The sequence below is a fragment of the Hippichthys cyanospilos genome, chromosome 20 (assembly GCF_059441005.1).
Source record: "Hippichthys cyanospilos isolate Australia breed blue-spotted pipefish chromosome 20, RoL_Hcya_1.0, whole genome shotgun sequence".
Taxonomy (NCBI): domain Eukaryota; kingdom Metazoa; phylum Chordata; class Actinopteri; order Syngnathiformes; family Syngnathidae; genus Hippichthys; species Hippichthys cyanospilos.
The window spans coordinates 3,321,908-3,393,996 of record NC_142388.1 but is presented as its reverse complement, the minus strand read 5'-3'; the positions used below and the strand labels follow the sequence as shown (position 1 = coordinate 3,393,996).

The 72,089-nt window shown below is 43.4% G+C and overlaps 1 protein-coding gene across 1 annotated transcript; it reads left to right on the top strand.

The window, feature by feature from the left end:
- The first annotated feature begins 44,898 nt into the window (after nt 1-44,898).
- mycn (MYCN proto-oncogene, bHLH transcription factor) lies at nt 44,899-51,530 on the top strand. The gene is made up of 4 exons (XM_088403783.1): nt 44,899-44,970; nt 45,783-45,975; nt 46,134-46,827; nt 48,538-51,530. Exons 3-4 carry the CDS (start codon nt 46,146-46,148, stop codon nt 49,227-49,229), a joined length of 1,374 nt encoding a protein of 457 aa, XP_088259909.1. The 5' UTR covers nt 44,899-44,970; nt 45,783-45,975; nt 46,134-46,145; the 3' UTR covers nt 49,230-51,530.
- The last annotated feature ends 20,559 nt before the right edge of the window (nt 51,531-72,089 follow it).

Sequence of the window (72,089 nt, the reverse complement as noted above, 5' to 3'; positions counted from 1 at the left end):
TCATAACTAAGTGCTTGTGCCATGTTGAACTCGCGACATGTAGTCGCAATCTGGGTGAAATTTCAGCTCCCCAAGTGTCTTCTTTCACTACTTTCCCTTTGATGTGAAATACCTTTGACGTAAATATGAAAGTATATGACAAAATACTGCAAAAGGATTAACCTTTCAAAGGAAAAGCATTGAAAGACGTCAGCAGGGAGCTGAAATTTCACCCAAAATGTCAGCACTCAGCTATCCTACTAAAATATGAAATGATGTGGAATAAAGTCACCCGAAAATGATCAAAATACTACACGAGGGTTAAATACATACATATTCATAAAACTGCTGTTTGAATTTCAAATTGTCGCACCTCATATACGCTTTGCCATTAGCGATTTCAGGGTATGAAAATCCTGTGCTCTTGAAAATCTAAAACACTAATAAGCACCATAAAGGAATACATTTTCATTCCAATTCATGAGGGAAATTCCATAATGATGTGGGCCTGCGTAGAGTAATCTGTCGCGTGATTGTGAAGCACTCATTTCATTTTGTGCGTATGAGAAAAAAAACATGTCTTTGCCCAATCAAAAATGTTAGATTGCATTAGTGTTACATTTATTGCCACATAAATTCCAAGGCTCTTGTTCCGCCACGGGCTAACGGGAACATTAATCCAATTTACGGCTCGTTATAGGTTTGTTCAGAGAGGGTACTCATGATTATATGAAATGATGGTTAGCTCTGCCAAGCTCAAGTGGAAATCCTCGAAAGCAGGAACTGTCAATTTGCCAATTGAGTGTAAATTATTCTTACATTTTTATTTTGCTTTGATTGCACAAATTTCTAAGCCAAATTGGGTCCTTTACTTCATTTTGGCAGTATTTTAGCCAAGGAATGGTACATTCATGGTAGTTTGGTAGATCACTAAGTATTCATGCCAAGTTGAACTTAGAAAAGTTGTCTGGGCAAAATTTCAGCTCCCCGATGCCTTCTTTCAATGCTTTTCCTTTGACGTAGGGATCAAACGATCACACAAAACAATGTTTAAAATCATGAAAACAACGAAGGAGATGTTAACTCGAGAGTGTTTCCAAACTTTTGACTGGTCTTCCACGCACCGCAAAATATTTTTTTCAACTTTTGGAGATGTCCTCCTCCTCATAAGGCAAAATAAATATTGCCATAAAAATCGGAGCGGTGATTCAAACGATAAGTTTACACGCTTTCCCTCCAAGCGTAGCCGCTGTCGGACAAAGCCGGGCCACTTTTCCAGGGCGGAGCCGGATTTTGCGGATGAACAAGCAGGACAGATGGTTGCATGGACGGATGAAACCGAATCCGTCATAGGCCGCCCCGGCAGAACCTGTTCCTCGATGCTAATGCTTCTCAAAACACGACGTGTTTAGTCAAAGTCCATCCATCACCCGTGCCGCCTATCCCGATCGCGGAGGACGCCGCTTGGAGAGGCGGGGTCAACCTGGACCGATCGCCAGCCAATCAGAGACGCGCAAGACACACCTTGGAGCACTTTGCAGTTGACCTAACAAATTTAAGGCCTGCAGAGCTCCCCGAGCAGAACCTCCTCGTTGTCAAGGTGCTAACCATCCAAAGATGATGTCTCTCGGAAAAAAAAAAAGTGAGAGAAAACAACGCCGCAGTGATAGATGATGCGCACAAACAAAGACGAGTGCTAGTGAACCACGGAATTCAATTGTGGCGCCGTGAGTCATTAGACGTAATTGGACCAAGCTCAGTGGGTTGCAACCACAAGCATAATAACAAACAGACACCTGAGTCGAAATCACGTTTAATTAAGTCTAAAGTTTGGAGGGTTTCAATCGCAACTCTTGTGTAGAATCCGGGTCAAAGGTCAAAGGAATGGATGAAATACTAACATTTAAATGCTGGGCAAGTGCTGATACTAATGAAACTTATTTCTGAGTGTTTTTTTTTTAAAGAAATCACGAAGGTTTCGTCGTTCAAATCTTGGCTGTTTTTGTTTTGTTTTTGCTGCTAGTATTGACAGTGACACCAGCGAGACCAGCATGAAAACACAACAAAGACATGCTGGTCTATGACGTTTTTTATTTGTGTTTTTTTTTTTAAATAGGGCTTTCTACTTTGAATCACCTAAAACAGTGTCAAACCTTTCCTATCAATTGTTTACCCCCTGTGAAGTACCCTCAACCAGGAAAGAAAAACATTTAGGATGGTTAAAAAAAAAACAAAAAAAACTAAAACAGCTGTCCGTGTTTGATGTCACAAGCTCTGGAACTATATTTGTGGTGGTATCGCTACGTGTATTTTATTCGGTCAACTCCAGGAGACGGAGCGTACAAACATCTGTTTTATTTATGGTGTTCTGCTGGAAAATCTTCATAAAACTTTACATCTTGCAAAGGAGTCACGATAACACAATCCCTATTAAAAATTCCTCTTGAAAATCATTCAATAAGATTTTTGACTCGTAACTTATATGCCCTATGATTGGTCGGCTACCAGTCCAATGTGTTTTCGGCATGCTCAGTCGCGACCTTAATGAATATAAACTGTATAAAAAAGGAACGGTTGGATGCATTCAACTATTACTGTATTTTCCGCACTATAAGGCGCACCTAAAAGCCTTAATTTTGATAAAAAGGTGATGATGCGCCTTATAATCAGGTGCGCCTTATATATGGATCAATATTGAGATTTGTAGATGGGGAATGAAGTGATAAAGTAAGATTTACCTGTTTCCAGTTGAACAAGGTTGCTCATATTGACATTGAGTTATTATGCTATTGAGAGTTTAGAGTTATTACTTGAGTTATTATTGTTATTACTTTCAGTATTACTTTGAGTATTGAAAAAGTTTTAAAACATGTCATTAATTGAGGGTGCGCCTTATAGTCCGGTGCGCCTTATATAGGGAAAAAGATTTAAAATATGTCATTAACTGAGGGTGCGCCTTATAATCCGGTGCGCCTTACATATGGAAAAAGTTTTAAAATGTCATTAATTGAGGGTGCGCCTTATAATCCGGTGCGCCTTATAGTGCGGAAAATACGGTACTAAGAATAGCGCATTGACATTATAATAGGAGAGGCCCATGAATTTGTTGGTTGCCCTTGTTTTCACAATTACATATTTCGATGTAGACGGATAGAAGATGCATAAATATAGAGCGGAGGAGCTGTCTCTCACACACGTGGTGAAAGTGAGCTGTCTTGCGTTTCAACAATGTGCGCAGTGTGAGCCGCCTGCCTTTTCTTCCCCTGGCAGAGTTACCCAATCCCCCTGACACGCATTCTGCACGGATGACGGCAAGCTCTTCTCATGACGCCGCCGGAGCCACCCGTTTAGTTCCGCTCCGGTTCTGGGCGCGCAACAGTTCACGGGGTCAGCGGGCGAGGAGGCGGGGATTGCGCCCCCACCCCCACCCCCACCCCCACCCCTTCCCCTCCCCTTATGAGGCGTCTGACCTCCGGAATGACGGCGGTCTGTCCTCATCCAGCTCACGTGGAAAGGCCACTCAGTACGCGGCGGTTCCAGGGAAGACCCGCACAAATAAAGTTGACCCTGGATGTGATATGTGGAGCAACAAAGAAGCGTCTGTTGACCTTGCACGGAAAAACCGGCGGAAAGAAGTGCGCGTATGTGAGTTTGCGCCGCCCGTGGCGATGCCCTCACCTCCGCTGACCCCCCTCAAGAAAGAGCTCAAGGGTACAAAGTCGACACCCCGTGACCTCTGTCAGAACCCGAGCCAAATTTGAAATCTGGGCTCATTTATTATTGCAGGCCCTGACGTTTCACGGATAACGCCGGAATGCGCCCCGAGATGGGCGACCTGCCTGTTTACATGTCACTGATTACCTTTGCACCTTTGATGTCGCCCGCACGCCGATCCTATCGGAGCTTAGCCGTCGCTAATCATTCCTTGATATGTTTAAAAGGCAATCTAAATCTTAAATATGTTTGATTATGAAAAAAAAATACGACTATAGACATACAAAGATCCATTTTTACTGATCTGCATGTTGATGAATATTATAGGCCAGGATGTCCTCGACTGAGGACTTTGCAGCATAGCCCCAATGAGTCCGAAGATACAGACCGCGAAAAACGTTTGATGGACAGCATCAACATCGGTACCACAGACTGACTGATAATATCTCAATTATATTCATATATGACATTATATATCCTCCTGAGACACAGCCAATTCATTTGTGTCCACTGTAGCGAACATTTGTTGTTGGGCTTGTGATGTTGTGGGAGGTTGTTAGTGTTTTTTTTGTATTTTTTCTGTCTTTTTGTGTTCGTTGTGTCAGTGTCTTGTTTAAAGTGATTGCGTCCCTGCTTCCCTCGTGTCTACCAATCAGCTGCCTGCTCCAATTGTGTCCTGCCCAGGTGTTCCTTGTTGTCTCGTCAGTTTTAAGTGTATCTAGTTTCCCGTTTCCTTTCAGTTCTTGTCGGGTCATTGTTGATATGTGTCTCGTTTGGTCTCCGTCTTTTTGTTGTTTTCATGCCCGTTTTTGGCGTTGTTCCATTGGTTAGGTGGTTGACTATTTTTCTGCCCCTCCTCCCCATCGTAAATTACCTCCTGTCCTTTATCTTTATCCTTTTTGTAGTCCTTTTTGTAGTCCTAGTATTCTCAGTAGAGGATGTCCCGGACTTCCCACAGATGTCTTATGTGTTGAGGTAGGAAACTGTTTTGCTGACAAAAAATGGACACAACAGTGCAAGTCTCGAATCTATCTTTATCCCTCTTGGCACTGATGCAAAAATCTTTCTCAGTTGGGCCCACCGCACAGGAATTGGTCGCACGCTTTTTAGAAGTGGTACGGCATGACCACATTGGCTGCTGTGTCGTCATGACAATTTGCATATGTTAATTTCATTTGCGGTCAAGTCTTTTTCAGCCTATTTGAAGGAAGGGGTTAAAAGTGCTAGCCGGCTCAGTCTCTATTTTGATTAATTGCCATACTATTACCATCCTAGTAATGATTTCATGAGGTTGTGTAAACATAAGTGACGAGATGGCCCCTTTATTGTAATTAGCAAAACAAAGTACTTTCACCGTCTTTGTTGCGTCGACAAAACGACGCACAGATCCCCAATCTTCTCAAGCATTCCGAGGTAGTGAAATTTTTGACAGGAAATCTCACAACTTGGTCCCTAATTGCAGGCTTTCGCCTGACATTGGGCCGTCAATACTCCGACTGGCGGAGAAAATAAGCGGTGGCATTATGAGGGCATCCATTAAAAGCCAGCGTGCTGGTTATATTGAGGTTGAGGTCTGGCAGGCTGCAACTGAATGCTTCACTTTTATGATGTTCTCACATCTATAAACACACTTATTACATACTCATATTGCCAAGACTTTCAAATCAAAGCTTGTTTTTAGCTTTGAATGTTTGTTAGGGGGAATAGAAGAACGAGCGTAGTAAAGCAATGAACATCGTGAAAAATCCCTCGAAAATTTGAGCGGTGTAGTAAACATCCAACAAACTATGTTATGATAAATGTATTTAATGCACACAATGTTTTTTTTTTTTTGTTGTTGTTTAGGGGGGTGTACGGTTTTATCAAAATACACACAAGTGACTCATTCACTGCCACTTATTTATTTATTTTGATATTTATTTTGATTATATATATACATATATATATATATATATATATATATATATATATGTGTGTGTGATATATATATATATATATATACATATATATATATATATATATATATATATATATATATATATATATATATATGTGTGTGTGTTTTGGGGGTTTAATGAATGAAATGCAGAGGTACTGAGTTGCATATTCACCTCAGTCTTCTTTTTTTTTTCTGGGTGCATGGCAGCATTCATGTGAATGCACACTTGAGCTGTCAGGAACAGGATGAGTCCACGTAAATTGGGGTTTGGCGCGGCGTGCGGCGGCATACAAACTGGCACGGGGGTCATGTTGTGACGCCGCATGTTGCAGAGAAAACATACACCGCAAATGTCAAAGGAGAGACAGAGAAAGAGAGAGAGCGAGCGAGCGAGAGAGAGAGAGATACAAAAGATGCTTTCAGGCTTTCCAGCTTGTTTTGCTGCCAAACCAGCACCAAGTAGTAGCAAATTTGCGCATGATAACTATTTACACCGCGCAGTATGGTCGCTTTCTTTTTAAATCTAATCCAGGTCTGCATAATTCCAGGACAACAATCACGCATTCCATTGACGATCTCCTATTTCATCTATGATGATCAGTCAGATCAGTCAAATTCATTTTTGCTGATAGTTGGTTTTACAGCTTTTCAAAATAATAGAGTCTCTCTTTATTATGCTATGTGAATAAACAGAATTTAATTTCTGAAGAAATTCTGTTTTTCTCCCTTGTCAAGGTCAGATTTGATTGCTTTATTGGTTTTCTTATCATAGATTGCTTTTCTTATGGTTCTGAAATGAAGAAATCGGCTCAGGTCAGAAAGCGGCTCTAATTTAGCGAGAAACCTAGCAACCCCGTTTTAAAATTCTAGACTATTTGCTTTATCACTTTTAACTGTATACTGTTGTGTCCATTTTGTCTCAGCAACATCAATTGAATATCACCCAAACACACTAAGCTTCATTGGAAAGGACGTGGTGTCTTCTACTGAACACTCTATTTAGTAGGGGATGTCCAATGTAGTGGACACAAATCAAAATAGTCGGTCTCAGGAGAATATACGGCGGGATTACAGTTTTTTAAAATATTTTTTAATATTCAACTCATGTCAAGAAATATGATTTAACATGACTCATTGATTTCAACCTTAGATTCTATTCGACTACCCAAACTCAAATTCTGTTCAAAACATTGTTTAAATGAAAATATTGTTCCCAGAATGCATTGTGTAGCACATCGAATGACATTATGAGGACATTCATTCTTGTCATATGTGTTTGTCTTACTTGTAGTTCAATGAGTGTCATATTTAACACGCAATATGTCTAATATATAAAACGGCACACTCATGGTAGTGTGATAACTAAGTGGTGGTGCCATGTTGAAAATTCCTATTGTCACCATCTGGGTGAAATTTCATCCCCCTAGTGGCTTCTTTTACGGTAAAATACCCGATGCCAACAATTGGACAAAATACCGCACAAGGGTTAAAGGTAAATTCTTTGCGCAACTTTCTCGCTTGTAAAAACGAAGATTTACTTTGTTTTGAATGACAAGCACTATTTAAGGCTACGTGGGTACGCTAGAAATTGATGTGCAGCTGCTGTAAACGGTCAGAGTCCATAAAGTTCAAAGAATCTGTCATTTGGCCAATTATTTTTGGCCGACTTGCTCGCTCGAGCCCCTGTGCGATACGGCAAAGTCAAACAATAATATTTGAAAAGTCTTCCCCAGAAAAGCCCGGCTAAGCAGAGCTGAACTAAAATAGTAAGGTAATAATAGAAGGTGACAGGTCCCAGACAAATGGTTTGGCCCGCCGAGCGGTAATGGATAGAGGGAATCTTTACGGCCCCTTTCCTACACATCCTGAGCGCCGGGGCCTGTCTCGCGCATGTCGGGCCCTCCGTTTCCTTCCAGGGTGAGGGTCCAGGCCTTGGCCTTTCACCAGGCGGCCACGCCCCCCGATCCGACTCACTAAACCCGACTTCTGCGTCAGTGTTGATACCAGGCGGACCCCAAGTTTGTGTGTTTAGTTCCGGGACGCGCCCGTGTTGTTTCACCTCCCTGGGTTTATACACAAACTCGTTGGGGGGGGGGGGTGTTAAAAAAGCACGGCGGATGCGGAAAACGGTGGGAGGGGGACCCCTGGCGCAGACACCTTTGTAACAATCGCTGAGTTTCCTGTTTGACTTTTTATTGGCCGCGCAGCAGGAAGCGCGGCAGGCGCTGCGCCACGGACAAATGGGCAGGGAGATTGAAAAGCATGAAGGGAGAATGTGCGGATACGCTCCCTGATCTATTTCGGGGTGCCGCGGAGGCGTGCGCCGCAAGCCGGTCGGACGCTTTTACTCTCGCTGTTTTGAATTCCTCTCCCTTCCTTTTCGAAGTCAAACAATTGTCAAGTACGGCTCCAGCACAAAGGCTGGACCAGAGAACGGAGATAAGAGCTTGGGCTAACGTCGGCTTCTATTTATAAACCGTACGGCACGTGATCATGATGCTCCTCTGCGGTGATTTATTTATTTTGCCGCTTGCTCGTCCGACGTCGGTCATTCGCTAAGATTCCGCAAACGTTTCCGCAAACTCGTTTTCCGCCGTGAGCTCAGCGTGCAGACAAACTGTGTTTATGCTGCTGTTTGGTTTGTGGGATGATGTCAGTTATAATCCGGTTACCCTCTTTTTCTGAAGTTAGAATTGGAGTCGTTAGAATCAACTCGCAGAATGAAGCCTTGCAGTTTTACATCCTTGGAAATCGTAGCAACGGTAAATAAAACTAATGCATGATTTGAAATATTTTATTATTTTTTTAGGGAGCAGTTTTGTGAATCGTTGACTTAATTTAAGGATCAGTTTTATTTCTGGCTTGTCTGAAAATTGAGTTACTAATGACATCTGTGTAAACTGAACACAAGGCATATACACTATTTTACAAAGGCGTTTCTGTAACAATTTTGCAAACAGTTGCTTCATGTTTCAAATAATTTGCTCTTAATTTGAAAAGAAAACACAGTATTGCTCCTGGCAATAAATTAGATTTGCTGATACCTGTAGGAACCCTGTTAAAACCTCTCATAGCCCCTGAAACAAAAGACATATGTTTTGCAAGGGCATTTCCATAACAAATTCCCAAACAGTTGGCTCTTAATCTGGAAGAAAAAACACTGTTCCTGCCGTGGCAATAAATTACATTTGCTAATAACTGCAGGAACCCTGTGAGAACCTCTCATAGGCCCCTTAAAAAAAGCATATGTTTAGCAAAGTAATATCCATAACAATTTAGCAAACGGTTGCTTCATGTTCAAATATTTTTTTCTTAATTTGAAAACAAAAATATAGTGTTTCTGTCACAGCAATACATTAGATTTGTTGATACCTGCAGTAATCCTGTTAAAACCTCTCATAGCACCTGAAACAAGACGTTTTGCAAAGGCATTTCTAGAACAATTTAGCAAAAGGTAGATTCATGTTCCATCTATTTTGCTCTTAATTTGAAAAGAATAATATACTGTTCCTGTCACGGCATTAAATTAGATTTGCCAAGACCTGCAGAAACCTGTTAAACCTCTCATAGTCCCTGAAGTGACTTCACATTCCATCAGGAGCCACTATTGTAAGGTATCGAGTAGTGATACCAGCCACCGATACATAATAGGCAAAAATGAGTCTTTCTGGCAGTAATTGTCACTACACGACTATTTGTTTTTCTCAATGTGTGCGCGCTTTTATCACGAGACATTACGGCCCTAAATGACTTTTTCCAGCAAAAGATTTTTAGACACAAGGCTTCATTATGAAACGGCTTCTTGATGTCAATGTCCCAACAGAAATAATTCAACTTATTTTTTTCCCCAACCCCCAGATGCCCCCCCTATTCACGGCTCATTAGACAGCTTTGGTTATCTAAGTGTAAACATTTCCCCTTCCGCTCACTTGACTCCACTTTACTGTCTATTATCATCCCATCTCCTATTAAGAATCAGCAGCCCACCAGGGAAGCGCTATAATAGACTACTTATTACATTGTACGTCCAGTCTCGGTTTTTTAATTCCCCATAAGAGTACATCTCGCGCTCCGCTGTATGTGTGGGGGGCATTTCATTACATCATGACCTTGTTTCAAGGCCTCATTAGCCAGCTCGTTATCTCATTAGCCAATGGGGAGAAACTCGTTAGCACCTGCAAAAGCCAGCAAGGCGTTCCGGCGCTCGACAAGTCGCGGGTTGGCTTTCGGGAAGATGATTTGATCCCTTTGGTGGCCATCTGCCTGTGCGTCACGGCCTCACCCGGTTGGAGCTGAGTCACCCGTCCCGTGCAGCTGTTGTAGCTGAGCTTACTCTGCTGCGGTGGCGCACATGCCGAGATGTTTAGAATACCAGGAAAAGAGCTTTTCCTTTCCCCAGATGATAAAAATAATACAAAAAGTTGTCGGAATGATTTCGGTATTCGCGTTAAGTGGAAGTATTTGTGGAAGAATGCCGCCCGAGGACGTAATATCACAGGGAGGGGGCGCAAGCGGAGGGCATCCTTTTAGCGGCGGTCACGCTGAAGTTGTGTATCGCCCAGAGGGACGCGCCGTTTTTGAGGAGGGGGGTGGGTCTTGCCGCTGTGATTTTTTTTTCTTTCTTTCCAAGGGGACACAGAGGAAACACTGGTAGCACTTAAGTAAAGCCAAATAAACAATTTGGGCCCAAATGACTCACAGGTGCGAGCAGGCAGGACCGCCATCTGCGGCGGGGCCCTTGGTGGCACCCCGGCCGTCGCGGCGGCGGTGGCACGGTCTGCGGCCACACAAGCCATTATGTAATCATTTCAGCTGTCGTTACGGCTCAAAACAAACCGCAGAGGCTGGATATTGACTTTATGGCCGCGCTTTCGCCGAAAGCGCTGTTGATGAACAATACAGTATGAGCCAGCGGGGCATTCCGGGGGGAGAAGCGTTCAAGCTTCTTGCGCGGCTGTCATTTGTTTTGGTCTTTTCGTTTGCTGGAGATCTTAAAAACTAGTCAATACTTAAAAAAACAATAACATTACAGCAATCTTTTTGGATGCTTGTTTATCTATCTGCAACTCATTGACTGCCATTGACGGCTCCAGACGTCAAAAATCCATTAGCACTTGGCTTGTAGTGAATGACTTATTTAACTTGGAACTATACACTTCTGGCATGTACCAAAGAAGAGAAATGTACTATTTGCAGTAAATAATAAAAAATAAATAAGACTTAATCTTTAATTCTGAATTTAATGTTCTCATTCACTGCCACTGACACACGCACGCACAAAGAAAGGAAATCATCAATTCTTGAACACATGGCTTCGATGTGCTCCTCAACTAGAGGTGCAATTTATTTTAAAGTAATCAATATATACCTCAAATCACAAATTATTTCAAGGAAATTGTCCAAATCCTTAGAATTTCAGCCTTTTGACTGGTACCATGAGTAGGTCTTCAAACCGATACCAGTACAACTGTTGAGCAGTCACCGATACCAAGTAACGATACCACAACTACAACCCCCACCTCACAAAAAAAAAAGGTTTGTTATGATGGGAAAAAAAGGTAGTGCACTTTTTGCATGATCTGTTTTGGAAAAACAAGAATAAATGGACAAATAAACTTAAATAGTCAACATACTAATCAAATCAATTTTAAAGTAATATCAACTGCAGCGCTATTCTCAACAAATGAATCTGTGTACCGAGCACGCCGGATTTCATATATATCTAAATATTATAGGATGGATGGATGTATATCAAAGCGCAAACACAAGCCTTCCTTTGAATGAGGCTCACTGCAGTCAAAGCCTTAACTTGATTAGCGGGATAAACATCAGCTCAAAAGCATTTACGGGCTATGGTATAACGCGGGTGACCTCACTGATAATGCGCACGCACGCACGCACGCACGCACACGCGCTCGCAAGCACTAAAACTAAGCCGAGCACGGGCAGCTGCCAAGGCCAATCAAAGGCCTCTGTACATCCCGGCAGCAGCTGTCTTGTCCAATCATAGCAGCATGTGTGTCATCCGCCTTTCAGTTGAAAAGAAAGTTCAGAAAGGCTCTGTGTTGGACCCAACAGCATGGCTCTTGTTGCTTTATCCGCCAGAGACGGATTCATTCAGTGAGGACGGTTCTTGACGGAAGAAAGACGTGGTTGATGATTTGCTTTAAAAAAAATACATATTGATATTAAGTATTGGTATCGAGCCCATATTTGCCTTGTTTTGAGGTATCGGGTACTGATCAAGTTGGTTGATACCAGTCAGTGATAGTTGAGGCCCCGCCCCAAAAATAATCCGATTTTTCTTTGGTTTTTCAAGAAATACAGCCAGGAATTTTTCTCAAACCAAGGCTGCAAATTTCTGTCATTTTTTGAGGTCGAGAGCTAGTATTTTTTGGACCTTTGTTACATATACCCCAATGTTTTTTTTGATCAACAGATTTACATTTACAAAGTAGATTATGATATTGTTATGAAGCCCTAAATTTCATAATCTGTTTCTGATGATGGTCCAGCATTTTTCTTGAACACGGTTGCAAATGTGTGTCTTCTTTATTTTCTGGAGTTTCGGTCTAACAATTTTTGGATCTATTGGCTATAGCATTTCTCTTGATCAACTGCTTTAAATGTATACAGTATATTATGTTCCAAAATATCTGCACCTTTATGAGGCCCTAAACTTTTCTATTAGATTTTTGACCATGGCCGAAAACTTTCTTGAACCATGGATGCAAATTTCTGTATTTTGGGGGCTTACAATTTTGACATTATTGTTAGCTATTGCCTAATATTTTTCCTGATCAACCGGATTACGAATATAATCCAAAACGTCTACCCCCGTCTTTATGAGGCCCTCAATCCGTTTTTTGACTACGGCCCAGCTAATTTCTTGACTTGGCTACACGTTTATGTATTTTTCCTGGCCCATGAGGCAAAATTTGGGGATCTTTGTTGGACAGTGGTCCAATAGTTTCCTTGACCTATAGCTGGGCATTTATAGATTTTTCTTGGCCCGTTTTGGAGATTATTCTTGGCTCATGGTCCACGCCCCATAAAGTTTTGTAAAAATTCTCCATCTGGTTAAACAACAAAATTCCTGACTACCTTCAGGATGAAACAGATTGCGCCTTGGGAGAGGATCAACTTCTATCCGAATGTTCATGCGTGTTCTTCCTACCATGGAAAGAGATTCCTTCTGAACAAACCCTCACAGTTCCATCAGTACGCACCGGAAGGATCACGCAGACTCAGGTGACCTCTTCCCAGGTCAGTTCCTGCGCCCGGGGGCGTCAAAGGTCACGACGAGGGTTGTGCGACGAGAGGGGGGAATTTTGGTAAACGGTTGCTTCCCCCGCGTCAACGTACACACAAGTCAGTGTAGATGATGGAAGGGAGGCCAACTGAGGTGCGAGTGTTCTCCGGTGGAGAAAAGCCCTGTGTGCTCCACAAAGTGTGTCTGTGGTGAGGTCAGCTGGTGACAGCTGAACGCTCCCCAATCGCTGCACCTCCGCCAGCCGCCGCTTCGCATATTTACTGAAAAGGCTGATTCATGCGTTCATCCTGGCAGCAAAGTGATTCACAGCTTGAATGCGCGCACAACTCGGACCCCAAGCGGCCAAGAGGACTTAACACAATCACCTTTTCTTCTTTGTCGGGCGGCAGGAAAAACAGCCGAGCGACACGGCGGCTTCTCCGCCATGTGGAAAGACTCACGGGAGATTAGCGCCGCCGTGCCCGCGCCGGGGACGAACAAGGGTCCAGCTGTTTTGCAGGAAGTCACCTCCGGCGGGCCCAGCGCCTCCAGCAGGCGGAGGGACGTCACAAAGTCAAGAAAGCGCCTTGTGTGTTTGGACTGTTTGTTTAGATGAGGGATGCCAAAATACGAGTCATGCTAAAGATTGATTGCACAAGAGGGCGGACCTCTCCCAAGGCTCAGACATTTGTCACTGCAGAATTCAATAAGTGAATCCTAAAACCATTACACTAGATTCCAAAGGGTTTTGAATGCTGTAACAGTCTGTTTTTCCTTTCAAATGAAGAGCAAATGAATTGGAACATGACAACTTAATGCTGAATCGTGTCACAGATTCGCAATACATGTTTTTAAAAACAGTTCGGTCAGAAATAACCATAACAAATATAGTTCAAAAAGGAATCGACCCAATATTTGACCCAAGGTTTTAGGTTCTTTAGTTACAAAATGCAATTGACAACTTTGGTTACCTAAAGTCATCATGTACTATATTACCTAAAGTAGTAATCTGAAAGAAATAACCGTTCTGGACTCTCCTTTAGCCAAACGCTTGAAAAATTTAGAAATAAATATAAGTACCTTGGATTGAATGTCTGGACTTAAAAAAAAAAAATACGTCTCTGAGATTGAATGAGTTAAAAACTAAAATTTCCAAACAGACGAACCGGATAGTAAAAAGTGATCCAAAGTTTACCACGGCGAGATTCGCTTCAAAATGCGACCATCCGTCACCCCGGAATGGATTTTGCGACCTTCGTCGGGAGCGGATGACGTTCCCGAGCAGGATTGCGCTTTGATGGCGTCACTCCCACGCAACAACCGCCAGCGAAGACGCAAAGCGAGAGCGCAAAGGAGGCAAAAAAAGGCGCATGGAAAAACGGCCAGCGTGGACTCTCGGGCCGGAGAAAGCGTCATTAGCATTGCAGATGCTGGCGATAGGACGTTGAATGGGCCTCATGCATGCGGGTTTTCAATCCCGGCATTGTCCCGGGAAGCGCGCGGCGCTCTTACAGTACGGCTCTGGTGTGGGAGTGGAGTCGGGATCGGCCGCGCTCGGAATTCGCTGTGGATACGCGTGGGATTCAAGGCTTTCCTCTTATCACAGCCAAATGTCAAAGTGAGGATGTAGCCGTGCGGAAACAGAATAAAGCATAGCCTGAATACTTCTCGGCCTGTGTCAGCGGCGCGCTTGGCATTCGCGCACTCCCCTTTCGGGCCTTCAGCTGATCCGGCGCCTTTCAAAGCCGCGTTCCCTTCGCCGCGATGGATGTACAGTATGAGGCGTTTCTCAAAAGATTCGTTTTGGGTTATTGGTGAGACGTTCGTTTGAGATTTCGACAAAAACGACCCCCTGGAGGTCTTGGCTTTTTTTTTCCGGCGGCCGAAATGGGATTAGTTGGAAGTCGATTGTGGCAAAGTGTTTTTACAGATGAAACGGATGAGTTGTGATTGGTTGTTACAGAGCACTTGTGATGTCATTTTTAGTCAAGTACCAAAATGGCTTGTGTATGAAAAAATATACAACATTAATTTAAAAAGGTGAAAATTAATGCGTTTTTTTGTCTGTAATTGTAGGTTTTTTTGTGTTAATCTGAGGTATTTGAGTTCTTTCCAGTTCGTTTAATAATTGTGAGATGTTTCATTTAGGGTTTTCATTTTTTTCCGTTTTATTCACCAAAATCATTTGTCAAGTAGAATTTTCCATAATTTATTGTTTTTATTGTTTTTTGTCCTGTGTCCGCCATTTTTATAGGGAATGAGCAGAGCTACTTCTGTTGTTGAAAATCATGCCAAAAATTGGCATAAAACCGCTTAAAACTGCACTAATCAGCGTGCAGCTGCAAAAATACTCGAACAAAGTCTATTCCGCCCCTGCATAGATATAAACGGTGCCTTGTGCCAAATTTTTGCTGATTATATTAATAAATTTAGAGCCTTTGATTTTTACGGATATTTGACTAAAAATAACAAATATTAATTGTTTATCCATTGGTGACTCAGCTTGTCAACAAACACGTCAGTTGTTCCCAGGAGAAAAAAAAAAAACTAATTGTCGCAGAGAACGCTCGAGTACTTGTTGGTCTCATCGGCAGCGTTTGCAGTCACCGTGATCAAATGCAGCCTAAAAATGCGAGCCGTGGCCCGGCCGCAACCTCCACTCCCTCGTGACCCCTGTTAAGCCGCGGCGTCAGAGCGCCGCGCGTTACGTTTGAAGTGCGGCCAGCGTCGCCGCCGCCTGCGGCCTCGGTGACAGATGACCCCTCGTGCGTGTCCTTCAGAGGCAGGGCCGATCGATACGAACAAAGCCCGCCGCCCCCGTTCGACGGCATCATCAAACAAGCGCGGATCTTTGGCGATGCGCGCGCTTGTGTGCAGAGCCGTGAACTTCTACCTCCAGCTGTTGTCATTCCCAGTGTGCACATTGGGAATCAATACAACGGAGTGGCGTAGTCGCCGATTAGCATTAAACATGTCTATTGATTAACAATGCGTGTATTCCCCGATGAACGCTTGCTTCGGGGGTTGGCTTAAAAACAGCGCAAATTAATTGTGATTATACCTATCAAGAGTATTGAACATGTGTGTAATTAAAAAGAAGACAATCTGTCCGTCTGGCTATGTGAAGCTAGATAGCAAGCTGTCTATATCTGTCTAGCTAGGTCGTGAGCAATCCATCTATCTAACTAGCTGGTTGTCCATCAATCTATGAAGCTAGCTAGCTCGCCAGCCGTCCGTCTAAATGCAAGTACATAAAATAATCATTTAAATGCCTGCATAAAGGCCTGTCTAGTCACCTGTAGCTAGCGATAGTAGTTTAATCTGTATGTTCTATAATTATGCACGCTGTATGTGCCTAGCTAGCTAATTCGGAATATACATATTAAAAATATTTAAAATGTTGTATGCTAAAGATGATCTATTTGTCTGTCTGGCTATCTGAAGATAGCTAGCAAGTTGTCTGCATTTGTCTAGCTAGCTATAGAGCCATCTATCAATCCAGCGAGGTAACTGTCTAGCAATCTATGTAGCTAGCCAGCTGTCTGTCTGAATGTAAATAGATAAATAAATATAAATCCAAACGCCAGTCTGCATGTCCAATTACTTGCAGTTAGCGATATTAGTAGAGTCTGTATGTTCTATATGCAGTCTGTATGTGTCTAGCTAGGTAGTGAGCCATCTAGCTAGCTAGCTAACTGGCTGTCTATCAATCTATGTAGCGAGCTATCTGTCTAGTCTAGCTACATGTTGCTAGCAATAGTAGTATAGTCTGTATGTTCTATTTACAGTTTGTATGTACCCAAAATACATGAACTACTGCATTAATGTTTTTTTTTGCCTACTTTATTATTGTGTGGAATATAAGGCCCCTTAAGGAAGTGAACAGGTAAAACAGAATAAGAATTTCATTGTGTTGTGCATATGACAATAAAGCTCTGGAATCTTGAATCTAACTAGTGAGCGAGACATGTTTCTGCCTAGCTAGCTAGCTAGCTAGCAACCTATCTGTCTGTCTGTCTGTAGCTAGCTAGCAAGCTTTCTATATTTGTCTAGCTAGCTAGATTTTCATTTTGTGACATTTACACCAACCATGGTTTTTTTTATTTATGTATTTTTTATGTGGGAGGAAGTTAGAGAGGCGAAGCCAAGATTCAAACACACAACCTCTTGACTGTGAGTCACATTTTCTAACTTCGAGGTCACTATGATACTGTTGCGATACTACCCAAATATCCAAGCAGAAAGGGCAAAAGTCAATTGCAGTTTTATGAGGTACTTTTGAAAAGGTTTTCACCTTTTTACTCGACATTCAAAGATCTAATCTCCATTGTATGTCCATAACTATTACCGATTGCTATTCAGATGAGAATTCACGACGATTTTGCGGAGTCTCCGCTGTTGTGTGGTTTTCAACTTTTATTAATATCACTGTAGATAACAAAGGTTTTCTTTATCTTCATTTTCTCAGTCAGGCTGCTATTTATGTCTTAAAATAGAAACGCTTTGGAGAGCATAAATGACATGACGACTGGTCTATCTAAAGAATTTGGTGTTTTTGTTCCGCTTTGTTTTGTCTTCTCCATAATGCAGAAGTCTCAAGTATATATAGTACTGTCTGCAAGGGGCCGATTTTTTTTTTTTCCTCTGTTGTAATCCATCAAATGATAGACTCAGGCGAGATTCGATCATTCATGTCTAGTATTTTTCTAACTTTGAAGAAGAGCGTTCCGCACAGCTAAAAATGTCATCCCCACCTTTAAGGATGGCTTCTTCTCGACTATTTTTCACAAGCGTCTACCTCAACTATGCGGGCCCGAAAAGCGGTCAGTCGCGGCCGCCGGGCCGCATGGCTGGGAACGAAGGCGTACCGTGTGATTCGCTTTTTTGCGTCTCGCGGCAATCCGTCAGGGAGCTGAAACAGGGGCGCCGTTCTCCTGCGATGTTTCTCGAGCTTTATGACTCACAGAGAAACTGGCGCTGCTTGAAACGAAGGCGGCGGCCCGGCGTTTCCTTGCGGCCGGGGCTGAGGGGATAATAAGAGAGTCGGGACCGATCGGGGGGCCGGCCTTTCTATTCCTAACCTCCGTTTAGACATTGCAGCGCTATTATCAGCCCTTGTGTTTAAGGCAGATTACATGCTACAATTAAATACTGTAGATGTATCAGCGGGCTTCTTCATGGGTTTGGGGAGGGTTGGAGAAAAGGCCTCATTGGCATTGTGGAAGTGTTGACTCATATTGTGGAGGGAACTCAAATAGCTCGGCATTGAACAAGTCAAAATTCAAACAACTGGGGGGGGGGGGGGGGGGGGGGTATAATAATTTGATATTGTACTTGTCGCCGTTATGGTTGGGGGTTGGCGTGCAGCCAGGGGCGGAGCTACAGTATGTGGTGGGACATCTAGGGAAAGATCAGATCAGATAAGATTATGTGATGCATAAAATTAGCATTACACTGAGGCACTTCAATTTTCTGCCTCTACAAACCTTTGGGTTAAAAATAACCCCAGTATGGGTCATAAAGGACCAATCAATTTGACCTAACCTTCTGGGGGTTAGGTTTTGAGGTCGTCTTGTTGTTTTGTGCTTTTTTTTTTTCTCTCCTAACCAGCGCAAATAATTTTTGGATGGGACTTCAAACAAAGGCACACCAAAGAGTCTCAAAGGCGCATAAGCAATTAGTTGCCTCATGTTTCAATTGATTTGTTTTTAATTAGAAAGTAAACATGTCTTATTCTGTTCATTGCATTAAAATGGAATAAATGTATTTGCTGATGTCAGCAGAAACCTTATTAAGTACTCATACCCCCATATGAGAACGACAAATATATCTAAAATAGTATTAATGCTTCTGAGCTGCACGCAAATGACCAACATCTTTCATTTAAGTGCAAGTTTCGACACTTATTAAGCATCATTTGAGATGCACACTTTAACAGCTTGAGAAAACATTATGATCGAAATATTTAAAATATGATCCGAATGCTAACATATTTCTTATCGACTGAACTGATCATTCCAACTCTAGCGTTCTAAAATTGTCAAGACTTAAGAGATCATTTTGTCACAGTGCTTCTCAGATACGATTTAAATGCTCAGTTTTTAACGATTTGCTAATGTTAGCATTAGCATCATTTCTAGCCATGATGCCATTATGACATAGTGATGGGAAATATGTTAAATGAGAGCAGTATTATAGTTATAACTGTATCACAGAAGAATGACGTTCCATTATAAACAGCCGAGAGTGTCAAATGCTTTCACAGTGAAGCATTCTCTATTATGTTATGTATTATTGGCACTTGAATGAATTAGAATGGAAGCAGTTCATGAGAACACTCAGGTGCTCCTCACAATACGCGCACACACACACACTCCCCCACACACTCATATTTATGCCTTCCCACAGCAGTCACAGTTCACGCGTTGCACCACACGCGACAGCAAGCGTCACCTCGCAGTCAATAGCAAATGCATAAATGAATAAGCCCGTGCGGAAATGAAGCCGCAAACAGACAAGCGAATGCATAATTGTGAAAGGCCTTCTGTGCGCTACGTGCTTCCACATCATGCGTGCGCGCGCGTGTTTGCCCACTGACGAGAGGCCAAGAGGGAAATCAGTAGAGACGCTTTAAATGCCTTAATGCAGTCAAATTGTTTTCAGATTGACCATTGATGGACAGTTTCCTCTCGAGCATTTAACTACCTCCACACACACACACGCAGCGGTCAGTTGCTCCGAGTCTGGACATCGTTACAACGCTCTTTACCCGACCTTTGCCCTCTGACCCGTGATCCTGTCACGCTGCGGCATGGTGGGGCACCAAGGTGGCCAGGATGGAGGACTAATCTGCGGCAGGAAGTCATGCACCGGAAAAGAAGGAGAGGCCTGATTGATATGAAACTAAATAAAGCAATCCAGATCAAAGGAGGAGATAAGCTCCTTCCAAAATGGCCGCGCAAGGCGATGAGGTGCCGACGATATCTGCCACGCTTTACACCCGGGCAACACGCGAGAACATGCCAGAGGAAGAACCGAGGAGGAGGAGCGACGGATGGGAGGTGAGGTGAGGAGAGGCGTTGAGAAGAAGAGATTAAGGGAGGAGGCGTGAGAAGGGAGGCTATGCGAGGTGAGGAACATCTCTGAGAAAAGGGGAGATCAGGACAAGAGAGGGAGAGAAGAAAGGCGAATGGGATGTAAACAGTGGAGGAGGGGGGGGGGGGGGGGGTCATGTCCCGAAGAACAGTAAACAGTTTGGATTTAATAAGAAAATCTGGACTCGTGGACTAGCTCTAGTCCTGATGTCAGCTTCGTGAGGGCAAACGTTGCGGAAAATGGACTGATGGTAAACCTAGACGAGACTGTGAAAAGTACGCCGACAGCATTTTTAACGAAGAACAAAGCGTCGGGGGACGATAAGGGAAAGGATTTGAGCGGATGGAGAGCGAGGGAGGCATGTGCGGAAGAAAGGTGAAGCGAGGCAAAGGAAGTTGAGGCGAGGAGAGGAAGCCAGCACAGGAAAGGCTTTAAGCTACCAGGTAGATATACTCGAAGAATGTGCTGATACCACATACACCGATACTACTTCACAGTGGCGGTCAAAAGTTTCAAAACATCCGCTTCAAATGGTCTGAGAGTTCAATAAATCCAAGCTGCAAACTCATGAAAATGCACAGTTGTGAATACAGTCATTCCATGTCATAGAGCGCATTTATGCATCATGAAGCTGATTGAAAAAATATCGAGAAAGGTGAAACAATTGTGGGCAAAAGGTGCATAATGTTGATTTTGAGAGTGAAGGGTTAATCTACAAATGAGATTTTTTATTTTATGAGAGTTTCCAACAATGGCAATAATAAAGTATCGGTACTTGGTATTCATGCTTGCATTTTGTTTCCAAACAAAGCAGCGCATCTCTACTGAGGATAGAGATGTGGTAAAGAGAGGAAGTGAGAAAAGGGGCTGAAAGGCGATTTGAGGCTAGGAAACATCAGGACAAGAGGGGTACATGAGGAGAGGTATGGGGGGGGGGGGGGGGGGGGGGGGTACGACACGCAAGCAGATGAAAGGAGTCGAGGGGAGACCAGGATAAGTGAAGATGCGGTAGGGCCAGTAAAAAGCAACGGGGAGCAAAATGGAGCAGACGTTGCGGCAAATGGGGAAAGGGAGGAGACTGGGGTGTGGTACAGGCGGGGAACGGGTGGGGGGGGGGGTAGAAGAGACTGAAGCGGAAGTGAAGGAGAGCATCTTGCTGTGTTTTCTTTTAAGGGTTAAAAGAGGTGCATTCATGCAAACACAGATGTTAAAGGGATATGACAGGTGACCTTTGACCTCTCAAACAACCTTTCCCATGCAAACAAGTCATCCCCGCCGCAGTTATCTGATCTCCGCCACACCTCCTCTCCTCTGCGGGTCTGCAAATGCAATCTGAAGGGCGGGCGTGTAAATCACGAAATCTGCGTATGATTTGCATGCCGGCCTCTAGGTTGAAATCCATACGAGGGCAGCGGAAGGTGAGCGGCGTGATTTAGCCGTGTGGATGTGCACTCGAGGGAGTTGTGCGCGCTGCGCGGCGTGCGTATGATGGACGAGCTATTCCGTCACGTTGTTTACGGCTGTGGAAAAAAAAAAAAAAGTACAAAAGTGGGCTTTTATCTTTGCACAGGGCCATTCATTCATTGAGTGTGGGAACCTTCGACCCGGCGAGGCTAGCAGGGGGACGCAGACATGTCCGGACGTGCAAAAGGATGCTGGGATATTTACGAAACACATGCAGCGCATGAAATCAAAGATGAATCCAAAAATGTCGAAATCTAAAGATGCTGGAATATTTTAATTCCTTCATTGTCCAGCCTGCAGTGAAAACGGATCTTTGACATCTATAACCGTCAATGGCAGTGAATGAGTTAATTAAAAGATAGGCTTTATTTTAAACTTTTACTCAAACTCCCCTATAAACTTTCAAACTTGGAATATGGGGTGTCTCAGCTGATTCTTTTGTCCACTGCAGAGGACATATGTTTTTAGTGAATATATTTTGACTTATTCAAGCTACCCTACAAAGTTCTAGTGTCCTCAGTAGAGGACATCCTGGCTTTTCCAATGACATCTCATTTGTTTGGGTAGGATGCAATTAACTTCGTTGTCTGAGACAAAATGGAAGCAACAGTGGACACAAATGCATAGGCTAGGTATAAGAATATGCTAATTTTCATTCTAGTCCGCTCCTCCTTTTCTATCCAATAAATTGGTCGTATTTGCTTGGGTATAAATTGGTATTTGTGTCAAAATGGGAATTGACCTTTGTTAGAATAGTGTCACATGACCAAGCCTCTTCCAACATTTTATACTTGAAAATAGTCAAAAAATTGTATTGGGAGACCCCTAAAATCATTCCGCACCCCTTCCCAGAAAAAAAAAAAAAGAAAACATCACGTCATTTATGTACTAAGTCTTTGCCCTTCATCGTTCCTATTTGTCCCCAAGACCCAACTTTTTATCCAAGTCGAACTTAATTATCCTTTTGTTTTATTTGCTTTATGATTCATTTTTATTCTAGCTATTACAGTAAATATAACCAGTCATGGCATCATTGTATCAAGTAAGCTTTCTAGGAATGATAACATGCAGGATCCATTTTTTTCTCATGGTAGAAGCACCCAAAACACACCCACAGGCACATATGCTGCAACATCTGTGTATGATGAAGTGGTCTGTCCTCTTGTAAAATAAAGAAGACGAGGCCTTAAAGACATTCCTCTATTTTACGGCTCAGTGAGAGAGCGACGGCTGAGGGTAATGGGGAGGCCAACAGCTCGAGTGTCAGCTTCAGCACCCCCCCAACCACCCGTGATCCCTATCGCAGCTCAGGCCAAACAAACAAACAAGAGTACAAACAATGCTGCGGTCATTAACATTCCTGGTGAGCTGGAATGTCACCTCTCAGTTTTTTGGGTGCTTGCTTGTCCAATGGAAGAACCGGAAAGTGAGAAAGATTGTACAATTAAGTGGTGCCGGAGTTGGAGATGAGACCGCGCGGAAGAGGAACACATGAACATCAAAGACGTCGGGCCAATGTGTTGTTGAGTTATTGGCCTTGGGGGAGGTGGCGGTGGTCCACTGAGTGCTGTTCTAGGCACCTTCTGACTTATGCTGCACCTTTTGCATTGGATCAGCGTGTGTATCTAGTGAAATCCTCAGTTGAATACAAAAGAAGACTAACATCCAATGGACAAGAAGCACAACCTGCTGAACAAGGCCCATCATGGTCAATTGGCATTGAATTGAGACAAGCGCACTAAACACATTTGAGAATGATGAATGCGTTAAGTGAACCAAAGACTTATACGTGTGCCAGATATGAACAGGATACTCCAACAAGCTATTGAGAGGAAACTATGTCCAAATATGGTCATTTTCAATATTTTTCACAAATCAACATCTAAAGATATATCGAGACAATAACCCGTGAAAATATGATACATTTGAATTTATTTGCGTCTGATCCACTGCGTAGTCTTCATTATTTTTATTAATGCATTTCACATGGGTCCAAGACCTTTGAACATGAATTTTACAAGATAATTTGACCATTATCATTTGCTTTGTGAAGTATTAAATGCCTTTTTTCTGGCCCTTATCAATTAAATTAAGTCTTCACTGAATGTAACATTCTACGTCTCAACAACAACTTCTGTAGGGCCCGCCAAGATCCCTGCCAGTTGTGGTGAAGAAGGAATCTACAATCCTACCCTCATCTAAAAGTCACAGGGTCATGACTAAAAGTACCAATATCCACGATAGGGTTTGCCAAAATGGGTGTTCGAGTTTTGCCTTGGATACCGAGTGAGAAACTCGGTCATCTGAGGTGGCCCGGGCATCTGGTCAGGATTCCTCCTGGATGCTTCTGCGGTGAAGACCTTTGGGTATGTCCCACTGGGAGGGGAACCCGGGGATTACCCAGGAAAGTATGTCTCTGAGTTGACCGGGGAACACCTGGTGATCGCCCCAGAAGAGCTGCACGAAGTGGTTGGGGATATTGCCCCGGCAACCCGATAAATGATAGGTAACGGATGGAAGAATCTAACATGCGTATTTTCAGAAAGTGGGACCATAGATATGGCATGAATATGGAAATCTTTTGGAACACTCTGGCTGTACGTCACCGAGGAGTGTTGAGAAAAAAGGTCAAAGACTGACAGATGTACAAATCTGCTGACGGACAGACTGACAGCTCTCAGCCATGCCGCATTCCTCCCAAGTTGAGTCACGGCATGCCTCTGATCCCCAAGCGCACCACTTTCTCAGCACACTCGCACCGAGCGGCTAATCTTAAGTGTCACACACCCTCGACAATCCCGGGCCAAGTTATCCAAACAGCGCCGGAAAGCAGGGGGAGGAAATTGAATTTCCCCACCCCCATTCTCCTCAAAGACAGGCCTTCCAAATCCCCATCAACAGGAGCTTAGAGAGCCTGCAGTCCATCAAGTTTCATCTGCCACGGTGGTCCGACCAATCAGGTTGCGTCAAAAAACGTGCGGCGCTGGCATGCGCGACTACATGCCCGAGAGCCATTCAAACGCGACCAATCGCTAAGCGAAAAATGCACACAATCAAACAAGCGCTCGCTCACGGCCTTTACGTGTCCACCCTTTGCGTCAACAATCAACAATCTGAAGCATTGTGAAGCCTGTGATCCTGTGACCTGTGGACCCTGGAGTTAACCCCGGAGCAGCTAGCGCTAAGAGGTGAACCAGACAGCTCATTGAAATGCAGCAAGGTTCCCATGAGAATGCCAGCAGAAAGGGAAGATCAGAAATCAAAGATTCTGATGATGCCTTCTCTGATACATTCAATAACTGTTGCAACCTCACAATCCTCTCTTGGTAAATCTCATTCTTGGTAATACTCAGTTGGCCTTCCAAGGTACATCTTTGATCCCCAAGATGGATTCTGGACTAAACGTTAGGAAGTATCTGAATCGAAGGCCCTTGAGATCCTATCCCAATGAACGTTGCATTGCTTCAGTGTTCATCAGGGTTCGTAATTAGTAGAAGTTGTCGCCGTAGATGCAAGGACATTTTAAACATGTGCCGTTAAGTGCATTTGTACGTAAAACCGTCTTAATCTTTCGCGATTGTTTCGACAACAAGCTCATATTTTCATTCGTTGCTTAGTGGGATAGGGGCTCGTCTCAGGTGGTCACCAAAGAAGCTTTCAGGTGGGCCAAATTTTCAGTTTCAAAACCTGCGGTCTCAAGATCTGTGGTCTGAAAACCTACGTTCTCCCGACCTCTGATTTCAAGACTTCAAGTCTCTAAACCAGAGGTCTAGAGATTCTACTTTGTGATTTCATCAAGAAAGTCGATTCCTAACTTTACTGATACTCTGGTCTGACTTGGAAAATTGATTATTCCTCAAACAGGCCTTTCAGGGGATAATAAGTGACACCAAGTCAAAACAAGTGTAACCTAAGTGCGGATTTCAGCCAAAACCTGGTTGTGCCAGAAAGAAGCCCTCCTTCAATACCATGTTGACAGTAACACACAACAGCTGCCTCTACAAGTACCAGAGTTCCACCCCAGCTGCAACACCTCTCTCTGGGCACCCAAGGCCGTGACCTCCAAAGAGCGTTGCGTTAATGGAAGCAAAATACACCGAAAAGGGGTAATTTTGTACAAGATGAACAAGGACTCAAAAAGACATTGAAACGTTTGTTTTTTAAATGTGGTAGGTTCCACGGCGGAGATCAGATGAGTTATATCACCGCTAAAATGATTAATTGAATGATAAATTATGTGCTTGGTCATGGAGTTGCTTGTCGTACGGAAATCGTTGGGGATTTTGAAGTCTAATTTATCGTGCCCAGGATCAACCGATAGAAAATAGCAGTGAGTCCACAACTTCCCGCTTTGTGTGTAGTTGTGAATGTTTCAGTTGCAGAATTGGCCACTGTTGTTTAATGGCACTGTGGCTCAATCAGCAGACTAGCGCAAGCTAACCGACATATTGGGAGGGGCAAAGATCGAAGAATCGGTAAAAGCAAGTTGTAAGTTCAAACCATTCAAAGAGCTTTTTAATATTATTTTTTATTCAATCAATTTATAATGTACTGAATGGGCTTAGGGCCACAAAAATGGTACAAAACAAATTTTTGTTCTGCATTTTAAGCACAAAAAGTACTTCGATTGATCAGAAAATCTACTTTAATGGATGACCCCTCTCCACGATAAGCCCGTCAAATCAAGGTTCTGCTGCACATAGATGAGATCACTACATGAAGGAAAATAGGTTGGGTCATGACTTTTCAAGATGGAGTTATGGAACAAAAAACAAAAGAACTGCACAGCTGAAAGAACTAGACAAGAACCTTCACTTGTTCTACTTCCTTTTTTTAAATCCTCACACACAGTGAACACACAACTCAACAGAAGCCAGTTGGGCATCTAGTCAACAGTACAACTGCACACATGGACAATAAAAAATAAAAAAAAAAAGCACACTGATCCAAAGAAACCAGAGGCTGGACACCAGACCCTTTTTTTTGATCATGTGATATGCAGTCATACGAAGGGAACAGACGCACTGACTAAAAGCACTCTATATGTCCTGTGTGCCGGCGCAGCCTCTAAACAATGTATCCTTTAGATAAGGATCTGATCACTCTGCATGTGTGTGTTGAATGCGGGTGCAAGTGCGTGTGATGCTTGCTATAATCGCCAGTATTCATGCGGCGCCCGGCTCCCGGCGTTTCTACAGCTGTCGCCGAACGCACCCGCTGACCTCTGCCAACGGGTCCCCGGGCCATCGCCGCTTATGGCAACCGCTCCAGCCGGAGATTTTACGAGCGCGGGGAAAGAATACTACGAGGGTTCTCCTGGTAAACGCACCTAAGTATAAATTGGTACCAGAGACAAGTTTGGAGGATTTGCTACGGGGTGTTTATTTTCGCTGTATTTAGTTTCAATTTTCCAGCATGGTATAGTCATATATATGCACTAACCCGCTTTGTTTTGGGGTGTTTTTTCAGGGAGTTAGGGCACTGGGTTGTTATAAGGCACGATACTGAGTATTCTACCTGATACTCATACATAAGGCACACCTGACATACTTACTGTCAGTTTATGAGAAAAGTAGTGGTCCTGTTAGTCTAAAAAATAACCCACAAATTTAACGAGAAAAAGAAAACAGGCCATTTTAGATAGACCAATATTTGTCATTATAGCAGGTTTTCATGTCAATTTAATTTCTATTCTATTTTTCTAATATGTATTCTAATTGGGCTGGCGATACTAGTATTGGTTGCCATCATGAAAAAAATGTATAGATAGATAGATATATAGATAGCTCTAACAGCCTGTTAATGCTCGCTCTTGATAGATAGATAGATAGATAGATAGATAGATAGATAGATAGATAGATAGATAGATAGATAGATAGATAGATAGATAGATAGATAGATAGATAGATAGATAGATAGATAGATGGATAGATGGATAGATGGATGGATGGATGGATGGATGGATGGATGGATGGATGGATGGATGGATGGATGGATGGATGGATGGATGGATGGATGGATGGATGGATAATACGGCTGCTATCAACACTTATGTGTGTGTAGATAAATTATGAAAAATTCACTGAACATTTTCAATCTGCTCAATAGACAAGGGCTTCACAAGATGAGTTCACTATAATTGACTAAATTACAAAAAGTTTGTTTTTGCATGAAAAGCTGGTTTTCATAGATACTATAACTTTAAAAAAAAAAAAAAACACGCACACACACCGCTATAGCCGTCATTTTCGGTCACGGCAGTATCAGAAGACTTCCGAGAGCATCGGATACAGAGAAAGACCTTATGTGTTAACCCCCATCCCATCACACGGACCTTGTGAGTTTTACAACCCGCTCCTCTCGGGCCCCCTTCCGGAACAAATCACACATATACAGTATGATATCCATGTCCAGTGACATTTGTATCTCCATGTGTTACATCTGTATAAACGGTTATAATCGGAATGGTGCGCAAGTGTGAAGTCAAAACTGACAGACAGGGCCAACTTTGGGGAGGGTAAATTGAATTAGTGTTTTCATTCTTCCTCTACTCAGGAAAAGGCCATCGACATGGACACAGATGCTCTTGTGTTCCCGTCTTCCGCCAAAGTGTCACACGACCGAATACTCACGCAGACACACTTAAGTTCCGTCCAAGCATGACGGATGTCCACTTGACAAATGTGAGGATGTAAACGCGGGGATTCCCAAACTCCCAGAGGCCTTTCGGTGACTTTGGCTGGACCTCCGTTGCCTAAACACAACAGGCAGCACTTCCTGGTTTGGGGGGACGGGGCGAGTGACGTTTTATCTCATCCCTGAGACAAAACACGGATCACAGCAGAGGAGGATAGCGCAAAATCAGAGAGGAAGAGCCCTTTCTCTCTCAGCTGGGCCTCCACTTCCTGTGTTGGGAGGAAGTCCCTCGTCGGACGTGCGCTGATCTCATCCGTGGGTTGCGTGGCGCATCCGTCCTCGCGAGCCGGGGCGGCGCTTTGAACGGACAGCCAAAACAGGGGAAAACTGGGGGGTAACGCACAGAAAGCGACGCACGCCCGCCCTGATTATCGCAGCGAAACACGCTCTCGCACACACAGCCGGTCGGACAGGAAACGGCGCCGCTTGGAACAAACAAGCAGTTCCTGTGTGTGCCGGGGGCCCGACCTAAATCCAATGTTCTGTCCGACGCATTATTATCGCCATCATTCCTCGGACATTACTGTTCATTTGCTAAAATTCACAAGGCCTTTATTTATACTTGGAAATCCCCCCCACACTCATCACAGCAAGCGCCACCGGTGACCCGCACGTCCCTGGAATCGGACATCCGCTCTCCCCTTAGCAGTTAGCCACTAATTGAAAGACATTAGGCTTAAACGGCTCCCCATTTTCCCTCCTTTTCACTGGTCGCGTTGACAGATGAGCGAATATTTTAGTTTTCCTCCCTAATTTGCTGTCGGAATGCCAAGGCGGCGAGGCAATGTGGCTCAGGGGGCTGTTGGTTTACAGTACTATTACACTGAGGGATGGCAGGAACAGAACCATCATTATGTTCCCGGTTCACGGGCCGGTCAATACTGGACTCCGTCGGGTCCGACCGCTGCCATGCGATGAAGGGGGCAGACATCGAGGAATTTCCTTAATAGAAGTCGACCGCGCTAAATGCCGGTGAATTATAACCCCAAACGGGGCAGGCTGTGCTAACGTACAACAATGCTGGATCTGACAAGTCCCTGTCGAATGAATTCGTCCCATAGGCGGACTATGGACATCATAAAACAAATGTATTTATTTTTTTGAGTCACTAGGTTTCAAATGGGTATACGTGAACGTACTTTATGGGGTATGGGAGATCTTAATAGGCGTTTTGATGATATCAGTGAATCTAATATTAATATTTTGTAGTAAAGTGCCAAAAACAGCTTGTTTGAATTTTCAACTTAAGAACAAATGCAATGGAACATGAAGTAACTTGATTTGAACATTTTCTGACAGACGAGCCAGAAATAAATGAAAAGTTACAGAATATATCTTCTGGAGTTGCTAAATAAATCTTGCCTAAATATACCACTACCCATGTAGTTAGAATGTTTCATAAATCAGACAAGGGTGGCGCAGCACACTGCTTTATGTCACTTTTGCCCCCAAAATGCATTGCATTTTGCAGATATATAGATAGAAAAAATATTTTGATTGTCTTATGAAACAGTTATGAACTAAATTCATCACTATATTGGGGTAAACGATACTCATTTCGCCTCTAAAAACTGCCGGGGGGGGACAGAGCCCAGAAGTCCAGTAGCCAAACGTCAAAAGGAAGCCCGACAATGCTTCAAAATAAAACGTAATATATGAAACCAACAGCACTGGGGGGCTTTTATTTGGAAGTTACTCACGAAAGCACGGTAAATATTTCAATGTCCAATAAATCATCTAAATCATAAACCTTTGAACTACATGAGCTGCTGTAGACCACGGCTCACGGCCAGGCCCTCGCATGGGATTTTGCTGTATACCAGTAAAAAAAAAAAAAAAAAAAATCATTGCTAAGGATTCGAGTTGTGCACAAAATCCCACCAAAAACTGTCTGCTATGACTGCGTGTCTTGTTTTTTAAGTTCAAATCGGCCTCACTTGTTTGGCGCTCCCCTCTTTTCAGTAGCACAAAGACGATTAAAGCAAATCCGCAACGCAAACTGACGCACAAGCGCACACCGAGTCACTTTTCAAACAAATGATAAGGCTTGAACTGTTTGTCTCCCGTCCCTTGGTTTCTTTCGGGCCCTTCTTTCTGGCTTTGTGTTTTTGGCCCAGGAAGCCGCGGCCTTATCTGAACGCCGCCACGGCGCTCGGGGCAGGACGGGGCAACCTGTGGATACTCAACTCTGGGTAAACTTTGCACGGGCTTTGAAGCCGGCGGCGTGAGTGCTTGTCCTCGGGCTCGGAGGGTCAATGGGACAGGTAAACAGGAAGTGCCGGCGCTTTGATTGACAAGCTGTTTAGACACCAAGAGATGGATGGGCGGAGAACGGCCACTCGCCGACTCCGCGGGGCAGAGGTGGCCCAATGAGTCCCGAATTGGCTCCGATGCTAAAGAAAACAGCGTGAGGAGAAGGCCGCTTTTAAAATGTGACGACACCCTTGCCGTTTTTACGCGCCGTGACTGATGTGCCGGGACTACGAATAGCGATGGCGTGTTTGCAGTTGTTTCCCCAAGAGGAGCTATTTCTTCGTCACATAGCGTTGCTTTCTTTTCTCAGCCAGCTGAGCAGGAAGTGACTCCTTTGTTCCCACAGTTCGCAATCAAATGTTATGGTCAAAAGCTCAAATGTGTTCAAAGTGTATCCATGACAATTGTTCCATTTGACGATAGCGGCAAATGCAGTCCAAACGCTTTGACCAATAAACACCGCTTGTTTTTACTATCTCACGGGTGCAATGAAGGCTAACCAAGCGGATTCTGTTTGCCAGCCAATCACAAGTAGCCTTTCCAGGGGTGTCAAACTCATTTTTATCGTGGGCCACATTGTAGTTATAGATTCTGTCAGAGGGCTGGAAGACATCTAAAAATAGTCTATGAAAGCATCCTTAACAGTCATTTTAACGTACCCCCGAATTTCTCTAAAATTCTGAAAATTTAGGATTTAAAAATAGAAAAAAAGGGTCTAATAAATGCCGTTTTCGCTTGTTGACATCCCGACCTAGTTTTGAAATCAGAGGCTGATAAAAACTGTTCAAAAGATAGATTTGGAACAGAAAAGTGTTTTTGTTTTTTTAAGATGACCTGAAATCTTAGCTAATCAAATCAGCATATAACATGATGTGGCGGGCCGGTTCTGGCCCCCGGGCCTTGAGTTTGACACCTGTGCTTTATACGATCAGATTTTTGACGCATATCACCAATCACAATCAGCAAGTAAAAAAAAAAAAATACCAATAAAACCATAAGCAACCACCAATCTGATCAGAAACTGTACCAATGTATTTATAAAATCATTTGCTTATTGACCGTAGAGTGCAATGCAAATTTTGCCAAAATGTGCAAATAACTGATGACAACGATATATATATATATATATATATATATATATATATATATATATATATATATATATATATATATATATAAAGCAACCTGGGTGGCTTTGATTCTTAACTGCTGCAGCTAGTTTCCAGCTAATCATGACAATTATTGCGATTACAGAATCCCCACTCCCCCTCTCCCCCTCCATAGTGTCACACTGCAACTGAGTGACCTGGATCTGACAGGAAGTCTCCTTTGCCAAAGGCGATCACTCTTCCTGTTCAGATCTGCCCTCAAAGCCAAACGCTTTCAGTCCTTTTTCTTCCACTTGTACTCAATCGGCCCTCCGGGCTCAACTTCCGCATCCCGAGCGAGTCGCGGCCGCGGGGTTTACTAGAAACATTTCTATGTATTTTTCCCCCCTCTTCTGCTTCCTCCTTTTCGTTAAAGGCTCGGCTGTGCAACGAAGCCCCGAGCCCACCCCCTACCACGTGCTACCGTGTGGCCAGCAGGCGTGCAGATGTTTGGGGCCAGCCCCCTTTCACCCACATGTTTATCAGATCACAGCCCAGTTTAAGAATCTCCATTATGAGCACGCAGCAGATAACAAGGCCTTTGATTCCCCCCCCTCCCTCCCCCGTTAAATTTAGCACTGTGATTACTGAGTTTGATTGCGGGTCCCATGCAAATCACGGGACACACACGGAGCGGATGTGAGGCAGTAAACAAGAATGTGATATACTATCTTAACATTTCATTGATATAGTGAGGGAGCCTTCTCATTAGTGTCATGTGTGTGATGATGCATGTTCTTTTTTGAAAAGCATACAATTTACACAGTGTCTGTGCGTGGAGCCATTCATTTTCTATAGTACAGCTCTTGTCCTCATAAAGGCCACTTGGGCAAGTGAATTCCAGCAAGCCAAGAGGTAAACTGAGGACCTGTCACCAATCAATCACGGTCACACTCATGGATAATTTATTGTGCTTAACGCGCATGGTTTTGGAAGCTGAAAAAAAAGCTACCTAGGGACAGAGAGGTCATGGCCGGAGTGGAGACTCAAGCGCGGGACCTCTTGGCTGGGAGTCACATTTGCTAACCGCTAGGCCAGCGTGCTGTTACACACTCCTGGCATATAGTAAAAGCCACATGGCAACATCAAATTATTCTACTTTGGGAATGAATCAAGAAGTTGTTGATTATTATTTCCTGCGGGAGTCAAAAACAGGTCATTTAAATCGAGGTTATTGCCAATATTATGAATTTTTTTTTAAATATGTCATTAATTGAAGGTGCGCCTTATAATCCAGTGCGCCTTATATGTGGAAAAGGTTTTAAGATATATCATTAATTGAGGGTGCGCTTTGTAATCCAGTGTGCCTTATAGTGCGGAAAATACGTTATTTTTTCTTGCCAGTTGTAACATCAGCATGTAATAGCTGAGCTAAAATTGACCGACGATTAATCGATTATCAAATTAAATTACTTTTGATGACAGCTCAATCCTATGGAGACCTAACATTTTCCAAATCCTTAGATTTGTCAAACTGGGAGCAGTTAATATTACATTTCATTGCAATGTGTTGAATTAAAAGGAAATATTTGCTTTAATTTGTTATTATTTATTTATTTATTATTATTTTATGACATCATATGGACCAGACGAGTAACCAAATCGCATTTTTTGCGCATTTTTTCCCTTCTTTTTTTGATAAAGGGATGGAAATGTTTTTGCAAATTTAATTCAATTAATTGCCAAAATAATAAACTGATTAATTGATTTTTTTAAAGAATTTTTAAAATATTAAAATATTATCACAAAATAGGATATGATATGATATCCTCCATAACGGATCTAGGGTAGAACTTCTTCAAGATCATTTGGACTATGACCTAAAAATGTTCCTGTCGCTACCTCAATCCAACCAGTGTGAAAATCCGGTGGCTTCTTTTCAGGCAAGTCCTAAAGCGCAAAAAAAAGCTCGCCAATCAAAACGCAACATGCTTGCGCAGACGCAGGGGGAAAGGGGCGGGGTGGGTCAAGGAGGAAACACCCCCAAGGAAACATTGGCATGACCTCACAGCAGCGGAATGTCAGATGGGGCTTAATTGATTATAGGCCCACATGATAGCATTTTGACGAGGAGAGGCAAGAGGAAGATGTTGTTTTCCGGGGCGGGTGGGGTGACCTTGCGGACGCCAGAAAGGTCAAATGGCTTTAGGCTACTGGAATCTATTCACAAAGAGCACAGCGTCTATTGACAGCTAAGCATGATCAATGATGACAAGACGGTGCGGTCTGCAGGGACCGGGGAGGAACGTTTCGTCCCGGCCGTTTCAGCGGTATTCTTCAAACTACACTTTTTGCTCCAGACTCACCCGCAAATTGTCACAGTCTGTGATTTGGCAGATAACCACTATTTATGTGTATGTGTGTGTGTTTTCTAATTTCTTTCATACATTTCGATTATAGTTTGAAAATTTTGTTTGCTGGGAAATGAAAGTCGAGACCGTAAGGAGGTTGTTTTGGTAGGAATCCTTTTTTTTTTTCGTCAATGACTCAAAACTAATCTCTGCGACATAAAACTGGTTTAGTGAAAATGTTTAGTTCATTCATTCATTTATACAGCTTTTTTTGTACATAGAGAAACACCGAGGTTCAAATTTTCGCAAATTTTTTGACGCTTTTTCGAACCCATTGTCAATTTTCAGTAAAAGACAGTGTAATATTCCCTTTTATTCTATATTTCACTCATCAAAACCATACATTTTTTGCAGAATAGCAAAAAATGAACCAATGGCACTTCACTGTCTTCGACGTTGCTTCCTTGTGGTCCCCAATGGCATTTTTCGCTCTCTTGTGAAATTTGCGTTTCAGCAAATGATCCACTCCTATTGGCTTTTACTCAAAATAAAATAAAAACAAATAATAATCATTTTTGAAGACGAGCACGGCATATTGTCTGCGACCGGTTTCCTTCGGTCCGGAGTCACTGGTTCGTTCATTAGCATCGGTCCTTAGACCAGATTTTAATAATGTCCAAATTAGCATAGGGACACAAGCTTTGAAAGAAGGCGTCCATGTCAATCGAGAAAAAGCCGTCTCTAAAGGTGGTTTGAGGTAGCGTATAACGTTTACGTAAAACAATATCTTGACGTCTTTCCCGCCTGGTGTTGTGGTCCCGGATGAGCTCCGTTCCCGCCCCCTTCAACTTGAAGGCCAACCGCTTCACTTGCACTCTTACCCTTACAGCAGCAAAAAAAAAAAACAAACACGCGAGCCGCAATCGCTGACAGGTAACTCACACACGCATGCATGCCCACAACGAAACGAACAGATGGAGCAGCATGCCGCGTCTGGCACATGACCTTGCCGGTAGTCACGCTGCACTCGTGTCCTTTGTGGCAGCCATCAAAGTCACTAAATCGCATAGCTTAGCAGCACACAGCAGCAGGGGTTGCCACTGTGTCTTACATACTAACCGGCCCATCGGCTCGGGCCTTGCGGGAGGTACGTATACCTCGACCTCCGCCGTCATCTTGAAAATGAAAGCGTGTCAACTGCAAAGTACGACAGTGGGTGACTAAGTAGATCTGAGGGAACCCCGTTCAACCCAGCAGTATGATTGTTTCTCTTTATGATCAATGTCGTCGCTAAGGAAGAGCGAAAACTGGAGAATAAACGAAGGCTGGCACATGCCTGTCAAAATTGCAAACGATTCCCAAGAGATGAAGATGGAAGGGGCTGGGGGTATTACTTTGACAATTCCCCGGATTTCTAAACATCAAGACATCAAAGATGGAGGGTAGCCCGACCCCTATTGAATGAGTAAGAGGCCTCTTCTTGCAGATATTTACATCTCATTAGGACATAACTGACTTTTATTTGTGCGGCCTGATAACATACACAGCACCGCTAAATACTTTTTTTTCCTGTATAATCCAAAAGAAGGAGGCGGCGAATTCCTCCTGGGCATTCTGGTCACAGGCAGCCCCTTGCTTAAGATCGGAGCTATCCACACAGCTATGCATACATAAATACAAACGTTTGCGAATTTTTCAACTGTTGTTAATTGATTTTCCACACTACTGGACACTAGCTAGCTAGCTAACTAGTTAGAACCAACTAGATAGTTCACTAGAAGGCTAGCTAGACAGAGATCTAGACAGCTAGATAAAACCTAGATAGCTAGACAAATGATGACATACATAGAGAGCTAGTTAAATTGGTAAATGGCTAACTAGGTAGCGAGATAATGCGCTACATGGACAGCTATAACGACTATCAAGACAGATACTTGATATCTAGATGGATAACATTGCTACAGTATATAGCTAGCGAGCTAGTTAGCTGGCTTTATTGCTAGTTAGGTAACTAAATTAGCTCGGCAGCTAGCTTCTAGCTGGATGGAAAACATTGCTATATAGCTAGATGGCTAATTAGCTGGCTTTATACCTAGCTTAAACTCGTTTGGTAGCTAGCTCAATAAAAATAGCTATGGAGATAAGACTAAGATGGATAACTAGATGGTTATGCATTTTTAACAAGCTAGCTAGATAGATAACTCGGTAGCTAGAATAACTTGGCCAAGACAAAAACAGCGAACCAGATAGCCATATAGCTAGCTATTTATGTAGCCATTTCTTTAGATACAGTTGCTAGACAGACAGAAAACAGGTTTGTTATAGAATTCAAAATTGGTTTTGCTTATTCAATACATTTTTTGCACTTGCACTGACAGCTCAGACGCCAGCAAACATCTCAACTGAGGCCATTTTGGTCATGTCAAAGATGGTAAATCAAACCGGCGCTTGGAATACCACAAAAGGGCTGAGCCGCAGGAGGAAAGAATCACTCGTCACAGAGACAAATGGCTCCTTTGCCCAACGCTAGCTAAACGCTCTTAGGACAGCCATTTTCCCTGACCGCTGACTTCCTGTCCCGGTCCGACTTGTGCAAATCACCAGCGATATCATCGCAAGAGCACCAACAACACGGCTTCCTGTCAACACAAACATTTGACTCCAGATTTATGGCTCCGGTTTCCTCCTTCTCACCTCTGGAGTAAATAACGTCGCAGCCAACCGGCCTCTCGCTCTCTGTCTCCTCTCACCCCGAGACCGGTACTCGTAAGTCAAGCTAATCTGACTGGAACGAACGGACAAGACGGCGCATGTTGGCAGGAAACCCAACGTTCTATTTTCCCCCGCTTCCAAACCGCACACCAATGATGTCAGGTGTGATATATCGACCTGGCCGGCTGGGAACCCAACCCTGGAGGTGGAATGCATTTAGCCGCATACGTACATGCACATACATACGCACGCTCGGAAGACCTCCCCCGCCAGAGGTGTTGAAATGCTTGTAAGTCTTGAAATGCCAGTTGAGACGTTGGGCTCCCATTTCACGCGCGCGCACCGACACGCGTGCGCAAAGACAAGAGAGCTGACGAACGGAAGTGTTGAAACATATTAACCATCTACCTTTGTGAGCGGACAAACATTTCATCTGGCTAATGACCCAGAAGGATCAAAACAAACGCGGGGGGATAAAGACGGCTGGAGAAAGGACATGGGCGTGCACGAAAATGAGCCTAATGACCTACAAGAGGTCTAAGGGGTAATACCAAGGTATCCTTGGTTCTTTGCGTTATGGGATTTTGAGGACATCTAAAATAAATAAATAAATAACATTTTAAAACTCCTGCAGAGAGCTTGCTAATCATTTGAATCGGGTATATTGGGGAAAGAAAATATGCAGGATACCGGCCCTCCAGGACTGGAGTTTTATGGTCCAAAAGGATGAATAAATCGCTAGCTAGCGGCGCTCGAATGCTCCGAGAGCAGTCGGGTTACTTTTTCGAGGCAATTCAATGAAACAAAAAACAGTGCACACCTGACATGTTTGCAGTTGCTACTGATCAATTTTGAGTCAAATGTGTCTTCTTTTGGTCTAACGCCATTGTTTCTGACAAAAAAATATGAGAAACTAAAATCGTAATTTAAGTCAAAATAAAAAAGACACTTGGTCGTTCATGATTATGGGGAATTGTGTTGATAAAATTCTCTCTTTATAACATTTTCACCCCCCCAAAAAAATTGTATTCTTCTTTTTATACAAATACTAAAAAACTAAATAGAAGGAGCCCTACAGGAGATTTTTTTTCTTTTATATCATCTGAGTGGCGAGTCTGGGGATACTAGTACAGCAATACAGTAATAGTTTGTACTATACTACAGTAAAGTAGCATACTATACTGTACTACAGTAATACTACAGTAATAGTTTGTGAAGACTGGAAAAAAAAACGCCTACCACACAAGCTAACATTTTGCTCAATTTGCTTAGCTTCAAGTGCAAAATTAGCCTGTAGTAAAAGTGACACACACATTTACGCAAAAGGCAAATTACTGCTTGTGGGATTTGTCTCATACCATCCCAAATTATTTGTTATTGCACAGATTTTGGCTTTTTAAAAAAAAACGTTTGGTCATAAATGCACAGTCATCGCCTGCAAGTCAAGAAAACGTTCTTACATAAAAAAACTCCTGCTTGCTTTGGTACTCATCCTCACATTCTTGCCCGCCATCTTCCGATTGCTGCGATAAAGCCACAATTTTTGTTTGGATTTCTCGTCGCCGTTCATGACAACAAACAAAAGCTATTTTGCGTAATAACGTCCCACTCCACCTCAAACCCGCATGCGCCTCCCGCTTAAGCTGCCTTTCACATCGCCAATATCGCCATTATGCCTTATCTACGATTTTGCTGCTCCAACATGTCAGCATAAGCAAAACGTTCGGGACGGATATACACGTTGATGATTCCAGTAACGTTTTTCCTTATTAGAGTGTATTTACCAGGCTGCGAGTGCGCTGTCATTTCGGCTGCCCCCCCCCCACATCAACATCAGTCAAAAGGGGTTTCCGCGCTATGATTCACGAGCCTACAAACTGGCCAAAGTCTCCGCTTTCTACAAACAGCCACAACAAGCCAGTAAAGCTGTCAAAGTAAACGTAAATTCACACACGCCACTTTAAACTCAACTTTTCTTTTTTTTTTCCCCTCGCAAGCTGAATTTTGGGGGGGAAATAGCACAGCGCTTGCGTGACACAACATGGCATGGACTGGATCCTGTTGCCGGCGCCCTTGTTGTTAATCCATCAATGATATTGGTTTCCTGTTGATCGTCAGGCTTTCTAATGACGTTCACCTTCGGGGCCACGCTGATTGATTCGCCGTCACCACTTGATCCATAACTGGTAATGTGAGCCATGAAACAGCAAGGCGCGATTACCGACCATTTTACGCTCCGATGGGACCCGTTGAGGTCTGGGACGGATCAATTCAATGAATAAATCAGCAGTAAAGCCCCATTCAGGTATGTAAAAATATAGTGTATGCATTAAAGGGATCATGTGAATGCTAAATGAAAAAAAAAACAAAACATTTTGAGTAAGATTACTTCATTCATCTTTGTCATGTAAAACCTTGTTGTGTTAGCTTCAATGCTAACGTTTTTGCTAAGTGTTTAAAGGAGTGCTTTTTCAGAATGGAACAGCAAAATATAACGCGTTTAATTGTAAACTGTTACTTTGTTGAGCTATTCAATTTAACTTCACTTTCTTCAGAATTATATAGTGTACCTATGATGGGGAAATAAATGAAATTAGTGTGATCAGTTTATCATTTTCAAACACTTAAAATGAACTAAATGGTTTACAAGAAGTTTTTACGATAGAAATTTCATAATTGCATCGCTTAGGCACAAACTACAAAGATTAGGTAAGTTTAAAATGAAAATTTAAAATCAGTGCATGTAAGAAAATTGCCTTTTTTTTCATCTTTAAATAAATGTTTGTTGGGATTTTTTGTTTCAATTAAATCAATTAAAATTGATAAAGAAATATATGTATACAAATGTTTATTTACATCTTAAACTCAAACTGTGAAACCATGGTTTTTATTCTCTAATTTGTATAAAATTTACTGTTCATATTTTTATGATATCCACCAATACAAGCAGCGCTGACAATTTTATTGTATACCAGCAATACAGTGTCCATAAAGGCATTCTATTCTATTCGTTTCTATTCTAATATGTTCATTGAACTGCTGTATATATTTATTCAGCCGTGGTGGTATGTGAAGTACTTGACCAAAAGAGAACATATGCAGGGTGAACAAAAGGTGGTCCTAAGATTGACCCTTGAGGGACACCACATCAAGACCATTTGGTCAGATTCCAAAATATGTAATCCCAATTATAATTTCATATTGAACACCTCATTGTTTCCACAAGTTTAGTTGCAATATAATCTATGGGGCATTTAACCGGAAAAGGATCCACTGTACACAAATTTCGCACACTTCGCTGCTGCTTAAGCATAACAAGATGTCTTATCTACACTTTCACTTCCGCAAAATGATGAGCGATGTCAAAAGGTGCTTATCGCTGCTCATCTTTACAAAAGTTCCCACACAGATTGGAATGCCTGCTTGCCGGTCGCGTGAAATAACTTGACGCATCGTACACGTGCACCGGCAGCCCCGCCGCTAGTCGTCACGCGGCGATGAAAAATCCGAGGTGAGATGAGGTTCCGTGGAAATTGACGTGCAGAGGCGACCGTAGCTGACAATCAAAAGTGGCTTTCAAAACTTTGTTTCTTGAAGGTAACAAAAGACGCGCTAGCTTGGGGCAATCCTCCAAGTGTGCCTAACGGCGTTCTGAGGCGATGCTGCGTGACTCATCTGATGAGCCGGTTTTCATTGAACTGCTCGACCGACGGCGTTCGCGGGCATGATCCGACAAGACGGATTCCAGTTTACTTTCGCATTAAATAAGAAAAATTCCGGCGTGTTCTGGGGCCCGAACATTACTTTCACAGAGCGGGGGGTAAACACAGGCAAACATGTTCTCCAATATTAATTGTCACGTCAGTTTATGTAACGGCCGAAACGTTTAGCCGGAATTGTTCTCAGAGGAACTAACTTCTTTTTAAATTCCTCAGTACTTTGTTGGAACTCGCTTCTGCCCCCACCCCCACCCCCACCCCTTACAAGCCCTCACAGATTGTCAAATGAAGTCAAATTGGAGCCCTATCAGAAAAAAGGAAGAACTACTTTGCGCATGAATCATCATCAATGGGGAAAAGAAGAAAAAAAAATCTTACATGAGGCTTATTTAGTTGCCTGTTCCTGACTACTGGTTAAATATGTGATCAATTTCTTTACTGTCCATTTACCTATCGTAATCAATTTCTTTAATACCTAATAACCTCCAGTAATCAAGTGGTTTAGCACTTAACTCATTCAATGCCAGGCACGTATTTTCACGTTTTTTTTTGTTTTTTTTTAAAAGAGTCCAGGCATTCAATCTCAGATACTTTAGTATTGATTTAATACTTAAGTATCAGGAAATTAATATACCTAATGTACTTGAGTATTGATTTAATACTGGGAGTCAATGTCAGAACTCTTAAGGACCTAAAAAAAATGTGAAAATACGTCCCTGGTATTGAACAGGTTAATTGTGCAAAAATCAGGTCTCTAAAATCTGAATTGTAGATCAAAACTGAAATAAATGACATTAGAAAAAAAATTAAGGAATTGTTTGGTAAAAAAAAAAAAAAAAAAAAAAAAAAAATCTATACAGTCAAAGTGCTAAATTTTATACATTAAAAAAAGGTTAATTCCTGTGGCAGGTGAACTCTGCTAACTTTGATAGACATTTTTAAAATAAACATTTCACTTTACAAAATGAAAAATCGGCACACTTTACGATCAGAGCGCTCTGTTCAACGGTTGTATTTTACAGGAAAACAATTGGATTAAAGCATCAAAGAAAGGCATTCCAGCAGTCTTTGAAACAAAATTGGATTTTGTATTTGATGATATTGTAATTCTAAGAGTTTCCTCGCGTCAACATTACGAGCTTGAGCAGTAATACTTGTTGAAAAATGGGACTAATCATGAAGATTTGTAACAATAATTAAGTTTTTAAAAATTGAATCACATGACAACGCTGCAAACAAACGTTCATCAAAGCAGTCTTGTGATTTTGATTCTTCAAAGTTGACTTATTTTTTTTCTTTGCATGAGTTCATAGATTGGATTTCCCAAATTCTTAATGTGTTTGTGATTATTTAAATTATGTAGTTTAGTGAATATGTTTTTCTCATTTTCTTCCATATCTGACAATATTTTAGCCAAGCGATGGCGCACTCCTGGTTGTCACCATCCGGGTGAAATTTCAGCTCCCTAGTGTCCTCTTTCAATGTTTTCCCTTTGGTGTGAAATTCCAAAATACTGCTCAAAATGCTGCACAAGGATTAAAAGTGTTTTCAAACTCGACTGGTATTGAACTTCTTTTCAAACAACCTACATTTTCGAAGAAATTAATTTTCAATATCACGTTTATGATGTGAACTTCTAATTAAAAACATTAGATGTCACTTCAGATGCAGTAATGCGTGTCCAACCTTGTTTTTGGCCTGTCCTTTTGTTTGACCTCCTTAGCAGAGGTCACAAAAGGGCGTTTTAGCTTAAGAGCTGAGCGGTTTTCGCCCTTCAACAAAATAACAGCCGCTACCAGCTCGATGATTATAAATGAATGGATTATGCGGTATTGATTGAACAGTGGTTTAGAGTCTTGCTCGATCTGCAGATTAGCTCTGATTCTTAATCTCGGTTGTCACTTGTTGCTAGGCGAAATTCACAGGGCTATTTGAAGCAAAAGTATGTATCATTACTGCGTTTTAAATATTTACTAAAGGATCAGACGGCAGTCAGAACGATAAAATGAAAATAAAACCTGATAAGCTCTTGCGCCTTCGTGACTGCAGCATTTTGTCTTTGTAGCATCCACTGCGGGTGACTTATGAATCTTTTATCATAACTGGCCTAATTGCTTAACCATCCATATGCTAGCCAAGCAGAGAATGGGGGTTGGGGGGGGGGTCTCAAAAACAACAGGGATGTCCCCATTCTCCCTCGCGACTCCTTGAGTCTCCCTTCAATGATGTGCACTGCCAGCAAGCCAAGGTCAGTTATACCAAATTGAATGTTACTAAATGGGATGTTAGAACTTTGTTTTTTCCCCCAATCAAAAAAAAAGGTGAAAAACTTACCTGGCAAGCAGAAATGTTGCCAATTCCTCATCGCTTCTGAATTGCCAGCAGCCCGAGGCGCCCTTTGTTTTGCTTCTGTTTGAGGAAGGGAAAGCGGGTGAATCATCTCGCACATGCTCATTTTTTGGTCATTTGTACAAAAAAAACAGTTTGAAATATAGCAATTTCTGTCCGTTTCATGATTTTGTTCCATTTTGGAAACCTGGAATGTGGCAAAAGGTCAAATAGGTCAAGCGGGGGGGGACAATACTTTTGCAACACACTTTAACTTGTTTGTACACGAGGATAAAGCCTCAAAAATATAAATATTTCACTCTTGATACTTTATACAGAAGTGTTGTTATGGAATTGAAATAGGTCAAAGGTCAAACATGCCAATCAAGCAGTACTATGCAACTTCCACTCCACAACCGACAGTCAATCAGATGAGAAAAAAAAAAAAAATCTTTTGTTGGTTTGTTAGTTTCTCATAGGAAACTCCTGTAGCTTGCGTTTGCGAAAGTTAAAGAAAAAGCCGCGGGGGGAGTTTTTTTTTATTTTTTTTTCCCCACTCCTTCAACCGTCTCTCCTGATCCCAGGAAACTCCCTTCGACTTCTCCTTGGAGGAGACAACAGCTGCGCATTCTCACTTTTCGCTGGCTGTTTGAACTCTATCCCAAAACAAACAACTTAAAAAAAAAAAAAAAAAGTATCACCTCAAGCATTAACGCTAGTGCCACTGCCATGGTTTTGCTGATATGATCCCGCATTCTGCTCAAGTCATCTTCTATTGTTTGACTATGGGAAAACAGGAGGAAGTCCCATCTCCTCCTCCTCCTCCTCCTCCTTACAGCTGGCTTTAAATCCAAGCCATTGTGTAAACGTTGCCCTATGTCAATATCCGGGAGTGTGTATGTGTGTGTGTGTGTGTGTGTGTGCCCATGCACATAATTACAGATGTGCCCTTTCTTCTACGTTGTCATTAGAAAAACTGCAGCGAATGGGAATGACTTGAGGCTACAACCACCACTTGCTCTTACGTAACGCGCCTTCTCCTGGAGACAAGTGAACGCACCGCTGCCTCCTGCGCACCTTATTGCAGTGTTTCCCAAACTCCCAGTAACAAATTTGGAAGCTGAATACTACGACCTTGATACATAACATTGATACTAAAACGATATCGTGGCAAAAATTTAGAAGTCGTGACATTCATACATTATACATTATATATGTCAATAAAAGTACGTTTTGGCACATTCGGCTTTCAAAGATCGGCATCATCTAATCTCTTATAGTAATAATCTCACTGTGATTACAATTTCAACCTTTTGGCAGATAGGAAATTAAATTATTTACCCTTGTGCAGTATTTTGACCATTTTGGGTCATTTTTATTCCTATCATTCTTGCAGTATTTTAGCCAAGGGATGGCACATTCCTGGTAAGTGATAACTAAGTGGTCATGCCATGTTGAAGACTGAGATGTTGTCACCATCGGGGCGGGATTTCAGCTCCCTAGTGTCTTCTTTCAATGCTTTTCCTTTGATGTGAAATGCTTTGGACAAAATACTGCGCACAAGTTAAGGAGGTTGCTTTTGTAGATATCCCAAAATGGACATCTCTGTCGAATTTTAGTCAGTCACGCAAAGCTAATCTCGGCGGTTTTGTAAAAACGCATCACATATATATTAAGAATGGATGAGTACGTACTTTTTTCAAGGTATCGGCACTCACAATGACCGCTTGCTTGGAGCAATTTTAAGATCACAATGACAAAGTGGAATAGAAAACTGCCATTACTTTCATGAAATTAAGAAAAAAAAATCTATACTGGAATGTATAGGTCTTTCTTCAAAATGTTGTGTATTAAGACTTTTAGTAGTATCTGTACTTGGTATCGGTATCCATGAAAAGAGTACTCATACTGGTGGTGCTCTGAAAAAAGTGGTGTGAAAGTGCTGTGAAATGATATATATTATTTAATATATAACGATTATATCCATGAAGTTTGTAAATGATATTGAACATCATCTTGGAATGAACGTAAAAAAATAAAAATACATGTTTTCGAAAAATACGAGGCAACAGGCAAAAACAAATCCATTCAATAGTTATCTCGCCGTCCCAATACTTCTGAACTAGACTTGAGAGAGCCAGACAAGAGAAAGTGACTTTAACAGCAAGTGCAATTGTTCAAAAGTATCTCTTTGAAGATGAGCAAGTGATGTCACAAGGCTTTGATGGCAAAGATACAAGTGACTAAAGGATGAAAGAGCTCATGTAGTGTCCATCTGCAGCTCTCCAAGAAATCACTTCTCAAAGGAGCCAGACTGGAGTGAGGACCACCACAATTACTTCAGCACAACTCAGAAACCTTAGCGACATTTTTGAAACAGGTATGTGATGATCTTCACTGATTGAAACTTTTTTGAAACGTTATGTGCTGTTAGATGGAAACATTGCATGTAATGTCTAGCATGTAATATAAAGGTTTTTGTCTTTGATGTAAGGGTATCACCGAAGAACTTTTGAAAATGGATGACGTTTGCAATTTAGCGAAGGTTACAGGACTACTTAAAATGTACACTTGGGAGTCTCTAATGGGGATATCGTCAAGAACAAAGAAAGTGTCATTTCATCACCATCGATTGCCGTTTTTAATGTTAAAAAAATATCACCAACGATTGCCGTTTTTAATGTTAAAAAAAAAACTCGATCGGTTAGTCCCATTAAAGAGCTGCATTTACAAATGTCGCCGTAGGAGGGCGCAGTGAGCCTTGAATAACCGCAAGTTGGGAAGCTGCTGATCCTCAGACAAAAGAGACTACTGGTTCCGACTGCAATGGTCGCCGAAATGGGAGGGAAACGTTCGTGTAATCACTTTGGAGTCAAATATGAGTATTATATATTTTTTAAATCAGTCATTTGCGATCAAATTGCAGGCACATATCTGGTGTGAAATAAAAACGCCAAAATGTATTATCGATTATTTAAAATACAAGGAAGGTAAAAATGAAAATTGCAGTTAGGCAATGAACATCAGAGCGTATAAGTGTAAATTTTCCTCCATTCGTCTTCAATGTTTATCTCCATTCACCTTGAGAGAAAGAGACTATCCACAAGCATAACACACAGCACCCCGCCCGCCCCCTCAACCCTACACCCACTATCACCCCCCCCCCCCCCCCCCGTGCGCCTCCTCCTCCAGGCACGGTGAGTGGGAGGAGCCAGCCTGCCTGCCTTGTGCGTGTAAAACAGTGCAGGCAGCCGCGGTGCGTGTCAGAGGACTGTCTGTGCTCCCCACGTCGATGAGCGCTCCACATCTGGTGTCTGCGCCGCCGCTGCCGCTGTAGAGACCCAACGGCTCCACGCGTCACCCATCACAAGTCAGCCAGAAGAAGGTGAGCCTTCGCTTTGCCTTCCGGCGCAAATCCGAGCGCTGTCAGTCGCAAACGTGCTCGCGCTGCACGTTTTACGCATCCACGAGGAGGATGCGCGTAAATTTGGCTTGGGCAAGTCAGTGGTTGAATTTTTTTGGCGGTTGCTATCTTGCGCGCAGGTTTCTCAAAGGATGCCGGCGGTCGTAGGCAAAAACTCCGACATGGAGTTTGACTCGTTACAACCGTGCTTCTACCCGGATGAGGACGACTTCTACTTCTGTGGTCCCGACTCCGCGCCACCGGGGGAGGACATCTGGAAGAAATTCGAGTTGCTGCCCACTCCGCCCCTTTCCCCGAGCCGCGCCGCGCTACCTGGGGAGCCGGCAGCGGCGGCAGCCTCCCCGGAGGCGGACCTCCTGGGGTTCGGCTTGGGGGACCCTCTGGACTGGGCGTCGGAGCTGCTGCTCCTGCCCGAAGACGACATCTGGGGGGCGTCCGACGATATGGATCTGTTCGGTTCCGCTTTGGATACAAACCCAAACAGCATCATCCTGCAGGACTGTATGTGGAGTGGATTCTCGGCCAGGGAGAAACTGGAGAGGGCGGTCACGGAGAAACTGGGCAAGGCGATTACGAGTACCGCCACTTCGGCGACCCCGCCGGTCCCCCCTCCGGCTTCCGCCGCTACGGGGCGGCGGGACGCGTCCGTTAAAGCGCCCGAGGTGGTCAGCCGCAACGCGGCGTCGGAGTGCGTGGACCCCGCCGTGGTGTTCCCCTTCCCCGTGAACAAGAAGAGCGGCTGCGGCGGCGGCGGGGACTCGAACGTCGGCGCGGGCGCGTGCACGAGCCGCGGGACCGCCCACAGCGACTCCGGTAAGCATGTCAACAAATGTCTTTGTCTGCTGCGAGTTGGGCGCCAAACGCAACAATAACAAAAGCGCACTGTGCTCACCCTGGACTGACTTGTTCATATGACTGGCCCAAAATCGGATTACACACACGCACGCGCGCGCACGCATTGGTGAATTGACACACTGACTTGCTTTATGTAATCAGACGCCTCTCTTTCCGGCAGATGGCGGTAAATTGGGAATTGTGCGTGCCCAACTGGCATGCAAAAAAACAAAAAAACAAAGCTCAAGACTTTATAAAAAGCAGAAGCGAGGATCATAATAAAATCGAAAGAAATGGTCAAGCGTAAAATATGGATCGCTGCGGCAATTTTGCGGGGGGACATCGTGTACCCCAAACGTGCGATGATGTCATCATTGGACCACAACAAAAACACGCTGCACTGTTATGACACGAGATGGGAAGTGGGGGGCATTTATCTATTTACCAATACACAAAACAAACATTAAAAGGAGCACAAAGAGCCCTCAACTTGGCACAGCGGCCTGGCCAGAATGAGAATGCCTCCTCCGTCGCGCACACGCAGAGGAGGGTCCTCTTGTGCCTTTTTGTGTGCGTTATTGTGTGCGTGTGTTTTTAAGGGGCTGACAGCTTTGAACAAGCGCTCCATCCCGACAGCTGTCTGCCTGGCGCCCCTCCAGGCCGGGGGTGGGCTGATGGGGGGTTGGCTTAAAAGCACGGTGATCCGATTGCTGCCGCACGCACGCACCGGCTCGCATAGCCAATCAAAAAGTTCGGCGATAACGATTTTCTGCCCGATACCGATCTGCGATTTTATTGGTCCGTTGATTGTTGCATTGTTAAATAAAACGTGTGAAAAATACAAAGGTGTTATTTCAACCTCTTCGGTGGCTAACAGATCACAAGCTCCAGGAAATTGGCACAGATCGATCGATGCACCCCGAACGCAAAACTTTTCGTAAAAACATCTCATGCTAGTAAGTGCTGCGCCATCTGCTGGATGTATTTGGTCACTGCACCACCTGGCTCCACTGAAACAGCCAAAAGATGGCTAGCATTAAAAAACCTTCAACGATCCATCGTTCTCTAGCGTGAAACTTCCTTCAAAACAATCATCTAGTAGGTGCAGCGCCAACTGCTGGGTCTCCTTGGTCACTGCACCGCCTGGCCCCACTACAGGTGGACTGCAATACCCCAAAGACCTTTTTCACAATACATTTCTAGAGTCCATTTCACTCGATTTGGTCCAGGCCTAGAGTGAAGTTTATACTTCTTGTCGGATTTCTGGCAGAGTTTGATAGGATACATTCAATGGAGCGTCCATACCCATTCGCCGCCATCGACGAATGTAGACGTCAAAGATGGGATTGGCAAGTGAGAGAGTGTCCGTTTTGGTCAAAGGTCAAAGTCTGCGGCCCACGGGCGACTTCCCGCCCCAGACAGAGCCGATTAGAAGTTACGAAGGCACAACGCCAACTTGCCCGCTCAGCGGCGGGACTCGACGTGTCAACGCCTGCGCGGCAGATTAACCGAGCGGTGACTGACACTAAGCATTAAGAAGCTTCTGCTTACGCAAACGGCGTTGAGCAACACTCGCGTTATCGGCCTTGTATAAGACGCGCGCCCATGCATACCTGTCACCAGCTGGGACACATTGCGGGAATACTTGTTGGGCCTGACCGATGAACTCATTCTGTTTGACTTTCCCAGAAGAAGACGAGGACGAGGACGATGATGAGGAGGAGGAAGAGGAGGAGGAGGATGATGAGGAAGAGGAAGAAGAGGAGGAGATCGACGTGGTGACGGTAGAAAAGAGGCGCTCCACCATCGGCAAAACGTCAAGCGTGGCCTGCAGGGGCCAAGACCAGAAGGGCGGCGCCGGCGCGGCGGGCCGCTTCGTCAGCCGCGCCCCCCAGGAGCTGATCCTGAAACGGAGCTCGGTGCACCAGCAGCAGCACAACTACGCCGCGCCCTCGCCGTACACGTCGGACGACGACCCGGCGCCGCCCCCCAAGAAGCAGAGGACGTCGGACCCGGTCCGAGCCTCGGGCAGGAGCGCCTCGTCTTCCGGGGCGGCCGCGCCGCGCGGCAAGCGCAGCTCCAGCGGGGACAGCAGCCCGAGGGGCGGTTCCGACTCGGAGGACAGCGAGCGGCGGCGCAACCACAACATCCTGGAGCGCCAGCGCCGCAACGACCTGCGCTCCAGCTTCCTGACGCTGCGCGACCACGTGCCCGAGCTGGCGTACAACGAGAAGGCGGCCAAGGTTCTGATCCTCAAGAAGGCCACGGAGTACGTGGGCTCCCTGGACCGGGAGGAACGCCGGCTCCAGCTGGAGAAGGAGCGGCTGCAGGCCCGCCGGCAGCAGCTGATGCGCCGGCTGGAGCTGGCCAGGACTCGCTGACCCGCCCAGAACACTCACACACCTTTCCCGGGACGACCCGCTCCGGCGACCCCGTCGACTTTTTGAGTCGGCCTGAGCACAGACACGCAGGCCCGCATTTGTACACAAAACATCCGGGAGGACGCTAACGCGAGAGGGACGGATGCTTCCCGGAGGGGTGTCGGGACTTTCACTGCCGCCACTTTTTTTGCACATTTGTTGACGTTAAGAATGTTTAGGGTTTACTTTTTTCAATCCAGTCACATTGAGGAACGCTAAAGAATGAGGAAATAGAGGCTTTTTTTTTTTTTTATATCTCGTTTTGCTATTATTTGTATTGTATGCATTTTTTTTTTTTTTTTTTGTACTCACTGTGACACCAGCCTGGAATCAAGGGGGATTCCTACCGGGACCGGTGTTGGAGGGCACTTTGCTCAGAGTGTTCGACTTCACTAAAGAAGTCGCGCACAATTCAAAACTTTGCCTTCACCACTGCAAAAGCGGAAACATTTTTTTTTTTTTTTTTTTTTATGAAATGGAAAACATGGAAAAAGACTACATGGACAGAAACGTTGATGCCACTACAGGTTTTCTTTCACTCCTCGATCACACTGGTGCTCCAACCAAGTAAATGGATGTATACCTGTGCACCTTTCTAGCCGACACTTTTGTATATACAGTGGAGAGAAAGTCTACACACCCCTGTTCGATTGCCATGTTTTTGTAATTTTTTTGACAAAGCTACATCTTTTTTTATATATATATATTTTTTCCCGCCGTTGCGGTTTATAACCTGTATGACTTCATTGAAAAAAAAATCAAGAGGGGAAGCATGAGACAAATGTTTGCACCAGTGTGCGCACCCTCCTAGAATTGGCTGTGTTCAGAATAAACCAAAATTAAACGTGTTGAATGGCAGTCACGCCTGGCGCCGTTTAAGGTTCATCTGATTAAATAAAGTTGAGATGTTCTAGTAGGCTATTTCTGACATTCTTGTAGTCCTATCTTTAAAAGGTATCATTCAGGAGGATACCAAAAGTATTTCCAAGGGATTAAATATAGCACGGAACACTGATAATACCAGGAACTCAATTTTTGTTCAAAATATTTGAAAAAATTTGAATATTCATTCTGCTAAAGACTTAAACAAAATGCTGAAGGAAATTCTGGCAAGTAATGGCTATTTGGTATATGTGACAACATTCTCCCGTCTTTCGAAACACCCAAGCCCAGGTGCATTTTATAAAATCATTTAAAACTTAGTAAACGTGGGAAAGTGTGGTTTTTTTTGGTTGGATTACACCAGGGTTGAATTTAGGGTCACAATTTCAAAAGTTATTAGTGCTGACATAGCATTTCTCATCAAAATATCTACACTATTTTATATGGTACATTTGAGGAATTATAAACAGTTCTAACTAGTCTGATTGCAAATAAGAAGAAAAAAAAAAAACAGGTCTTTGGTTAGGAATCGGTGGATGAAGATCATCTTTGACCAAATCAACAAAAGAAGACCAGTCATGTTTGGAAATGGCCCACCCAGAGTCCAGATGTGAATCAGGTGGAACAGCTGGATTACTCAAAAAAGGCACAGAAGACGCCTTCACATTGTGGTGCAAATTTCTATTTGAGGGTGCGCATATTCCTGCAATTGGGTTTTTTTCTTTTGCATTGTAATTTCTTTGGATTACAAACATTTTGCATTTCAAGAGGGGTGCACAGACTTTTTTGGATATCCACCGTCACAACAGTGTAGACAACACACACTCAGATCTGCCTTTTTTTGTAATACAGTTTGTCTTGGGGTTTTTATATAAAGATATCCATGTCAGGAAGCTGCCAATAATTAGACTGGAAGTTTATATACCTTTAAAAAGTACTGTAAGGCCTCAGTTTTTGAGAGTCGTGAACTTTGTAATATAACGATATATTGCTTTTTTTTCCCTTCCTTTTTTTTCTTTGTATCGTTTTACTAATTCTACACACCTTTTACGATTTTTAGTGTGAACCTGATACATACTAAATTTGATACTTATATTTTCGTATGAAAATGAGTTCTCGGTAGATATCACTTATCTTCTTTCATCTTCTATCTCAAACTTTTGTACAGCAAATGTGTTCTATCATGTAATTTTTACCCCCCCCCCCCCCCCCCCCTTTCCTGTTTATATTTGTAACTATCGGGTGCATAGAATTGGGTATATGGATATGAGATGTTTCCCCTCCCTCCCGATTTTTAAAATGTACATTTATTAGTGCTGCAACTCATAGCACTTTGAAATACCTCATTTTGACAAATAAATAGACATCATTAAACCGGCATCTTGGTTGTTTTGACTCTTTTTGCCCCCTCTCCTCCCATATTTGATTTTTTTTTTCCCAATTTCTCTGGTTTTGGCTCATCCTGACAAAGAAAAAAAGAGTTCTGGCTCTTCTTCCCCCGTAGCCTCTCACACCCACCCACACACCCACCTACACACACTTGAAGCGCGTTGAAACACACACACGCACGCCCACTCGCTACTACATTGTTCCGGCCGTCGCCATGGAAACTAGAGCAGCTGCTGAGTGGCAGACACAGAGAGCGAGTCTTTTATTCGTCCCGTGTATTTCTGCCTGTGTGCATGAATGCAAATGTGTGTGTGTACCTATTGTACGGCCCTCCCCGCGCACCCCCTCGCCGCCACCTCCCGGTCTGTGTGTGGCCCCCGGGTGCCCGATCCCCTCGACCCCGCTCGCCGGCGGCCACAATGCCGGGACGAGCCTGGATACTGTTTACCAACATCGGCCACATGGCTCCGGCCTCCTCCCCTTTTGCTCCTCCGGGCCGGGGCCCAACTATGTGCCACTCAGGGGCCGGGACGGGCGTTCTCTGGAGACGGCTGAAAGAGAAATCTGTCGCCGCGATCGGAGGCGCCATTCGGCGGGACGGGGCGCACACGTAGGGGGAAGACAAGAGGAGTCGGCCAAGAGGGAATTAAAAGCCAGAAAAACACACATCGCCGAAGACTTTGTTTAATCCTTTTTAGGAGGACCGGTCCGGATTGGCCCGGCTTCTGATCGGACTGGCGATCCCTTATTTTATTTCTTTTCCCCCAAGGCTTGGGGGCCTGACAGCCTAAAATATCTTGGCTGCGTAAAACAAGGGTGTCAAACTCATTTTTGTCACGGATCACATATATGCCATTATGTCTATAAACCAATAAATGTATCATCACGTCATATAACCAAATTATTTTTTTAAAGAGAGACTATCAATAAAAAGGGGAAAGGAAAGTCTGGGCTCCCCTGCTGAGGTTGCTGCGACCCGACCCCTGATAAGCGGAAGAAAACGGATGGATGGATAATAATGAATAAATAAATATGCAGGGTATCATTGTTAACAGATTGGCCATTTTTTGGACATTTACTATCTGAAATTGAAAAAAATGTATGTATGGATAGGTATGGTGCCACTGAACAATTGGGGGGGGGGGGGGTGAAAGTAAAAGAAAAAATGTTCAAAAAGGACAGTCATCAGACTTCAAGAGCAGAGACATTTTTGAGTTCAATTCCAACAAGTGCCACCTAAATTAGAAAGACAAAATAACCCTATAGGTTAAAAATGACTTGACTGTCATTTTTATATTTTAACAAGAAACTCAAAATCAACAAAAACGCTTTGTCACCCACAACGATGTGGCAGGCCTAATCGCACCCTCGGGCCCTTACAACTGTGATGTAAAATCTTCTTCCCAAGTCCAGCTTCAGCCAGAGTCTCCGAATCAGCGGCGATGTAAGACGCAACATGAAGACGGATGACTTTGTTTTGGACTTGAGACAGCTCCAGACTGAGCCTCTCGGCGGGGGAGTGCAACTGGTGGATTACGTAACAGGGGTCTGGTGTCTGCATGTGTGCGGATGCTACAGGAGTCTGGTGTCTTTGCAAAGTGTGTGCGCCTCCTCTCACGGGAGCCCCCCCGCCCGCCCGCCCGCCTCCCCTCCCTTCGCCATCTGCCTGATGGCTTATCCTACTAGGTTACCGGATGAAAACAAATTCACGGACAATAACATCCCCGGGAAAATAAAGGGTGAATAAAGATGGCGCGTATCCAGATGAATTGTGACAGGTAATTGAATTTTCCTCAAACATCTGTTGGGAAACATATGGGGACAGCAATAGGAAGTAACAAGGAAATAAATAATAGAACTCAGGTTAGTGTGTGATAGCGTAGCTGTTGTGACTGCACTATTTGTGATGTTGCGTCAAGGAGTTTTGTCAAAAATGGCGTCAGAAGTCAGATGGACCACTGGAGCAGGTGATAAGTATACATCAAATGGGATACGGCATTCGGGGAAAATTGATCTAAAATGGCCAAGTGTTGGCAGTTAATGCTACACTTCCTGTTCATACTCTTATTTTGAAAGCTCTTCTCTTTAAATGCACAACTCAGTGTAGTCGTTCTCAACTTGGGTTACATTTCAAGAAGGCCCTTAGGTTCATGAGATTAAAACGGTTTCGGCAAACTCAGTATTAATTGATGCCATGACAGGAAAAGTGCATTTTTTTTCCTTTCAAATTAAGAGCAAATAAATTAGAACATGAAGCAACACGTTGCTAAATTGTGTTGTATGACTCCTTTGCAAAATATGTGCCTCTACTTTTTTAGGTTCCACACACACATACATATTTGGGCTGTCATGGATGCATTTAGCCGTTTTATCCCAATAGCCTCACACAACACCTCTGGCTTAACTTCTTGTCTACCAGTGGCGTCTATAGATGTCAAAGATGAATTTCCTCCACCGCTATATGTCAAAAATCAATTTTAAACGGGCTGGCACACCGCCTTGGTTTTTCTCCAAAACACACAGGAATGGCGTCCGAAACGAGGCTCATTTCTCAGAATTAAACAAACATATGGCAAGGGCTTCCTTGATTAATACCCATTATCCTACTTGGACTGGGTGGCTGGTTAGACAGTCCAGACGCACACAAACACACGCACGCACACACACTTGGTAATGGGCTTACAAATCTCTGGACTGGCATGCCGTACATGAGATAAGGCGGCGTGTTTTTGTTTTGTTTCCTCACTTCCGATGACGACACTTGGGGACAGCGTCTCCGTTGTCCCGCCGGACGCCCCGTCTGTATTCAACATGTTAACCTCCCCATATGGCGCAAACAATGGCCGCTGTATGTGGGTACACAACTGTGTGCGTCTGTGCAACGTGCCCAACCTCTGCACAAAGGCATGCCCGTCACCCATTGCCAAGAGCCCTGCGATGTGTGTGTGAGTGTGTGTGTGTGTGGGGGGGGGGGGCACCATCTGTTGAGGGGTCCAGCGTGGTCGCAGGTGCTCTGCGTGTGTGAGGGGCATTTTAGGGAGGGTACAAGACATGGATGTGTGTGGGCAGGGTCAGTTCTTCCAGGGAGTCGGCGACGTGGAGTCGCTGACAAAGAGACGCAAGCTTACAGTAATTGCGGCCGCAGAAAAGGAGGCCTGAGCGTTTGATCAAAGTTGACCAAGTCTGAGGCCATTTGCATACAGATGGTACTGTAGCGCCGCCCGCCCGCCCGCCCGCCCCAACCCCGGCATACCTTTCCCTCGCCTTATTTGTCTTTCTCTCTCTCCCTTTCCCTCGCGCACAAATGTAATAGGGCCGCATTGAAGAAATCCATGAATAGCCTTTCAAGAGCGCGCTCCGAGGAAGAAAACGGCCTTGGACGCACAACACAGCGCCCGCAAAGAGAAAGCGGGGCAGGAAGGGGAAAAGACGGAGAGAGATAAAAAAAAATAATAAAAAAAAGAGGTGATGATTAGGACAGGATTAGCGGAGGGAGAGAGGGGCGACAATGGGAAGAAAGAGGCGGAAAAAGCCACTGTGAAGTGCTAATTATTAAAACAAATTCAGCCAGCGCGCTTTACCTCCGCATATCTATGCTAATGGCCGGCCATTCAGCAGACGGCCCTGACTCAGCCGGGGACCGATTGTGAATGACTTTGCCGCGTCCATCTTTAAGCCCCTCTTATGTAAGCTATATGTCTCTTTGAAGCCATTGTTTTTATGCCGACGGGCCCCTCAGCCAAAAGTCCCGACGACGCGCCTCTTCGCACCTGAAGCTCCGACGTCCGATAAGAGTCGACTCGGAAAACGCCGTCGGACGCGTTAAAAGGATTATGTCGTTGGTTTCGAGTTGTCTCAACGTACGGTCGAGAAACGCTAACGGGATATAAAGCCGGTCGGGTTCTGAGGTCGAAAAGGGGGGCCCGGACTTCAAAACAAATATGGCGCATCAGCGTTTACCTGCTATGCTGCACATATAAGGTGACAACAGCAGTGACATGTAAATGATTTAAAATTCAGGTAAAAAAAAAAATGCTTCCCCCAATACCGGTGATTAAAGTCTTGATTTGCACCCTATGATTTTTTTTTTCCAACCAAATGCCCCCTAAATAGTGCAAATGGCTGTTAAAAAAATGGCCGTTGTCTTTTTTTCCCGTCTCGTATCTCTACTAACCAGTGCAAAGTATTTTGGATGAAAAAAAAAAAAAAAGACAGCGCTGTAGCATCCGTGTGTTTTATTTTATGAAGCAACTCCAAAAGCTAGCTCATGTGACATCATCTGTTTTATTTCTGGCTCATCTGCTGGAAAACTCTGTCAATAATGAAAATGTGCATCTGGCTGAGACAACAAAACAAAAGCATACAAGATTTGAAAAAGACATCACTATAACACAATTTCACAACTAGTTGCCTCATGTTCCAACTAATTTGCTCTTTATTTGAAAGGAAACAACTGTACTGTTCCACTCACAGCATTAAAATGCTTTGACATAGATTTGAATGCACCTTTTAGGGCAATTTCATAATCAATATTCCCAAAATCATACTCTTATGTAATACATTTTTTAGTAATATTAACTACTTTTTATCTCTTAACTTTATTAAATGTCTTAAATCCTTCTTTTTTATGGTCTTCTTTTGCCTTTAAACGTTGTATACACACTGTACAAGAAGCCCATAGCTTGTGTTTGAACTGCACTATATAAATGAAGTTGTCTTCTCGTCTGTTTCAAAACTAGCGTGTTGTAAGTGAAAACGGTTGCTCCTAAAGTGGATGGGAGATAAGTGAGAAGACAGACGGTGATAAACCACAAGAGAGTGACCATTACCGCCACAAAACGTCAAAGGAAGGATGGAAAGATTTTTCTCTTGGTGAAACCACAAAGTTGAGGTTCTATCAAAATACAGGGGACGCAACGAGAATAGCGTTTAAATATAGATCTTCAGGCCCAAGCTTGCTGAGACCGGATGGATCCGCGGAGCTCGTTGTCACTACTCGGTGATGATGCATTTTTGGAAATTACATCGGGATGACCGAAACATAATATTTGGCCACACGATGAAAAAACGTGCTGGGTTTTGTGATCTTCAGCTTCCTGAAAGTGCTTCTGAAGACTCAATAACTTGGATGATCCCATTTTAGTTTCACAATATTTGAAATAGCAACAGGTGCGAAACATGATCAAAACTGCAATGCTAAAGAGCAATTAGCGCATCATTGAATTTGCGCATGATGCGACACACAAATGCTGAGTAACAAGAAAAGCCTGTTTTAAGCTTTGGAATGTGATGCGCTGCATGCTGGAAAAGCAGAATTGTGAGGATAAAAATGTATATTTGATGCTAAGATTAACCCTTTTATGGCAAAATGTTTGCATTTTTGTGGCACGGCGAAAGCATTTTAAGCACAACATATCTCCCATGATTGCAGGGTGCGTGTGCAGCACGACTCACTATTGTTTTTAGCGGAGCATGGTTTGCACACAGACTTTGTATGCTTGTTGTAAAAAATGTCACCCACAGGACTTAATGCACGGGTAGCTGAGCAAATCTGAATTCGATAAAAAATATGAAGGGATATGGTCCAAGTCTGGATTTACCCCCTTCGGAATGCCACTGGGAAACGGTGAAGAAATATTTCTGTTGAGTTTTATGGTGATTGAAACTATTATTGGCATGCTGATTCCAAAACTGCAGTTAGTTTTTTTTTTTTTTTTTTCCAGTTACAACTGAGCTCCCACATGTTCTTTACTATTAATATTTGCACAGGCAGACTTTTTTAAGTGTATTCTGTTTTATTATGATGTTTTAGTTTAAGGCGTGTATCCATTCCATCCTTGTGGTTTATTAAATTTATTTTATCTTAAAATAAGCAGTCAGAAATTAAAAAAATGTTTCCCAGTGTAATCAACTCGATGTTAGTATATATAAAGATATATATATACTAAAGATATAAAGATAGAGATTAATTTATTGCTTGTGTGCTGAAAAATGAGATAATAATACAGGGTAAGAGGACATTGTTCAAACCAAATGAACCTCACCAAAAGCATCCTTTTTAAGTAAACTATGGAAGTCTTCGGTAAAAATACCACGAAAGACGTTCCGAGGCTCGCCGTAGCCGTCACGACTCTCCCCATGTGCTTCACGATACCAATAAATGAGTTTGCCATTATCAGCAGGACTTTGAGATTAGAAAGCGTTCGAAACGTGGCGGAGAGCGAGTATTGTTTGCGGATCTGATCGTTCCTGACAAGCCCCCCCCCCCCATGTGACGCGCCGCTGCTTTAACGCTCATTTAGTTCCGCTTGTGAGTTTGATCACTTCGACAGGCCTGACCGGTGACCTGACCTTCCCAGAGATGGGATCAGATTAAAACTAAAGCCACTAAAACACATCTTCAAATGATATTTGACATCGCCAAGAAGGTAGCATGAATAAATGGTGTAAGCCCGAGAGCTCAACGCAATCCTATTTGGGATGGTAGCTGACCTTTGAAATAATCTACCCCGGGGTCAAATTGTCGAAAACGTTCAAGAAACATTCGGACATACTTAACGATCTTAAATGAGTAGAAAAAAGTGGTCTCAACTGAGTATTGAAAAGCGTAGAAACTCGTTTTGTATTTGTATGGCTGGCATCATGCAGAGGCTTTGTATATCCAAAATCATCACTTTTTAAGTGACCCCCAAAAATAGCAAATTTGCTCACACATAAGCCCTGGATGGTAAAATTTAGCCAAAACAAAAGTTCAACACGCAATCATTTGTAAAAAGAAGTAGATTTAGCAATACATGCAGAGACGTAACATTTTATAGATCATTTTAACTAACCACACAAAATTAACTTGCTTAAAATGTTAATAGTATTGTGGTAATATGTTTGTTATATAGCTTCTTAAAACCTGCAAAAAATTATTAAGCCTACTCATGTAGTAAAGGACAGTATAAGACACAGAATTGGTCTAGTTTGCCATCTAGTGGTGAATGGTGATACTACAACCTTACTCTGTTTTAACTTGGTTTTCCGATATTTAAACATATTTTTTCACACTTAGGATGCATCCCGTTTATATTAGATTAATCATTAAATAGTGATCTTAACAGTAGCTCAATTTAATATTCCGAGATATTGCCAATTTGGTTGTTTCATGATAATCCAAATAGAAATGAGCAGAAACATTTAAAAGACAATTAAAGTCGTTCAAATATCTTGTTTGACTGGAGTTAATCAGTTCATTCATCCATAGTGCGCTCACCCTGACAAAGTTTGCATAATGTCTATCAAGTATGAGGAAACAACCGGGCCTTATCTAATGTTCGAATTCGGAAACTAATCGTCCTCTTTAAAAGGGGGTGAAGCAATTTGATGGGACGCTTTCAAAAGAGTAATGGTCAATAGAAATGTTGCACAAATTACGGAGATAACAAGCAGCACTTGTGGCCCTAATGGTCCGTGAAGTCTTTGGATAACGGGCTCGTCGTTAAAGTGCAAAAAAAAAGATGGCAAATTGCCCAAAAAGCCCAAAAAGGACCAAGTGAAAATTTGGGGGTAAAAGAGCGTATGAAGAAAGGTCCGCGACCTCACTTCCCGACAGTTATCTGTCAGTTTGATGGCGGGCCGAGGACAGGCCGGAGCGGCAGAATCCTCAGCGGGCGCCCGGCTGACACATGTGGGACAGAGCCCAGTGCAAATCGGGTTAATGAATCGTAGAGCCAGGCGAGCGGCGGGGTTGCTCGCCTTTCAATAAACCCCCGTCACTATCGCTTGGAGCGGCGCTCATCTGCACGCAGCCGGGACATGCGGAGACAGGCGGGTCACTAGGTACCAAGTGTGGACATGCGGGTTGGACAGAGCCAGGCCGCTCGTGTCCCCATTTTAGGGAAATTATTCATGGCCTTGAAATAAAGCCAATACTTAGTATTGGTACTCAGCCATTCCTCAATCAAAAGTAGTGCCATTGGTTAGATAACGTTTTCTTAACCCTTTTTACTGCTGAAAACAACAAATTAAGATTTGTAAAATAGAGTACCCACGGAGGCTCGCCTAGCAACCGAGGCAAAAAACAAAATCTCTGACATTTAGTCCTCCTCAGCAGTAGTTGGCGCTACACTGCGACAGCCTGAAACATAGGCAGATCGCCTGCCTAAGAAATAAAGGTCCACATTTTTTGTGATTGTGTTAAAATATAATTTACAAACACCGATACTCAGTATCAGCGAAATACTGGTATTGAAAGTGGTATTAAACATCTCTGAGTACGGAGTGATAGAAGGGTGCGGTTTTAAAGCTCAATCATATTTACAAGAAATGTTAAAAAAAAGAACGCTGCTGTAGCTGATCCCGTGTTTGACATGTTTATAGTGTTTAATGTCATGGCCATTTCTGAACCTGTGGTCCATGACCGCTCCATTACAGGCCTGTCTGCCCGCTGTCACTTGGCCGTGATGGATCAGGACGATTCAGACGTTCCGCCACCAGTCTTCATTTTAATAACATTACTGCTTCACATACTCCACACGGATGCAAATGGCGACGGTTTATTAGATTGCCAAGAGACACAGCCACGCCCGCCTCAACCTTTGGGATGCGATTGGGCCCGTTAGGGCGAGTGACCTATTCACGTTCGTAATTTGCCCCATTTAAGCGGATAAAAAAAACGTATTATGTCGGTCTTATGTCCATCTTGTGTTTGACAGCTGTTGAGTCTGACGACACCATTGTTGAAAATATGAGTCAGCGCACGCTAACCAAATCAGCAAAAACACGGGTCAGGGATTAAGTCAGTTTTTCGGACATCCATCAACCAAGTGGCGGGATTACACACGAGGTTAATTATGGATGAATTTGATTAGCGGGGGACAATGGCCCCACGGCTCGGAAGAATTAGGTAATAGTGCTCACGGGCAAGGAGGATGAAGGACTCGAGAAGGGCTCGACGTTGGGTTGGATCAACTCAGGCGTGACGCTGATTACTTTAATTGGTGGGAGTGGAAGACATCATTGAATCCTATGGAAACGCTGTCCATCGCACACACTTTTGATACCATCAACTGGTGGACACCGCTCATCTCCCATGTTGGTTTTGACTTTAAATGTCAATGTAGATTGACATTTTCCACTGATCGACATTGCATCCTTATAGGATATCACTAAAATCACTAAAAAGGAGAGGGATGGAGCAGCCAGGCGAGCCGGGATTGTTTTCTCCCAAAATGAGCTTTACTTTCCAGCCCTAAAGATGATAAAAATTTCTGTACTTCTCACTCCTTTTGTCAAAGTAAAAAGAACTTGTTCTTCTAAAGCAAACACATTACAGGTGCTCTAAAGCAGCCGAGGAAAGATACATTTTGGGGGTTGGCGTAACTAGCTAGCTAAACAGCTAACTTTGCTAGATAACTGTCCGTTGATAACGCACAACATAGCAGAACATGCGAATGAAGGAACTCAAGTTTATAAAAAGTGGGGGAGGGGGTACTCATTCTCAACTAAGGCAAAACAAGCTAGCTACTTAACATCATGTTGTAAATGCGCTACATCACAGTTCATGCAAATGAAGGCACTTAAGTGTATTTAAATTGGGGGAGGGTTCACTCGCTCTACTCCCAAGTGTTTCACTTTAACTCAACTGACTTGAAGTCAGAATCAAAATAGAATATATTATATAACGATTATGAAGTTTTTTCACGAGTGCTGAGACCATTGAAATCAACGCCATTTTTCTCAACAAACAGCAGACAGGTTTGCCCTATTTGCTAGACGTGACCGGGCTCCTCCCCCCATCAAAACCAAATCTTTCAAAACCTCCGGCCAAAGTTGAGATTTGCCCAAGCCCCCGGTTTCACGGTTGCATGTAACCGGCTTAACCGGAGCTTTACGTCATCGCGCTACTCCTTTTCCCGCCAAATACTGGTGACGTCAGAGGCGGAGTTTCTTTGGCGACGCTACTGCCGCCTAGCGACTCGGCATGCTTGTAAGTGAATGAAACCGCACTGTGCTGGATTCGTATAGACGCCATTTTTTTAAATAAACAAACAACGAGGGGGAGACTATTTAAATAACCTATTTACATGCACACAAGGCCTAAGATGAATCACATAGAATTTCAAGTAAATCAGGTACAATATCAGGTAGGAGTGCGACCTCGATCAAAGCCCAAGAAAATGGAGCCAAAATTGAAAACGGCAGACTTCCTTTACTCATTTTTTGCAGGTCTTAGGGCCTTAATAAATGCCCGAATAAACAAATCAGATACCATTCCATGCATCCAGACACAAATATCTGAATTCTCCCATCGGAAAGAATCTGCCTGCTTTGCGGAAGGCTTCAAATGACCTTCTCGTGATGAAAAGCGGTTTACAAATCAAATCTAGCGAAGGGAACCCCCACTGAGCGAGACGTCCCGCTCCGTCAAAGCACATCACAGGTGGCGCTATCACCGGAAGTTAAAGCGAGTTGGCGGTTAGAACAGCTGCATCAACAAGACAACGGCCGATCCAAATCCAATGGCGCAACGGGAAGATATACTTCATGAAGCATCTTGCGCACACATTCCCCCTTTTGTTCCTTGCCGCTCGCCGGCAGTGATTAATTTCTGTCGCCGGGATATTGCCTCCTGTCTTTGTCGCGCAAATAAGACACACGGACGTTGGGGGGGTTAGGGTTTGGGGGGGCAAGCGGCAGGGCATGCCATTGATGCTCTGATGCGGCTTCATCCATCACCGATAATAGCCCAAGACAGCTGTGTGTTCAGTCTCTCGCCATTACACCGGGTAAACCAATGGACGGGAGGAGGGGTGTATTTGCTCTACCCATACCTCCCAATCTGCATTACTGTCCGACAACCCTCTACCAACAATCCCTCCCCCGGTTGAAAACACCCGCTTGGGGCCAGACGCAGATGGCATGTTGGTGCTAGCTCCGCCGCTAGTTTTTGGCGGCGATACTCACACAAAACAAAACAACATCCTGGCGTCAACGTTACGCATGATTTTCAACGCGTACTCTGGTTTTCACACGGCCACGCAGACGCCCTGAACTACGACGAGATGTTTAGACTGGAGTTAATGAAGAGATAACAGCTGATGTGATTAGCTCGCGCATGATGGCACTCGGTCTGTGTACGCGAGTGGAAGTGGGCTCCAGATGACCACGCTGTCTTTGAACTACCTTATTTAACTAGGTGGGCAAACAAAACAGCTGTAGCCCGAGGACGAATCGGAGCTTCAAGAGACATTTCTAGACTTGTCTCCAATGTTTCTAGACTTGAGGCTCTCCTGGTGTTAGGAATGTAGAAGGTGGGTCTGGTTGGAAGTCAGTAGCTGTCCCTAAGTACGTAAACATGAAGCTACTACCGTCATTCCCCAAATAAGACGCTTTCCCCCTCAAAAATGACATTCAAATGTGTGGTTGCATCCTATAAACTAAGGGTTAAGTTTAGAAGTTTTAGTATTCGACAGCATTCAAGGAGTTTTGATGAATCAGCCAGATAAGCCAGGTTTCAACGCATAGATGGCCATTGTTGTATTGGTATTCTTAATTACAATAATGACCATAATGGGATAAGCTAACAACAGCTCGTGTTTGCTGAGGTTGTTACGGCATTATTTTCAATAAAAGAAGCGAGCAGACTGAACCAACGTCTGAGCCCACTTATAAGGGGCAAACTTAGTACAACATGCTTCAAATGCATGTACAAAAAGCATGAATTGCATGAGGATATTTCATAGCATTTGTTCAGTCTGAGTTCACTCTGCCTGAGCTGGCAAACGGCTAGCAATTGAGGCATAAAAAAAAAAAAGTAGAATTTTCAACCCATTCAGCGTCAGCAACTTTTAAAACTCTTTTACTCTACAAATGTAATTACCTTGGATTGAATGTCTGGGAACTATAAAGACCTATAGCCTAAATATGTTTTTGGGAATGAATGAGTTAATAATGTTTTTTTTATTTTTTTCTTTCTTGCTGGTCCATCAATGTATTGCTTCATAAAGTACCAGTATTGGGGCAAAGTTGAACACCAAGCATTTCGAGGAGGTGATGGACCTCCACTTTCTTTGGATTTGGTAACACTTTTCCCCACAGGAACTGCTGGAACAAGAAATAGTCTGTTGCAAGGTCAATGTGTCTCAAAATGTAAATACTACATGTTTGCATAGTGCTTGTCCTTATTTGTGAGGGTAATGTGCATTTTTTCTTCATCCTGAAGTTTCATCCGAAAGCTTACTAGCCCCCTATTTTTTGTGAGTAGTGTGTACTTTTTGACTTTTCATAGCTAAGCATACAAAGCACATTTGTTGGTAGAAACATAACTGATTATGATTATTATCATGCCTGGATAAGAACATACTCACAAGGGGAGTGGAGTAAGTTGTATGTGTCATTTTAAGAAGCATGCTTGTTTTTTTTGTTTTTTTTGCATGACTCATTCCACGTATTGTTTGCAACTCAGTTATCTAAAGAGTACATTGAGGTCAGCTCCGGTAAATCTCCACAGATGGCAAGCTTATGTTATTCAATTAGCAGGTGATGGGGTTGCCTGGAACCCGATCTCCAACAAAACAGCAGCCCTGCACACTCCCTTGTATAAAAGACACCTGTCAGAAACAAGAGCCCCCTTTTTTCGGGCCGTCTGGAGAAATTCGCTCTCCTTGTCTCATCCTCATTTAAGACCTGGGCACTTCAAAGCCGGCGCGGTACAATGGCAGCAAGCAGGCCGCCTTCAAAAGAACAGCACAAGTTACGGCGGGGTGGCGGCGGGCCGAGAAGAATGGCCCCGTAAATCATAATGGGGAGGGAAATATAAAGAACGAGGCGGAGAGAGACGCAGTTCACCTGTTCTGTGTAACACAATCACTTAACGATCCTCAAGGCCAATTGTAAAGGGGGAGTGCTCCCGGTGCTCGCACCCTCGCTTTGTGCACCGCTGCAGATCGTCTTCCCTCTCTCGCCCTAGCCCCCCCCCACACACACACACACAAAATACCTTCTCTGTGTTCTGTTTACACAAACACACCCATTAAAATTACCCTTACTATTTATTACTCATTCTCTGCCAGTCCAGAAAAAACGGATTTTTGACGTCTTTTTCCGCCAATGGCAGTGAATGAGGTAATAGGCCTATGTCAGGCGCATGAAGTTCTTCAAGCAGTTTAATCACCTTCACACAGCAATTTGGGGGGGCACCGAATGTCTTCTGGGAGTCTAGTGATTCTTCAGGAGAATTTAGGACGGTGTAGCTCAGTGGTCGTCTTCCAACCAAGAGATTGTGGGTGTGATGCCCGACCATTGTGACCATGTCGAAGTGTCCTTGAGCAAGACACTGAACTTCCAGTTGCTCCTGAGACAATGTAACATCTGTCCGGGGACTACAGATGAAAAGTAGCCTCATGGCCAGTTCTGGTGCATTTACAGAAATATTTATGAATGTATACTATCCCTGTTAAATAAGAAAAATAAAAAAATAATGCAGTAAAAAAACTGATTTTCGACATCTATAGCTGTCAATGGCAGTGAATAAGTTAATATGCAGTATGTACAGGCAACAATGCTAGCTTAGCATAGCAAAGCCACAGTTAAACAAAGATTATTTTTGGTAAATAGATGTCACATTTGCATTCAATTAAATGGAAAATTATGTCCTCAACAAAATCTTGAAATTCTGCAATTGAAAAGCCAAGACCCACTTAACACATAGCTAACAACCTCAAACTAGAGGAGAGCATTTATTACTCGGAACACAAAAAAGACATTTTAGTCACAACGAGACCTGGGATAAAAAATGTAATTGGAAATAATTGAAGTATAACAATGAAGTTCTCTTTATTTATTTATTCTGTGCATCTTCAAAGGTTACAACGATACTGACAATTGACTCTTTGAAGGCCTAGTTGACCAAGCCTCGTCCAACCTGATTTATGAAACACTTGTTAAGCTAAATTCTTATGAGGCTCCGTAAACAACCGGGTGTTTTCCTTCTAAGGGGCCATTAAGTCACTTTTTAACCAAGACAGGGTGCGGTTTTGGCCGCATAAACTTTCTTCATTAGCGTAGACCTGTTCTGAAGGCGAATGCTTAAACCCTGAAGAGAAAAAGAAAGCTGGAAAAACAACTCCTACTGGAATTTCTGTCTGTCCACTTGAAAGTTGCGTCCGGTTCGCATGAACCCGAACCGTGTGCATTGCGTCATTCAAGCGTGCCGATCCAGAATGTTGAAGCGTGTTGCAAGAGACTTCCAGGCATTAGCTTAATCTTCAATCCGTCTATCAGCTCTACCAGTTGAACCACGTCCTGTTTTTCAAACATGGTTTTTGCATAAAACTTGTTAGGTCTGGCCCCGAATGGCCTTCGATCGTCGGTTGGTAATGCGGCTACAGACGGAGACCGCCTAGGGAGCTCATTTCCTTCCCGAGCTCTTATCTATGCACCTTATGCATACACGCTAACTTTTAGCCAGTCTAACAGACTGTTCAGGTGTTCGGAGAGCTATGCTGTCCATCCAGTCTAGTACAGGGATTGCTCTGTGTGTCTAGTACCCGACCTCTGACCCGGCCCATAGGTAAGCTTAGCTTTTGGACACCGCTAAACCTTTTCTATAGATAGCATTTTTTCCATTGAAGTTGCCCCCTCCCCACAGCCGTCCCCCGCACTGCTATCTCCTCTCGCTCCCTCGGCTCTCTTGCCTCCCTGCCCCCAGCCCGACATCCCCACCCTCAGAATAACCGGGGTATGTGACGGTCTAAATGCCCACTATTGTTGCCAGAATGGACCTTTTGTCCGCACCCCCTTGCATTTGCTGACTATGGACATCCAGTGAGCCTACTTTTTGAGAGGGCTGGAAACAGAGGCTGAGCTAAGCCACGCTATACACCCCCACTTCAAAGAACGCACACAGAAAACGTTAAAGAATTTCCTGATTCTGGATTTTTTTTTAAATGCCTCTGCCTATGGCATGAAGACACCGATGCCCCTGTTTTGAAATCAACCAAGTTTGCAAGCATCCCAAGACAACCATATGTGTGATGGTAACTCACCGATTGCAACATTGCGGCAGACGTTGAGGAGTGGACAAAAATAAGCACACGTGCTAACTTTAGCCTACCCTACATTCGAACTGAGGTCACTTTCACTCTGACACCCAAGATTCTAAACACTCTGACACTCTTGATCATGGCATATTACTGAAAAAGTTAGGCTGATATGCTATCAGAGGGTTGGCTCATAAACGCATGCAGTTCCTTGGATGACCGATATCAATATGCTCAATTTAAATACACAAAATCCAAGCTATTAAGGGTGATTTAAGGGCTACCTCAGGGATCTGTAATAGGCCTTAAATTATTCATATCAGATACCAATGATACATGCAATGTCTCGAGAATACTCAAATATGTAGATACTATTTTCTACTGCTCGCCGACACATTCCCCAACTTTGACCTCTATATGTATATGTATATATATATATATATATATATATATATATATATATATATATATATATATATATATATATATTATATATATAAATAATTGGCCTCCTTGAAAGAATAAGACATTGACATGCAGTTTACATGAAACCGGATTATGCAAGCTTCCAACATGACGTCATCATACCAAAGGCGCGCCAATGTGAAAAAGGAGTTGAATAACTGTCCATAGAGAGTACATGACGCCTTCAAAAGCGCCTTCGGTGCAAGATGAAAGGTCACACATGCGACAGCCTTGAGGAGACGAAAGAGTGGGAAAGGGATGGATGCCTTCCAACGATGACGATATTAATCAAAATCGGCTCACGCAGCGGTTTGCCAGCGGTAATGAATCTTTCCAACACTATTTTTAATAGACTTCCATTAACATGCTTTTAAAACGGCGCTCTTAAACGTTCCTCGACGCCTCGCGCGCATTAGTGCGGAACACTATTTACTGGCCATCCTTTAAACGCGTCCCTTTAAAATCTAATCTGCTAATGTATCCACACGACGAGTCGGCTGGAGCCCATATATCTTTATTTGTACGTCGCGTCCACTGTTTAACAAGAGTCAGATGCCCATTGGTGATTCTTTTCCATCAAAAAAAGCTGTAGGCCGACACCTATTAGCCTCCGCCGTCGCAATGCCGCCGTTGCGCCACCCGTGTTCATAAAACACGGTGCCGACCCCCGCCCTCGGCGCCCACCCCCCACTCCTTTCACTTTGATTGGGCTAATTGTGTTTCCTGCTGAATGCAGTAAAGAAAGCAAGGAAGTGCATATGCACATAGCCCAGAGCAAGTCAAATTCCCACTGTGGTCGTTTTTGGGAACAAGAGGCCGTTACAGACAATACGGGCTCGTTCACTACTCGGAGGTCCAATTCGCACACCGGTGCTAGCTAGCGCAGCTTCCGACGTCTGTGACGCTTCTCGCACGGTGAGGTGGAACAAAAGATCAGGTTGGGTAACAATATTTTGCGACTATGAATTTATCACTATCACATAAAGAAAGTAGTTGAGGGAATTCATGGGTGAAGCCTTTGTGAGAATGACTTGTTGGTGAAGATATTTTTGCAATTGAGCTAAAGTTTGTATAAAAAGAAACAGACAACTGGGAGGAATGTCTTTTTTTTGTTATGGAAAGAAAAAGCAAACATGTTGATCCAGATTATTTGGTGGATTTTTTATGGAGATTTATTTTACAAATCCAAGAACACACAAAAAAGGCCCAGAAAATGCTATATTTTTGTAATTTTGGTCGTTTAAAAAAAAAACCCAACTAGGACACCCCAAGTCACATAAAATAGAATAGAATAGAACAGAAAAGAAGTGCCTTTATTGTCATTGTATAGCTAGCATACAACGAAATTTGGAGTGTTGGTCAGACTGATGCATATTAACCCCTGTGCAGTAAATATGACAGAAAACTATAAAATAAAAAGCAATGGGTCATAGAAGAAGTCTTATTTTCAGCGTGTTCTTGTTTTGTTGTTATTCAGAGCGTTAATTGTTCTGGGGAAAAGCTGTTTCTGAGCCTGTTCTTCCATCTTTTTTCAACCCTGCGGCGCCAACCAAAGGCCAACAGTTTGAAAGCTTTATAACCAGGATGAGTTCCCTTTCCCTGCTCAGGTAGAGGATCCATTCAACAACTTGAATTCATTTCCTCAACTTTTATTTTTCTAAATGTTTGTATGAGGGTGATTGTGTTTATTTGGGGAAAAGCAATTGGCAAACAAATCGCCAACTCTCTGGAGACCAACGCTGGTATTTCCAGTATATTTGAACAACTTGGAGTTCGTCGTAAAGCTGCCTTGCAACACACCGATTTACCATGTCAAAACGGCCGCTGCGAAAATGATGATAGCGGTGCGGCATGAGGTTTGAAAAAGGGCAAACGGGTGCAAGTGTAGTAGCCATCTCCAGGGGTTGCAACATCTGCGGGCCTGATCCATCAACTCGTCGGCGTTGACCCGTCGAGCCGTCGCCTTTGTTATCACTGCCCGTCACACTCTCGCTTCATCCCTCTCTATTTTTTCTTCGTCAATCCGGGCGAGCTCCCGTTGACCCCGGGGCCTCCGTGCAGCAGGAGCGGGCCGCGCCGGACCACTTCACAGACGTAAAAACCGCAGCGCGCTTCCCCGTGTGCGCCATCAAGGAGCTTTCTTTCTCTTTATCTGAAACCTCATCCCTCACGGAGCGGGCGACCCGATCTGCGCAACGCGGCCCTGGCATTAGCGGATGGGAGGGAAGTCATATGTTTGCAGTTTGAAGCATACAGCCCCAATTAGAGGCAGCTGTTGCCCCGCTATCGGACCACAGCATCGAGGAGGAAGAGGACAAAGGAGGGGGTCGCTTAAATTTATGGTCTGCGTCTCCGTGGCGGCCTCTGTTTGATGTGCAGATAATTAGGAAGTGAATGACTTCCTGCGAGTTGCTGCTGGAAGGCGCAGCTCCACGCGATCGAGAAAAAAACAAAATAGAAAAGCCGATAAGGACGATGTATATATTGTGCTCGCAACGTTCCTCAAACATGACTCAGCAAGTGGACAGCCGACCCACATCTGCATCCTGATTCGAAGACTGAACTCGGTCAACTCCATTCCCCAAATGTTAAAAGAAATATTATTCCGTGTTCACCAAATAAAATGAAAATTCTTCATTCAAGTCAAGCGCCTGGCGGCCATCTTATGTTGCCACTCGCTAAGCTTGCCTAGCTTGCATGCACTGATTTCTACATGGCATTTTCATGTTATTTACTGCCTCTACGGCAAAAAAACATTGTGTGTGTCGTATGTAATATGTGCCATATTTAAATGTAATCACTATGGAAATGATTTAGAGACTATTTTGCTCCTTTCGGGCAGGTCTGAGAGCTACTTAAAGATTCATCTATATGATGCTGCCAAAACCAATTAATTAAATGAAAGCAAAGCGTATTTAGAACAAAAATGTGAGCTACGACAATATACTCTGAATGGATTTTACAAACTGTGAAGTTTGCTTGAGATGCCTTACTGTTTACATAGGATTCTGGCAAAAAAAAAAAAAAACAGAACAACGATCATCTACGAAGCTTGCAAAAAGTATTTATGGGTATTAAGCTTTCTTTGATCCATCAATACAGTTCTTTTCTGGAAAATAACATCATTGAACAAAACGGACAATATGTGACTATAGGCAGTTTTGTTTATAGTCTTTTCAGAGGAACGACTTTCAAAATCGGCCCATCCCGCAATATTTGGTATTTCATTTTGAGATGTACAACTAATATGGAGTTTGAACTTGGATTTGCAACGTGCGCTTTTTTTTTTTCCAATGAGCCGTCGAGCAACTTTTAAAGTAAAAGCACGTAAACGCCCATCTCTGTCTGTGTACTTTGACAGGCCTAAGGCAATGTAAGATGGCTGCCTTCTGCTTTCAGCTGTGATGAGCCAGTTGCTAGTCCCTTCACATATAAATCCATGGCTAACATTCAATACTTTGTTGAAATGTTATAATTAACAATAGAATTTCCTCATGTTGTTTGGTAGGAGGTCAAGAACACAATTTTCTAGCTCGGAAATGATTCAAGCGGTCCGAGACGACGGCACCAGTGCCCTCTGTTTGAATTGGAATGAAGCTAGCTTTCCTTTGTGTATGTTAATAATAAAGCCAGTGTGTTAATAACAAGCTAGCACTGCCAAACATCTTACTCTAAACCCTTCACGGGTAAGACAGACAATAAAGGGACCCAAATGTGTGTTGACAAGCAATTGGAGTCAGTTTTCCATGAGATGTCCATTTTGCCAGTCAAACTAACAGATCAAACTAGAAATTCACACCAGAAAGAATAGCCTTGAGCCAAGGATGCACAACACTTGCCAAAGAGTGGGTTGACTTACCGCTATGTTATTTTTTGACATTAGGTCTTGCCAAGACTGACTGTAGCTAAGGGAATGTTTACATGACAATAGGTAAAACACATTTCTATTCAATCGGATGTGCAAAACAAAAAAAAAAGCCGTGCGATGCATTCCACACCAGTAGTGGGCGATGTTACGCTCAATAAGTACGCAGTTCCACAGTGATTTATGAATAAATCCTAAATTGATGCATTTACCAAGATGAATGATTCACCAAGCCAACCATCCATCAAAACTTTAACAACGTCTTCCACGCGGATCAACGACATACCTACAAAAACACACATTTACATTCGCCGCAACCGGTCATCCAACAAATCACACGGGATCCCACAATCTACCTAATAAAACATTTCTCAAACGCTGTCTGCTGCACAAATGCCATCCGCTTTTCCATAGCAACCTTTTGTTTTTTCCTTTGAGTTCATCGCCACCTTGCATGCCATTACATTTGTGACCTCTTCAGCCACCAGCCATGACCCTCCTTCATTCACCCCCCCCTCTCCCCAACCCACTTCCCCAAAGAGGCTCGGGATCCAGCCCCCGTCGAATAAAAAGCAAACGACTGCGGAGATTCCAGCTCACAGTCAAGTGTTAAGTCAGTAAAAATTGCCTCACGACTTTGCTTGGCACTGTATGAGGAACAAAAGGCCCGGATTGAGATGCGCAAGCTCTTTTGTTTCTCTCAAGCTTTTCCGCTGAATGAAACACAATAGGAAGGAATGCATTGGTTTCTGCTTGAGCGCTAAACCCAATCAGGATTAGAACAATGTGCTTTGGAGGACCGTAAGAGTCTCGAAGCATCCTACGTAGCATCAGATTAAACCTCTCCCATCAGTTTCCCCCCAGGTGGCGGACCATTCACGCGCAGCGTTCGGACAACAATCTCAGTCGTCTTCTCTTTCGCATATTCAGCAGCGTTATCAGCTAGCTGAGTGCTAATCAATCAAACAATTACATTTGCATTCATTTGTGTTTTAAAACACCGAAAGGTGAGAAAGCGATTGCTGATTCTTCACAGATGCTGATTTTCTGCTACAATGAGAGTTTCTTGCACAAGGACTCCCTCTCTAGTCGCATAGGGTAATAGAATCGGGAGGCGATCACCCATCAGCAAAAAAACAAAAAAAAAACAAAAAAATCAGAAGATGGACCAAGCTACTTAATTGGTTTATACAA

Coding starts and splice junctions, on each gene's coding strand:
- mycn (XM_088403783.1), top strand. CDS start 46,146: ATGCCGGCGGTCGTAGGCAAAAACTCCGACATGGAGTTTGACTCGTTA. Junction 46,828..48,537: donor GACCGCCCACAGCGACTCCG/GTAAGCATGTCA, acceptor TGACTTTCCCAG/AAGAAGACGAGGACGAGGAC.